We start from the raw sequence: 71,937 nt of genomic DNA, 5'->3' as shown, positions 1-71,937 counted from the left end.
TATTAATTACAATTTAATTGGGAATATATAAATTGGTATATATTAAATTATATCGTAATTATTCATTTTCGGGACAAAACAAATAACTGGTAACCCCAATCCTTTTACTTATATATAGGTATAGTCTATAGTACTCTCTATCTGTCCCTTACGGGTGAACGCGCATGTCATATCTATATAATTCTTCATCTGAGTATATAGATATGGCATACGCGTTCACCCGTAAGGGACAGATAGAGAGTACTATAGACTATACCTATATATAAGTGAGAGGATTGGGGTTACCAGTTATTTGTTTTGTCCCGAAAATTAATAATTACGATATAATTTAATATATACCAATTTATATATTCCCAATTAAATTTTAATTAATAAATGTAATAAATATAAAAAACAATGCGTAATTTTTGTTTATGTGGCTAAGATTAGGTAAACAGATTTTTTGGTAATACTTAGTCAATATGTATGTACTTAGTATGTTTAATATAAAATAATTGAAACAAGTTTATTCATTATGTGACCATTTATATACCAAAATGAACTTAACAAAACATAGATTCTTATGACACTAAAGTTTATTCAAAATGACCTCCGTGATTTTGAATACAGGCCTTCAATCTGCTCGGCCAGTCGTCTTGTTTTTTTTTTTTGTTGACGCGGGGAATGCATTTACGCACTTCGCCGTCCGTGCTGCGGGGGCAGCAGGGACGGTTTCGCGTGGGACTCGCCGGCCGCAGAAGGCGACCGGAATACCCACTAAACCCCGCGGTGTTCTCCTTCGCCTGACCGGGCCGTGGCATCTACGTTAGTTTATCCACGACCCGGCTAGGGGAGCCCCTTAATAGGGGCTCGACACGTGTAGGGAGGGGCTGTTTTTAACACCCCTCCCATCACCCTATGATGCCCTCCCTCGGAACACAGGAGAGAGGGCATCCGCCACATTCGGCGCAGCAGGCCCCCCGGCCTGCCGCGCGTGGCCACCTCAAATTGGTTGAAGGGCCGCGGCGTACCTCGTACGCCGGCGGCCCCTCGCTGGGGCCCTGCGGGGCGGCAGCGTTTCGCTGGCGCGTTCCCGTTCCCGCAGGGCTTCTCTCTTGGCCGCCATCACCTCGCGTGCAAACGAGGCGATGGCGGCCCAGCTCTGCTCGCTGTCGGCCATCGATCTAACAACGGCCGGCAGCGACAGATCGCGTCCTATTGCGCCAGTGAGTGTGGCGCGTTGAGCGTCCCAGGCCGTGCACACGGCGAGCGTATGCTCGGCCGTGTCCACGGCGCCGGTCGCGCAATGTCGGCAACCGGGATCCGACTCAATTCCCACAACTTCACACAGGTAACGGCCAAAACAGCCGTGCCCTATGAGAAGCTGCGTCAGGAAGTAAGTCGGCTCCCGGTGCTTCGCCTCCACCCACTGGCGCAGGACGGGGCGGACAGCCTCGACGAGTCGCCTGCTCACCGAGGTGTCCGCCAACCTCTCCTCCCATCGCCGGAAGAGATCGTCACGTCCTTCCTTTCTCCAGCGTACGATCTCTTCCGGGAGGGGTTCTTCACCTCTATGCCGCATCAGGGCCCTTCTCCGGTAAACCTCCGCCAGGACCCCGGCTTCGAGGTCCCAAGGGAGGCTCCCGGAGATGAGGCACGCCGCCTCGTACGAGACGGTGCGATACGCTCTGGAGGCCCGCTGAGCCATGGTCCGTTGCGCACGTCGCAACAGGACCATGTTATCCTTGCTCAGGGGCTTCGACGCCCAAATGGGCGCTCCGTAGAGCGCCTTAGAGCGCACCACACCGTCGTATAGGCGGCGGCATACACCGCCCGCTCCCCCACAGTTGGGGAGCAGCCTGGTGAGCATTCCCGCATACTTCACCAGCTTTGGTGCAAGTATCCGGAAATGCTCACCGAACCCCCATCGGCTGTCGAGGACGAGACCAAGATATTTCATAGTCCCCCCGACAGCAATGGGGGTGCCGCTCACAACGATGGAATAGCCGCGGGGGGGCTTAGTCCGAGGCCCATGGAAGAACATGGCCTCGGACTTCTCGAGGGCCACGTTGAGGCCCAGGGCCCTGATGCGGCGCACCACGTGGGCCGTGCCCGCAGTTGCGAGCACGCCCGCGTCCCGGAACGTTGGGCCCCGCGCGGTGACCAGGGTGTCGTCGGCATAACAAAGAACTTCGACACCCCGGAGATTGGCACCGCGCAGAACCCAATCGTATCCGATGTTCCACAGGAGCGGCCCGAGGACCGACCCCTGTGGAACACCGCACGTCATGTCCCTGCGGACTACCTGGTCTCGGGCCGGATAAAATATGGCCCGGTCGACGAAGTAGTCCGCAAGGACTCGCCTGAGGTACCGGACGCGGTGGTACCTCAGCGCCTCCGCGATTGTCGGCCAGGGGATCGTGTTGAAGGCGTTCGCGATGTCCAGCGACACCGCCAACAACACTCCCCCGTGGCCGACAACCTCCTCGACCCTGTCCCTGAATCGGGTGATGGCGTCAATGGTGGACCGCCCGCGACGGAAGCCGAACTGGCCGCCGCTCAAATTGGGCCCAACCGCCTCCATGTGCGCGACGAGACGCGCAGCGAGCACTCGCTCGAACAGCTTGCACGCCTCGTCGAGCAACACGATGGGGCGGTAGGCCGACGGCGAGTCGGCCGGGCGCCCGGGCTTCCGGAGAAGCACGAGCTTACCCGTCTTCCACCGCCGCGGGACTCTTCCGGACGCCAAGCACTCCGACAACAGAGACAGCGTCTCCTCCTTGTAAGGTATTTGTCGGGTATGCGCTTGCACTGAATAAATTAGTTCGTTACCTACCGCCCGGCGGCCCGGCGAGTCGCTCACCGACTATTTACTAGCGCTGAAACATCTCGCGGCCACCTGCAATTTCGGCAAGTGCAACACATGCTCGACCATCGAGGAGAACTTACGCGGCCAATTCGTATCAGGTCTGGCTAGTGATGCGATGCGTGCAAGAATATTTGCTGAAAAGAAGATTCAGTACAAGGAGGCGGTGGAGCTCGCACTGGCACTCGAGGCAGCAGAACGGCATGCTGAGGTCAGTGGCAGCACAGGAGCTTCGGTGACGGACTCATCTCCAGCAGCGGCCGATGGGAGCTCGGCCGAGGGGCTGCATTACACGCGCCCGGGCAGCGGGGGACGCGGCGTGCGGGGCACGCAATCTCTGCGGTCGGCCCGGGCGGGGAATACGGCGGGAGGCTCGGCGAACGGCGCGCCGAGCGGAATGGCAAAAGGACCGAGCGGAGCGGCAACGGGGCCGAGCGGAGCGGCAACGAGTGCCCGTGCGTGTTGGCGTTGCGGGAAAGCTCACGCGGCGGCTGGGTGCCGATTCAAAACATACACTTGTGATAAGTGCGGCCAGCGAGGCCATATTAAAGTGATGTGTAAAGTGCGGGGCAGTGTTGGCCTACAGAATTACGTGAGTGAGGAGTCGGACGACGGTCTATATGAGATCGACGAAGACGAGGGTTTGTGCGAGGTAGCAGCGAAAGGTACCAAACCATACTTTATTAATTTATTGATCGATAACAAGATTTTGAAATGTGAAATAAACACCGGTAGTCGTATCTCGGCGATCGCGGAGGAGTGCTATCGTAGCATGTTTTCGCATAAAAAAATTAATAAAGATAATATTTGTCTACGTTCGAACTCTGGTTCACGGATTGAGTCTCTCGGGTACATCGAGGTGAATGTTAAGTTAGGGAATAAGCATTGTGACTCATTGAATTTGTATATTATAAAAGGCGGCGCACGGCCGTTATTAGGTCGAGAGTGGATGCAGGCTTTAAATTTAAAACAAATAACACTCAATGTAATCCGAGACGACGATTTTGTGAATCAGTTATGTAAAGAATTTCCGGAAGTATTTAGTGATAAGCTAGGCACATGCAAGCGGACCATTCGATTACAGCTCGTTGACAAGGAACCGGTTTATTTGCGCGCGCGGCCACTACCGCTTGCGCTGCGGGCGCGGGTTGAGCGGGAGCTCGCTCGTCTTGAGGCGGACGGCGCCATCTATCGCGTCGAATATTCAGACTACGGCACGCCCATTGTGCCGGTCGTTAAGAGTAACGGGGACATAAGAATTTGTGGGGATTATAAAATGACAATTAACCCCAAATTAAAAAGAGATTTTTATCCGTTACCTCGTATTGAGGAATTGTTTGCGAGTCTGAGGGGAGGTGAAAAATTTACAAAAATTGATTTAAGGCACGCTTATGAGCAGTGTCTTCTTTCCGAGGACTCGCAGCCATGCACCGCCATCACCACGCACATGGGGACTTTTGCGTATCGACGCACTCCGTATGGTCTGTCCTGTATACCTGAGAAGTTTCAAAAATTAATGGAGGAGACATTACGCGGGGTGGCGGGGTGTGTTGTATTTTTAGATGACATATGTGTTACGGGGTCGAATCAAAGTGAACACATAAGAAATGTAAGAGCTGTACTCGAACGGTTACGCGACATGGGACTTACAGTGAAGTTTGACAAATGTAAATTCTTGCAGGACAGTGTAAAATATTTGGGCTTTATTATTAACAAGGATGGGCTGCCGCCGGGCCCGATCCGGAGAAATTGGAAGACATTTCCAGCGCACCCACACCGGAGAACGTCACTCAATTAAAAAGTTTCTTAGGGTTATTAAATTATTATGGACGATTTATTTTGAATTTAAGTACAATTTTACATCCTTTGCATAATCTGCTAAAAAAGGGGGTCGGCTGGAAGTGGGATTCCGAATGTAAAAAAGCCTTCAACGAGGCGAAGCGATCACTTCTTAGCGAACGGGTACTGGCGCATTACGAGGAGGGGCGGGAACTTGTAATATCGGTGGACAGCAGTGCGTATGGGTTGGGCGCTGTGCTCGCGCACCGCTACGACGACGGCAGCGAGCGCCCCGTTAGCTGCGCCTCGCGCACGCTTAACGCGGCCGAGCGCAACTACAGCCAGCTCGATAAAGAGGCGTTAGCTATTTTATTTGGCATCACCAAACACCATCAGTACCTTTTCGGGAGACGGTTCACGTTGCGCACCGATCACCAGCCCCTAACATACATTTTTGGGGGCAAGGGTAGTATCCCCCAGACGGCCGCGAGTCGGCTGCAGCGTTGGGCGGCACGCTTGGCCGCATACTATTTTAAAGTCGAATTCGTTCGATCGGCGGACAACGGTCCGGCCGATGCATTGTCTCGCCTACCCTTGGCTAAGGAGAGTCGCTCCGTGGACTCGGTCGATTATTTAGACTTAGTAGAGGATTCGGTACCCGTTGGTTATAAGGACGTCGCTAGGGAGACCGAACGCGACGCGTTATTATGTAAAATTAAGCGTTATGTTATGTTCGGCTGGCCGACGGCCCCGAGTTGCGATGAGGAAAGACCTTATTTTGCTAGGAAACAGGATCTCGCAATTGAACACGGCTGTTTGATTTATAAATATAGGATTGTAATTCCTACTGTCTTACAACAAAAAGTTTTGGAGGAAATTCATGATGGCCACCTTGGTATGAATAAAATGAAATGCTTGTCTAGAAGTTATGTGTACTGGGCCACCATGGATAGAGACATAGAGGAGACGTGCAGGGCGTGCGCGGCGTGCCGCACCGTGCGGGACGCGCCGCCGCGTGCGCCGCTGCACCCCTGGGAGTTCCCGCTGCACCCGTGGTTGCGCATCCACGCTGACTTCGCTGAGTGGGGAGGTAAGCGCTATCTAATTATTATAGACGCACATTCGAAATGGTTAGAGGCGATCCCGATGCGCAACACGAGTGCAGAGAGTACTATAAAAGTTTTTAGAAGTGTGTTTTCACGTTTCGGGCTCCCATCGCAGCTCGTGACCGATAACGGGCCACCATTCTTCTCGCAGGATTTTAAAGTCTTTTGTGAAAACAATTGCATAAAGCACATCACCTCGGCCCCTTACCGACCTCAGGCGAACGGTGCCGCGGAGAATGCCGTTAAAACAATTAAAAAAAGCAATTAAAAAAGCACTACACGAGGGCAAGGATGTGAACACGGCACTGACTAAATTTTTGTTTAAATACCGCAACTGTGAACACGCCACGACGGGCGTGTCACCGGCCGTGGCGCTGCTGGGTCGGTGGATGCGCAGCCGGCTAGACGCGCTGCGGCCGGACACCGCAGCGGCTGTGCGCGACAAGCAGGAGCGGCAGGCGGCCCGCGCCGCCGGCCATCTCAGAGAGTTTTGCGTGGGGGAGACTGTACTCGCGCGCGACTATGCATCGAAGGGGAACAAATGGGCCGAAGCCACGGTGGTCAAAAGGACCGGGCCGGTTTCCTATAAGGTAGCCTTGGGCAATGGTGTGGAATGGCGTAGACACGCGGACCAGGTTTTCCCAGCCAAGGGACGGTTTTCGTTGTCCCGTACCAGCCACACGTCTACGGGTAACGGGTTAGAGTTACAGACCGAGGAGTCCGAGGTCGGTACGGAGTCGGGAGGACAGCCTATGGATGAGGCATCCAGCGGTGGCGAGTCCCCGGCGGCGTCGCCCCGCGCAGCGACCGAGTTATCTCCGAGGCAGCCGGGGGCTACGCCACCCCAGATGTCTGCCCGCGCACTGCGTGCTTTAAAGCGGGCCAAATTTAATGTATTAGCTTAGTGGGGAGAGATGTAAGGTATTTGTCGGGTATGCGCTTGCACTGAATAAATTAGTTCGTTATCTACCGCGTGGTTTTATTGACGTCTCACTCCTGAAGGATCGGCAAGACTTGGGCGAGGGCGCGCCCGGGGACGCCGTCTGGGCCCGGAGCGCGGTTCTTCAGCCTTAGCTTCAGAATCGCGGCTCCGAGCTCGGCCTCAGATACGGGCGGGATTTCCTCGCCCGATACGGCCAGTCCCTCAGGATCCGGCGCCGCCATCCTCGGCGGCACCCACTCCTCCCTTGCCGGGAAGAGGGAGCTGACCACCTGCTCTGTGAGGAGCGGGTCGAGAGACCTGGTTAGCGGGGGGGCCCATGGTCGGAGCTTTTGGCTCACGATCTTATATGGGCGCCCCCACGGATCACGGTTCAGGCTCTCGAGCCACTCCTTCCAGGCTTCCTTCTTTGGCGGCCTTTATGGCCGAGGTCAGCGCCGCACGAGCGGCCCGGTACGCGGCGAGCAGCAGCGCCTCTTGGTCTAGGTCCCTCCTGCTTCTTCTGCGGCTGCGGGTGTACGTGCGGCGTGCCACCTGACAAGCCGTACGAAGACCGGCCAGGTGAGGTCTCCACCAGTACACCCGCGTTCGCGGGAGGGCCGGACCTGCGCGTCGCATCGCCGCGTCGCAGACGCGAGTCAGTGCTCCAGCTAGTCGCTCGCACCTCGCGTCTGCGTCCAGGCCGTTCAACGCGCCATTGGCGCCCCACCTCTCCACAATGGCCGCCTCCTTGGCCAGCTCCGGGTCCAGGGTGGACACCTTCCACCGTGGGCCCTCTCCCGGCAAGGGACGGTCCGGCGTTACGGCCGAAGCGTCCGCGGGGGTGGAGACCATGTCAAACCGGATATACCGATGATCCGACAGAGTCTCCACCCCCTCCTCCACTCTCCACCTCCTCGTGCGGCGAGCCAGGGCGGGGCTAGCGAATGAAAGATCCACGATAGACCCGCCCTGACTGCGCACGCGTGTCTGGGCTGCCCCCCTGTTCAGGAGGACGAGCCCCGTGGACACCGCCCAGTCCGCCAGTGTCTCCCCCCTGAGGTCTGTCACCGGAGAACCCCATGCACTCGATTTGGCGTTGAAGTCTCCAACGACAACCACAGGGGTGGGGTGCACATCGGCCACAAGAGCGCCGACTTCAGCGAGCATCCGCTCAAAGTCGGCAAAACTCCTGCTCGGCGCGAAGTACACCCCGATCACTGCAATGCCGCCCAGCGACGCAAGAACCCAACCGCTACCCTTTGTTACACTTTCGAAGGGTGTGGGGCCCGTGCGTCGCCAGGCGACGATAGCCACCGAGCCGTCGCGATCGCCCGCTCAATCATCGCGGGCGCGGACGTAGTACGGCTCGGCGACTATGGCTACATCGATCTTCCACTGCGCCGCGGTCTGGATCAATAAATCTTGGGCCGCGACGCAGTGGTTGACATTCGCCTTCAGGATCGAGACACTGGGGGCCATTATTAATGGGCGGTGTCCATCGCCTCCACATCAGCTGCAGCTGCAGCTGTAGACGACGAGGCGGGGGGTCCCTGATTGCCCCCGCCTGTCTTTTTCTTGCCACCTTTGGTAGGAGGCCGGTTCATCGCTGGACACTTCTTGTGTCCCAGACGATGACTGGCCTCCACGCCCTCCGAAGCACAAACTGCGCAGGAGGGCTCCTCCTCGCACGACGCGGCCTTGTGGCCCGGCTGGCCACACCGAAAGCATAGCGCGCTGCGGTCGACGCCGCAGTTGCACTGCACCCCTAGATTGCCGGGGACCAGGCAGCGGTAACACCGCTGCGGCCGCGCCTCCAGGAGGGTTGCCCTCACCGTCGACCAGCCGACCGTGAACCGGCCGGCGTCGACGATCTTCTTGGCCGCCAGGACGGGGCATTTCACCCACACGGTGCCCTGGCGGCCAGGTGGGCGATTTATAACGCCCACCTTTACACCTTCGGGAGGGCAACCCCCCAACTTCGCCACTTGCGCCGCCACCGCCTGGCTGGTGGCCGCATCGCCCAGACCGGAGATGCGTATCTCAGCGCAGAGCTCCGGCCGGGAGACGCGGGCCACGTCACCGATGGTCGCCCGCAGCTTGGCCGCCAGTTCATCGGCCTTTTGGCCCTTGTCGGCGCCAGCCACCTCCAAGACTCGGCCGCCGGTTCTCGCCGTGCGGAACCGGAGCCCCTCTATGCCCAGGGCCGAGAGGTCGACAGACTTCTCGGCCTTGTCCAGGACGGCCTCGTAGGTCGTCATGGACCCCTCGGGTAATGTTATGACGACTGCTGCCGTTTTAGGAGCACGCAGTCGCCGTCGGGGGGCCCTCTTCCTCTTCTTCTTGGATGCGGCGGGCGTCGCGGGGGCCGTTGCCGCCTGCTTCGGGGCCTTCGCCTTCCGCGTCACCACGTTCCAGGCCTCCTCAGGTTGGGGCTGGGGAGCGGGGGGCGCCGGCTCTGGCTTGCGGGCGGCCTCGGCCTCGCGGGCCGCCAGGCTCTTCTTGCCATTCCCCTTACCCTTTTTCGCCGCCGCGGCATACGTCGCAGCGGGGACTGGGGTCGGGGCGGGCACCGGCTCTACGGCCGGGGCGGGCACTGGCTCTACGGCCGGGGCAGGGGCAGCGCGCTTCGCCTCGCGGCGAGTGCTGGTCGCTCCTGCGGTGGCGGCGGCGGCGGCGGCATGTGCGTCCGCAACCAGCGGAGGGCGCAGCCTCGGCTCGGGCAGCAGGCGGTTGCCAATTCCCGCGATCCGGGAGTCTACCATAAATAGGATCTCCTCCCGGGTCATCTGGGGGGGGGCAGCCGCCTGCCGCTTTACCGCCTCCAGCTCCGCCCTCATAGCGGCCAGCTCGGCCTGCAGGTGGGCGACCTCCTGCGACTCAGTGCGGGATCGAAGCGCTCGCACCGCGTCGCCGATGGTCGACACCGCCTCGCGGACGCTGGCGATGTGCTGGCACTTCATCTTGGCCGATTTCTTGGCGACGCTGGCAATTACGTCCAGCGTCGCCTCGACCGTGCCGGCGAGGTCCTCAGCGGAGTGCTCGCCGGACGCCGCCTCTCCCGGACCTTCGGGCATCACCGCCCTGGCCCGGGCTCGCAGCACCCGGCTCCTCTCCGTGACCTCCGCCGCCAGCTCCGCCTCCGCCTGCAGCTTTATCTCCCGCTCCAGTTGGGCGTTGAGCTCCGCCTTCGCTCTGGCCAGGCCGGCGTACTCCCCCGTTGTTATAGGGCGTCCGCGGCCTCTCTTTCGTGGCGCCGTTGTTTTGGCGCCAGCCGCTCCCTCTTCCGGCGTCAGCGACCGCTTCCGCCAAAATCGGCTGGGTGGGGAGCGCGATCTTGAGCGCATGCCCTCACCCCCGATTGCCTCCAATGAGGCGCAGCTGCCGCTGTCCGAATCGGACAGTTGCCTCCTCACCAACACCATGGGCGAGTCGCACCGGGAGAGCCACACCCGCGGCCCTGCTCCCGCCTTCAACTGCTTCCACATCGTTGTGCGTCTCTTCTGCCCTTTGTGCCTTGCCAATGTCGTCGTTGTTGTTTTGAGTTTTCTGATCTTCCATATAGTTCCCACGAGTGTGGGGGAAAGGAAACTCCAGCCAGGCAGAGCCCCCTGTACCCAGACCGGGCGTATATACTGCGGAGGTCCGCCGGTATCCGCAGGTTTTAACGACTTCGCTGTCGGGTTTTTAGTGACTGATCCTTGTCTTGGGCCGGCCAATTAAGGCAAGCCCCCTGTCCCGGCGACGCCGCTAGACATGATCAACTGACACAGTCTGACCGGGACAGGTTGCCCGACGTTGTCCCCTGAGTGCGGGTTAGCACACCCAGGGGAACCGCCGCGCCGCGGAATACTCCCGCCGAAACCACGTCCGAAGACCGCTGTCCAACAGGACCATCCCTAGGGAGAGCACCGCTCCCAAGCCGACTAAGCCGGCGACGACGCCGGTCTGCACCAGTTCACCAGTCGACTCTGAAAACAGAGCCAAACCGTGCACTGAGCAGACCCGGCAACTCGCGGGGCGCTCTTAAAAGAGCGCCTCGCCGCGGACCTTAAAGGTCCGCCATCCCACGACCCCATGGGTCAGCTGGCTGGATATTGGTCAGCGGCAGATGACTTCCCTCCCCCCGTAGAGGAAAAGGAACCCATCTGCCGCCATCCAGGGTGCACCGGACCAACCGCTTCCATTCCCCCAGGACTTATCCCAGAGCAATCCAAGCGACGGCCCAACGTGGAGGTTTCCGACCCTAGCACCCCGCTCGGCCATTCGTCTATCGCAGCACGAACGAGGTCCATGTCAATATCGGCGGCTGCCTTAATCAAGGATGCCTTGAGTGACTCCAAAAAAAGAATTTCCCGATATTTTTTTCCCGCTTCAACAAAGCGCGGCATCTCTTCAGTCTTGGGTCCATTAGACGAGCATTCAAACGATGTCCTGGTTTTCTTCGATATGCACGAAGTCCTAAGTCTTCTTAAAAAGCTACAAAAAACATACCAATATTTTAGTCATATAATTTTAAATTACTCTGTATATCATTACAGTGAACACTACATGTAAAACTACTTAATATTAGGTCCTTACATATGAAATTGGCGTTTTTCGTACTGGCCACTTTAATCACGAATTTCTCCTCTTTGGTAAGGAATTCCAAATTCAAATTTGTACAGCTATAGACTCGTGTATTTGTGGTTCGATGACCGTCATTCATTTGTTTTTTTTCTTCTGTTTTTTTCTGTTTGCGTCACTCATTTTACAAAATGGAAAACTTAAAATATCGCATTATTTACGAGTACGAGTTCCGCCGTGGCCTAGTGCTGCGGAAACGACTCGAAGGGTGAATGATGTGTATGGCGGTCGTGTTGCAAAAGAAAACACAGTTCGTTTTTGGTTCCAACGTTTTCGTTCTGGAAATTTCGATCTGCAGAACAAGCCCCGTGGACGGCCTGAGACTCAAGTTGATAATGAAGAGTTGAAGGCTATTGTGGAAGCGGATCCATCGCAAACCACGTCCGAGTTAGCTGCAGGCTGCGATGTTAGTGATAAAACTGTTTTAATTCACTTGAAGCAAATTGGGAAGATTAAAAAGCTTGAAAGGTGGGTACCTCACGAATTGACTGAAGCAAACCGGCAAACGCGCGTCGACTGTTGCGTTACATTACTAAACCGGCACAATAATGAAGGTATTTTAAACCGAATCATTACCTGTGATGAAAAATGGGTTCTTTACGATAATCGGAAGCGCTCAGCGCAATGGTTGGATCCTGGCCAGCCAGCCAAATCCTGCCCCAAGCGAAAATTAACCCCAAAAAAGTTACTTGTAAGCGTTTGGTGGACTAGTGCCGGTATTGTTCATTACAGTTTTCTCAAATCTGGCCAGACTATTACGGCTGATGTCTATTGTCAGCAATTGCAAACTATGATGGAAAAGCTAGCGGCTAAACAACCTAGGCTGGTCAATCGCTCCACGCCACTGCTGCTTCACGACAACGCTAGACCACACACTGCGCAACAGACGGCTACTAAATTAGAAGAGCTTCAATTGGAAAGTCTAAGACATCCTCCGTACTCCCCGGACCTTGCTCCAACAGATTACCATTTTTTTCGAAATTTGGATAACTTCTTGCAAGGGAAAAAATTCAACTCCGATGGGGCAGTCCAAATCGCCTTCAAAGATTTCATTGATTCCCGTACGACTGGTTTTTTTAGTAAAGGGATCAATGAACTACCTATGAGATGGCAAAAGTGCATAGAAAATAATGGTTCATACTTTGATTAATTAAATATATTATATTAAAAAATATTCGACTTTTTGTTCCTCCCATACAAAACGCCAATTTCATATGTAAGGACCTATTATTTAACTATTTTGATTGTAATTTCTAAGAAATAAAAATTTACATGGGACAAATTAAAAAGCATACTCTTTAAAATCAACGGGATAAGAAAGTATCGAATATTTAAAAAACACAGCATATACTAGAATTAAAAACTCCTTTTGAAATCTGTTGAAAATAGTATAAAAAATGTGAATTGTTTCATTTATATACATTATACATACTGTAAGATATTTGATGCAAAAGTATTTTAAAATAATTAAACTAACAGCGAAATAATGAATTTAACTCTACTTCATAATAATCCTCGCTGTAGTATAAACTCAAACCGAACGTAAATAAACAAAAATGTCAGACGTTCCGCAATGACCGATGGAGAGAGACTGCCTCGAGCAGCAGCGCATACTTCCTTATAAAACAACCTTTTGTGTGACTACCCTCAACAGTCCTAACACGGCCTCTCCTGACTGGAGGACGTCCTCGTCCTTCTGTACTTCTTTGCATCTTTGCGAACCATGGGCACGACGTTTGCATAGTTCGTTTACAACAACATAGTGAACCATAGGCACGACGTTTGCATAGTTCGTTTACAACAACATAGTGAACCATAGGCACGACGTTTGCATAGTTCGTTTACAACAACATAGTGAACCATAGGCACGACGTTTGCATAGTTCGTTTACAACAACATAGTGAACCATAGGCACGACGTTTGCATAGTTCGTTTACAACAACATAGTGAACCATAGGCACGACGTTTGCATAGTTCGTTTACAACAACATAGTGAACCATAGGCACGACGTTTGCATAGTTCATCTACACAAATGACTTCAGCACATGACATAGGCACGACGTTCGCATATCATGTGTCATCTACATGTGCGTAACATAGGCACGACGTTCGCTTATTACACATATATCAGATACATAACTACTCGTATAACATAGGCACGACGTTCGCTTATTATACGCAAGTAGTATCACACAATCGTTCGTATAACATAGGCACGACGTTTGCGTGTCATACGAACATAAGATGTCTCACCGTTAAAAAAGAAAGCAGAGCATGTCTCGGGAGTCCACTCCCCTCACCGTGGCACCATGTAGGGCAAGCGTCCCGCAGTCCGTCCTCTACATGATATTAATGGCAACCCGCAGTTTGTCAGTCCTGAAAATACCCTAGAAGCATCTCCTGATACAGAACGTCTCACATTCCGTTCACAATCTCACTTCTGCAGTTGGGTATCCCGCAGTCTACGCAACGCAGAGCATCTCGACAATACATGGACAAAGCAAACTGAACTAATAAAGGGCATCAATGACTATTATGACATAATGACATACGTCTGACTCAGGTAATGGCTTAACACGCTCAACGCAACCGACTAGCCTTACAAGTTCACTTTAAAATGAAAAAAAAATCATGTTGGCATGTAACGTGTTAAATCTTGCCACGACTCGGCCTTACCTGACCCTCACTAATAAACTGATCGAGGTATTCAATTTCAGTCTTTAGTAAAGAACACATCTTTAAATTAAATGAAAAGTCTGATGTTGACTTATTTGGCATCAAAACTTGAAATATAAAAATATTGGTTCGATCTTACCGCAGTACAAATTGAATAGATCGCGTCCACAATCCTGTCGGAGTGAAATACACAGACAGCGCGTGAGCCTCACTACTCACATATTCCCATGCAGAATAAACGGCTTGGTCCACGCTACCCATGTTTTGCAAACACTGGTACGACTTTGATATCGACTCAACTTGCTACGACTACAACGATTATCACGGTAACGATCTGACATTTTTCTCTTTGCATTTATTTTCACGAAAATGCAAACACAAACACAGAGTGAGCAAAGTGGATAGAATCACGTGGATCCTATCCCACTTCTGATGTAAGATATTTGATGCAAAAGTATTTTAAAAGAATTAAACTAACAGCGAAATAATGAATTTAACTCTACTTCATAATAATCCTCGCTGTAGTATAAACTCAAACCGAACGTAAATAAACAAAAATGTCAGACGTTCCGCAATGACCGATGGAGAGAGACTGCCTCGAGCAGCAGCGCATACTTCCTTATAAAACAACCTTTTGTGTGACTACCCTCAACAGTCCTAACAATACTATAATTTATACTATAATTTATTTCCCCTAAATTCAGGGTAATTTTTACAACAAGATGGTGGTATTATTTTTACGGGTAATAACCAACCAATTTGAAAAGAAGTTTAATATGGCCGCTTGTTTCCCAGATCTACAGTATATTATTTGACACAAATGACGTCTGCGTTTGGGCGCATAATGTTCGAAAAATACTATTTTATTTTAGCTGATTTTACCCGTATTTTAACATATTAGTTATTACAAAGACTGTAAAGAACAACTAGTTTGTATTTTCTTCCTTATTTTTATTTTATTTTTTATTTTATTTTATTTAATATTCGGACAACTTACAGCTAACTTATAATTTAATTTTGATATAAATATAAACTTAAGGCTAATTAAAAGTTGTCACAGATGGGTGTAAATGCAGGTAATGAAATTCACTTCTTGTTGTCTTTTTTTAAGCTAATCCACAAAGTCCCTTGAACTCTCAGTCATGCACTGAAGAAACGGTCATTAAAAAATTGTTTGATTTTAAATGCTGACATGTTAAATATATCAATATGATCAGAGATTGCATTATAACATTTGCACGCTCGTACTAAATAACTGTTCTCCCTATACCTATTCTTAACTCGCGGTGTATATAATAAGTTGTGTTCACGGGGGCGAAGCCCACACTTGGGAACAATGATGCCTACTTTTTCGAGGAGTTCAGGGCAATCGACCACGCCGTTTACAATACCGCTGAGAAAAGCTAAGTCTGCCACGCGCCTTCTCTCTTCTAGCGGTAACAGATGAAATTTCTTACAACGAGAGTAATAATTGTAAACAAATGTTCCAGCACGGTATTGTATGAACCGAAGAAACCGTCTTTGTACGTTTTCTATGCGGTTTTTGTAGGTGTGATAGCAAGGGTTCCAGACTTGAGAGGCGTACTCCAGGTGGCTACGTACGTATGCACAATATAATATTTTGAAGGTCTTAATAGTTTGAAATTCAGATGACATTCTCAAGACGAAACCTAATGATTTTGAAGCTTTATTAATAATAGTGTTTATATGAGTATCAAATAGAAGTTTTGCGTCAAAAATGACACCAAGGTCTGTTGTATTAGTTAAGGTGCGGAGTGTAGTACTCTCCAGTTGATAATTGCCCACAATAGGACCTGGTTTTCGCGTGAAAGTACAGACGAAACATTTAGAAACATTTAAGTCTAGTTTGTTGAGGAAACAGTATTCTTGGAATCGATTTAAATCATCTTGAAGGTTCAGTGTATCTTGGTTGGTTTTTATGGGGCAGAGAATTTTCATGTCATCCGCGTACAATAGAATTTTTGAGTATTGGAAACAATCCGAAATATAATAAATAAATAATGTAAAAAGAAGAGGTGCGAGTAGTGAACCTTGAGGTACCCCAGACGGTATGCTCATATTGGCGGATGTGAACCCGTTGAGCACTACCGTTTGGCACCTATTCTGCACATATGACGAAAACCATCTGAAGAGATTGCCTCTAATACCTACCTGCTGGAGCTTTTGTAGCAGGATTATATGGTCTATCCTGTCGAAACATTTACTGTAGTCGGTGTAAATAACATCTACCTGCGAGGGTTCAGACATATGTTCGGATAGAAACTCACCACAGAGTATGAGGTTCGATGTTGTGGACCTACCCCTAAGAAAACCGTGCTGTTCTAAGCTAAAAGTGTGTTTCAAAGTGAAGTATAATTGTTTGTGTATTATTTTTTCCAGAACCTTGGCAAAAATACATAATTTCGAGATTGGCCTGTAATTTGTAATGTCATTTTTCGGTCCTTTCTTATGTATTGGTGTTATGTAAGAAGACTTCCATATAGAAGGCATTACTCCTTCATTAAGTGAACGCCTGTATAACATACTAAGTGGAATTGTTAAGCTTTTCGCACAGTTATAGATAAAGATAGGGGGTATGCCGTCTGGGCCTGCTGATTTATTTAGGTCTAAGGTTTTAAACAGTTTTTCGACTTCGGTATCTAGTACTTCTACGGTGCCTATGTCCGCGCTGAAATCCGGTAAATTAGGCTCATATGAGGAAGAGGCTGGGGTTTGCGTAGCGGAAGGCTGCAAGAAGGAAGAGTGAAAGTACTCGGCGAACAAATTACAAATCTCATCTACTTTACTTGCATGTCGGTGCCCGAATTTCAGTTGCGAGGGATAGGAGTTGGCTTGCTTTTTAGATTTAATGTAAGACCAAAAGGCCTTTGGATTTTTTTGTATGTTGTTTTCAATACAACTTATATATTTACGAAACATATCCTCTTCCATTTCAACAGCTCGCTTCTTTAAAATATTATAAGAATTTGAGTCACTGATGTTCTTATATAATTTGTATTTTTTTAGGTGTTTGGTTTTCTCTTTCAGTAGTTTGATTAATGATGGTCTATACCATGGAGGATACTTACGCATAGGAAAGACGTTTTTAGATGGAATATAAGTGTTACGCAATTCATTTAAGGTTCGGTAAAGGAAACTGACTGAGTCGTCTAGGCATTTGTTGTGGATCTCTTTTTGCCAGTTTATTTTATTTAATTCCGCTGATATGGATTGGTAGTCCCCTTTATGGTATAGATATTTAACATAAGGCAATGAAGGGAGTGACTGTGATCGTTCAAACTCTGTAACTATATGTAAGGCTTTGTGATGAGGGTCCTCCGTCACTAATGGACTAGAGCAGTGTGTTACTAATAAATTATCCGTTGAGAATACTAAATCTAAAATTCTATTATTGACATTTAAAATGGAGTTGTATTGAAATATATTACATAAAGTGAGATTGTCAAATAAATCAAATTGATAGGATCCTTGAATATTTCGAGGTTCATAAGATACACCATCATCTGAGAGTACCCACGTGAGATTTGGCAAGTTAAAGTCGCCTATCACAACAAATCTATCCGACGGCCGAGCTAATATAATATCGGTTAAGGTAGATGCAAATAACGTTGTTTGAAGTGCAAGCGAGTTCCCTAAGTTTTGATGACACATATAAACAACACAGATATGCAAGTTGTAGTGTGACTGTGAAGAAAATTTGCGTAATGAGAGTGATAGCCACAAGTCCTCGGCCTGAGAGCACCAGTCATCGCGGCCTTCGGCAACGAGATCCCGCCGCGCTGCGATTAGGACGCCCCCTCCGAGGGTCTGCTCCCTCGCCTGATAATTTCTATCACGCCTCCACACCAAATATCGGTCGTCGAATAGCTCGCTGTTGTTAATACCATCAATTAACCATGTCTCAGTGAGACATACTATATCATAGTCACATAGACAAATATTTCTATAGAAATCTCCCGTTTTTGTACGTAAGCCGCGTACATTTTGATAGTAGATTTTTATCGAATACATCTTGATCTAAGGAGTTTTAGCGGCTGAGTGGTAACTAGAATACGTTTTGTGGCAGAAAAAATATATGAACGTAAATTATTGTTGTAACGCGCGTGTGAGAGGCGATTTAAAGATGAGCAATCATGTTTAGCGGTGGAAGCAATGTGTAGATTATTGTAAATATGTGATAATAGCGTGTAATAAATAATTTGATACCGAGCGAAATACGAGCGCGCGGGTACTTCATGCGCCCATTGCGCGCGGTACGAGTGAAATAATGTGACAGGGGTTCTCAAACTTTGCGTGCAAGTGTTATAATACTTACAGGAATGAAGAAGGCAAAGTATACATATTTGATAGGATAAATGTACGCATTCGGAGGTGACAATACTAATCAATTGCACAGTTTTTTTAGGTCGGCTTCGGTTTTGATGGCTATAATTGGTGAGGTCGGGTTTCTCCGCATAAAGATTTTTGATCCCTTCACCCAAGTAAAAGCAAAATTTTTTTCCTTTGCTAGCGCCTTTGCCTTATTGAGCAGGATTTTGTTGTCAACAGTGAGGTGATCATTAATGAATATCCTCGTACCGCCTTGAAGGCCCAGGTCGGCTGCTGTGATTGTGAGTTTTCTGGCTGCCGCAACGAAATCGTCTTTTCGGTATCGGTTATGAACCGATACCACAATTGACTTGATCGTGTTATTGCCGCGAGATGGCACTCTTGTGATGTAGTTGATCTGGTCTTTTGTAATAGGGCATTGAATGAGGTTGCCTATTTTCGTAACTAATGAGTATAAATTCTCCGAGTTAGTCATTGGAACCCCTTTTATTTCCATATTGTTCATGCGGGCTCTTTGATCTTGTTCTCGAGCTATAGTTCTTGTCGACAAGGGAGACGTAATAAAGCTGCGACTTTCAGATGCGTACTGATTTATTTATACTTTATTTATAACTACCCTTATAAACAATACCGACAACCCCCTTTTAAACAAAAACAAAAAAAAAGTACAACAATATAGAAAAACAGGAAAAAAAAACATTATATATTATTTAAATTAGACTAACACATGCCTTATAAAACATTGTAGGTAATTTTTGTAACAATACTCTTGGGGTATGAATTAAAACAATGAAAACCTCTTTGTTTTTCAAAGAAATATTTTGTTTGTAACATGTAAATTATATAGGTAATCAATAGCAGTTTCGGTTAGACTTTAACTGTATTAAAGTGCACACTACTATTCTTTACATTTATATGTATATTATTTATTTGTTCATTACTTCCATTGAATATTTTGTTATAACATTATTTATTTTACTACTTTCGATATAATATGAAATAAACTATCTAATACTTACTAACTAACTAATAACACTAATAATACTTAACTAACATATACTTACTAATACTTATCACAAAAATTATATATATTAAAATAAAAATTTACGTTTTTAAGCTGTTAACAGTTAACTATAAAACTTTAATGATGTAAAATTATAATAAATGGAAAAAGAAAACGAGAACAATTATACATAATCTACAGAGAAGCTATATACTGTGAATATGCCTTCTTAGCCATATTAAACTATTATATCGGCTTCAATTACAATAATATAAAGTTAATACAAAATAATTTTTATGTACGAGTATATTCCAATTACATTGATGCTGTGCCGGGCGCGGAGTATCCCCACCGCTCAGGCTGCCTCACGGTCCTGCCAGAACGAGTTGTGATTTGGTTAGGCTGATGTGAATATGCCGGCTGACAACTATTGTTAACTGTTATGTCGTCGTAAGTGTCGCTATTTGAGTCGTTTAATGATTCATAATTTTTTAAACTTGTATTAAGATTTAAATGTCTACGGTTGCGAATTAATGTCGTACCATTGTTCAATTTTATGAGATAAGACCTCTTACTTAAGATTGCCTGTACGACCCCGCTTACCCATTGCTTATTGAAACGCACTTTAACCTTTTGACCTACAACTAGGTCACACATGTCCTTAGCTCTTTTATCGTAATAATATTTTTGTTTTAATTGTCTATCAACTAAATTATTTCTTACGTTCCTGTAGATGACAGGGCGGAGTAGACGAGGCTGGTAAGGAATTGTTGTTCTTAACTTCCTACTGAATAAAAGCTCAGACGGAGATGGTAATGTTGTACTTATAGGTGTATTTATATAATGTAGTAACGCAAGTCTAAAATCAGTCTTATCTAAACGGGTCTTTTTCATAATGTTTTTTATAGTTTGAATTGTTCTTTCAACTTGCCCATTCGATTGTGGATATCGAGGGGATGATGTTATATGCTTAAAGTTCCATTCGCGTGCGAAAAGTCGAAATTCTTTAGAATTGAATTCAGGGCCATTGTCTGACATTACTGTTTCAGGAATTCCAAACCTAGAAAATATTTTTTTTAAATGATTTACTATAACATCACTTCTGAGCGATTCCACTTGAACTACCTCAACAAATTTACTATAATAATCAACGACGATTAAATATTTTTCGCCCTGAAAATGAAACGAGTCCGCCCCTATCTTCAGCCAAGCCCTATTTGGTACCTCATGCGGTATTAAAGTTTCTTTTTGATTTTCGTTTTTAAAAGTAAGACACGCTTGACATTTACTTATGTAATCTTCTAATTGACTATTTATGTTCGGCCAAAACATGCTCTCTCTCATTATTAATTTGCATTTTTCTAAACCTAAATGCCCTGTGTGTATTTTTTTTAGCATCTCATCTCTCATGACTTTTGGTATGACGACTCTGTCGCCTTTCCAAACTAAACCGTGTGCAGTTGATAACTCATCCCTATAACACCAGTAAGGAGAAACAATATTATTTAATTTTTTTTTATGCTCGGGCCAACCATTTTTAATAAGTTCTATTAATGTCTGCAATTCATTATCGTTTTGTGTGCAATACTGTAAGTTTACAAAATGAGAATCTGTGAGTGGATTCGAAGCTATGACCGCAGAGACGTGCGCTTCGGTGTCCAAGTAATTACTCAATTGCGCATGACTCACCGGCTCCGCGTCGCGCGACAATGCATCGGCTATGAACAAATATTTACCGGGCTTATATTTTAATGTGAATGTGTATCGTTGAAGACGCAACAACATTCTTTGTAGCCTGGGGGGTGCCTCAGCTATGGGTTTCACTATAATGTGCACTAAGGGCTTGTGATCTGTCTCAATCGTAACGTCACATTTACCAAAAATGTAAGAATAAAACTTTTCACATGCAAACACACAGGCTAACAATTCTTTTTCAATTTGAGCATAATTTTGTTCGGCTTTAGTAAGCGTACGAGATGCATAACTAACCGGTAAATTATTTTGTAATAAACAAGCACCCAGACCGTTTTTACTCGTGTCCACCGATAACACTACTGGCTTATTGACATCGTAATATTGTAACACAGGTGGTTTGGTAAGACACTCTTTTAGAACATTAAATGACCTGGCATGATCTGGCGTCCAGTGCCATTCTATATCCTTTTTTAACAACTGTCGTAGTAAATGTGTTTTATCTGACAAGTTTGCAATAAAGCTACCGACGTAATTAACCAAACCAAGAAACCTTTCGACATCTTTTTTATTTTTTGGAACCATCATTTTTTTTATCGCGGAAGTATGTGACTCGTCGGGATGAATCCCATTTTGAGTGATTCTATGACCTAAATACTTAATTTCCATTAATGCAAATTTACATTTTTCTTTGTTCAACTTCAAATTAATTAATCTACATCTATCTAGCACTCGCTTTAACCGTTCATCGTGTTCATACTGGGTTTTACCATATATTAATAAATCATCGACAAACAAACACACACCTTCAATGTCATCAAAATTTTCGTACATCTTTTTATGAAATACTTCTGACGCTGACGAAATCCCGTACGGTAAACGTAAAAATTTATATCTACCAAAAGCTGTATTGAACGTGCATAAATCAGCGCTTTTTTCATTTAATTTTAATTGCCAGAACCCATTTTTGGCGTCTAATGTGCTGTAAAATTTTGAACCTGCCAAATTTGTTGTGATTTCGTCTAGCGTGGGTAAGTGAAAGTGTTCCCTTTTAATTGCTTTGTTAAGATCCTTAGGATCTAAGCAAATACGTAAATCACCGTTTGGTTTCCGTACGACAGTCATGCTACTCACCCAATTACTCGGCCCTTCTACTTTACTTATAATTTTTTGCATTTCCATCTCATTTAATTTATTTTTTACCTTTTCTTTAATGGCCACAGGCAACTTTCGCGGTGCGTGAACAACCGGACGGACGGATTTATCTATAGCTATTTTCAGAGCTGGGCATTAACTCGTTAATCCGTTAATCGTTAATTAACGAAGTTAACATTTTGCTTAACGGATTAACTTTTAAGTTAACTTCAAAAAGTGTTAACGCTTTTGTTAACTTCCGTTAAACTTAACTTCCGTTAATAAAAGTCCGTTAATCGTTAAATTAGAAACTTGGAGACGTGCTGTCATTTTGTTTAAATTACGTGCCACGCCACGATCGTAGTTCAGCTATGTTGGGCGACTGTCGGCGACTCGAATGGTGAACGAACGAGTTGATAATTGATATATGTGAAGTTCGCGTGCAAGTGTGATGCATCAGAGCGTCCGGGAAAGACGTGACCAACAGGACAAAATCAAAAGAAGGTTCGAAATAGTATATTTCATTACGAGTATATAAAAGCAAGAGTATGTAATAGCCCACATTCCGAACGCTCTTCGCCCCTGCAATACGCCACTTTTTGAGCAACTGTATTAAAACACTTTTTACTCGTGCTTTTTCTTTAGTTACTCCAAACTCGTGCCTTCTCTTTCCCAACTGTAAAAATCATGTCTATTCAAAAGAAAAAACCAACCACGAAGTTTTTACAAAAAAAAAAAATCATTGAAGTTTTTATGATTCATGCAAATATTTCTAAAAAGAAGCTCCTAATTTGTTACAATATCAGATTTAATGATTTGATTCAAGGAATTAGGTTAGGTTACATTATATTTTTTTGCTGTTTGGGCATAGTTCCCTTTGCCTACCCAGAATGGGTGAAGAAAACAAAAAAATCTTTGTTTGTATTCTTTTACGGTTGGCGCCATTTTTCAAACATTTTAGTTAGTTGAGTTTATTGTGTTTTTATTATTCTATTAAATTGCTTACTTTTTTCGCAACCGTATTAAAATAGTTGTTTAGTACACGTGCGGAACTGTTATTACAACTGGTTCTTACTGTCAACCCTCACCTTCGGCTGCGCCTCGGCTCGGGTAGACATTTGTCGGAACTCTTTGCAATGACAGGCTTTCCGCACTCGTAATGAAATATACTATAATGCATTCATACTTGTCTCTAATACTAATATGTTATAGAATGTACAGTCAAATTACTATTTTAAACAAGTGTCACCACAATAAGTGCGAAATTAGTATGTATAATTTTGGTATGGTTAACTGTTAACGATTAACTTTAACTTGCGTTAAATTTTCGAGAATTTAACGCTTTAACGATTAACGAAGTTAATTTTTTAATTAACGAATTAACGATTAATGAAGTTAACTTTTCGATTAACTGTGCCCACCTGTGGCTATTTTGTATTCACCTGGCATACATCCTAAACCTTCAAATACGTCTTTATATTCGTGCAGAATTTTCTCCTTAAAATTATCATTACTTTGTTTACTTATTGCTAATGTCAGTTTTATTAAATTTAATTCCTGACAGGATTGACAACCTAAAATTGGTGGCGAATCTACATCGGCTATAATAAAATCTAAGATGTAATTAACATCCTTGTACTTGACTTTTATGTTACACCGACCTACAACTTTAATGTCCCCGCCGGAATATCCGCGTAATTTAACTGCACTTTTCATTAGACTGTCACTTGTCATACCTATCTTTTGTAAATATCTTCTAGGCAGCACATTCACATCAGCCCCTGTGTCTAATTTAAATTGAATTTTATTCCCGTTTATTAATAAATCTACACACCATTTGCTATTGGGTTCATGAAAATAATAAATTACCTGGTCAGGGGACTGGTCAGCCTGTGGGAACTCCGACTGCACCTCGTACACATTGTTGCATACTCGCGAAAAATGATTTAAATTGTTACAATTAAGGCATCTCCTTCCGTACGCTGGACACTGATTATAACCATGAGTTATGCCGCACTTCATGCACTTTGAACTGTTATCACGTCTCACATACTTATTGTTCGAATTTACATTTTCGTTATTAAACGTCGAAGACGTAGTACGAAAATTGTTTGACGCAGAATGCATGCCGTAAACGCCGCCGGGGCGTGCGGGCTGGCAACGCCGCGATGTACCGCCGCGCCATGGCACGCCGCGAACACCGCGCCCGCGCGCACGCCCTGCTTCCGCTGCGCCTGCACGCTGAAATCTCCACATTGCGTCACACTCGTAGTTTTCATAACAGATGTCTTTATTTTCATTACGTTTGTTTACTTCGTATGCATTATTTTCTTCGGTTTTACATTTAATTGTTCCAGCTTGCACTTTTGATATTTGGGCAAGATTACATATATCTAATGTTTTTTGAAGAGTTAAATCCGGTCCTCTAACAAACGTTCTCTTAATGAATTATCTGTAATCCCACAAATTATACGGTCCCTTATGAGGTCGTCGCACAAGTTCGCAAACTCACAATTTGCCGCCATTTTCTTTAGTTGAAAAGCATATTGTTCGACAGACTCATTATCTTGTTGTTCTTGGGTAAAAAATTGATGTCTGAGCACTGTAATATTCTTTTTGGCCTTGAAAAAGTTATCAAATTTTTCTATTAGTCTCCCTAAATTTGAAAAAGACTCGTTAAATTGGTTGTACACTTCCCTACACTGTTCGCCAACCAAATGCAAAAATATATTAATTTGAACTTTTTCACTCTTCTTCGCTAATTCACAGGCTTCGTAATAAATAAGGAATGCACTTTTCCATTTTTTCCACTCTTCCGATAAGTTTCCTGATGTTAAATTGTCCAAATTATTAGTATAACAAAATGGCGACGGTGGAGGGAGTACGGCTTCCATTTTTTTGTTACACGATTGTTATTTAATGTTCCTATATTTTATTTGTCGCTAATTTCTCACTATAACTGCACAATATTTTGTCCACTTTTACTTTTAAACTTTAAATCGATAATCCTACCGGCTGCGCCATGTCGACAAGGGAGACGTAATAAAGCTGCGACTTTCAGATGCGTACTGATTTATTTATACTTTATTTATAACTACCCTTATAAACAATACCGACAGTTCTAAGATCACTCACTTGCTGCTTCAGGATAGATATGTCGTCTTTGGACTTCTTGAGCTCTTGCACTTCTTTGTCCAAAGCACTAACTTTGCCTGTCAGTGTATCCACCGAATACTGAACAAAATCCATTGACGCCTTTACATCGGCGATGTCAGACTTCAATAACTTCAGGTCAGCAATATCGGCCTTTAAGCTTTTAAGATCTGTTTGTATTAATTTCACTGTTTCAATCATCGACGGGAGTGGGGCCAACTGGATCCTCAGGCACTTCAAATCCTCCATCACCTTCTCAAGATCGACTGGGAAGGGGGCTTTGGACGACCCCGAACGCGGGCTGGAACTTCCGGCAACTTTACAGGTAGCACACCTCCATGTGTTGCGCCTGTCACCGAGTTTTCGGTACCCGTTCTCCGTTATACCCGCGCAAGGGAAATCGAAGTGCCCCTGACAGGAGCTGCATTGCGCACCCTCTCTAAATTCTAATTTGCATCTAGTGCACACGAACATCGTGAAAAAATAAAAATAAAATGAAAGTTTAGGAACCGGTGGTAATTGGCGTTGCGCGGGGTAGGGATAGGCGACTCCGCTAGCATGCGTATGCACTGTTTGACAACACGAGTGTGACTGATTGTATGACTGACTTATTTTGTATGAATACATGTGAATAAGTGCGTAGTTTCAGTACTTACGATTGAAAGGTTATGTTTTTCTCTTTTCGCTCACTACGGCTTTTACAACCAACAATACAGCAGTATACCATATTTTACACACTTGATCTCACTAAAATTGTAATATCAAAATATTTTTGCACAATTACAGCAACTAAATACTCATAATTTTCGAAAAATACACGAATGTCAAACTTTGGGATAACCTTGTTGGGGACAACCTTTGTTCCAAGCAAACCAAAGCCTGGTACGCAGAAAGGGACAGAAGATAGTTATCACTACACGTCTTTGTCACGTCACAGGAATTGGGTATAACTGTATCTCTCTCACTCACGGTATTATTATTACCGTGTCATAGACTTGCACGACACCAAGCAAGAGAACATTATGCGCCCAAACGCAGACGTCATTTGTGTCAAATAATATACTGTAGATCTGGGAAACAAGCGGCCATATTAAACTTCTTTTCAAATTGGTTGGTTATTACCCGTAAAAATAATACCACCATCTTGTTGTAAAAATTACCCTGAATTTAGGGGAAATAAATTATAGTATGTATAATGTATATAAATGAAACAATTCACATTTTTTATACTATTTTCAACAGATTTCAAAAGGAGTTTTTAATTCTAGTATATGCTGTGTTTTTTAAATATTTGATACTTTCTTATCCCGTTGATTTTAAAGAGTATGCTTTTTAATTTGTCTCATGTAAATTTTTATTTCTTAGAAATTACAATCAAAATAGTTAAATAATAAGTAGTTTTACATGTAGTGTTCACTGTAATGATATACAGAGTAATTTAAAATTATATGACTATAATATTGGAATGTTTTTGTAGCTTTTTAAGAAGATTCTTTTTTTGGAGTCACTCAAGACATCCTTGATTAAGGCAGCCGCCGATATTGACATGGACCTCGTTCGTGCTGCGATAGACGACTGGCCGAGTAGATTGAAGGCCTGTATTTAAAATCACGGAGGTCATTTTGAATTAACTTTAGTGTCATAAGAATCTATGTTTTGTTAAGTTCATTTTGGTATATAAATGGTCACATAATGAATAAACTTGTTTCAATTATTTTATATTAAACATACTAAGTACATACATATTGACTAAGTATTACCAAAAACTCTGTTTACCTAATCTCAGTCACATAAACAAAAATTACGCATTGTTTTTTATATTCATTACATTTATTAATTACAATTTAATTGGGAATATATAAATTGGTATATACTAAATTATATCGTAATTATTCATTTTCGGGACAAAACAAATAACTGGTAACCCCAATCCTTTCTAGTACTCTCTATCTACCTCCGTGAAGTTGGCCCCCTCACTTTAATTTTTTTAACTTTTTTTTACGCAAATCGTTTGAGAATCGTTTGAGAGGGTTTGAGAGAAAAGAAATATCGTTTGAGAGTTCCTACTTTCTCCGTAAAAACAATTTCAAATTCTAGTGTGAAGTTGGCCCCCACACTTTACTTTTTTTTTTTTTGTTTTTGTACATACACATGAAGTATTGTACTGGAAAGCTTAACTCTAAAAGAGTTCTCTTACAGCTTACCATTATATAGAGAGAGGTTGTTTAATGGGTAATTTATTTATTTATTTATTTAATAAGTAAATGTGTGTACAAGTCGTCATAAATAATGTCTTAAATAATAAACTTAATAAATATTACATATATACATAATACACATACATACAATATATATATATTTATATATATATATATATATATATATATATATATATATATATATATATATATAATGATTTGTTACTTACGATTCCGAAATTGAAATATTTGTTTCAGGAAAAGTATCTACTCTCAAACGAATTCTCTTTTCTCTCAATCACTCTCTTACCATTCTCTTCCTACAAAATAAATTTGAAACGTCCAAGTACATGAATGCCATATTTAATTCGGAAAAAAAGGAAAATCGATTTGTAACTTTCGATGCCCAGAATTAAAATATTTATTACAGAAAAAGTAAAAACTCTCAAACGATATTTCTTTTCTCTTAATGTCTCTCAAACGACTCTCTAACGATTCGCATTGAAAAAAAGAAAAAAAAGTAAAGTGTGGGGGCCAACTTCACACTAGAATTTGAAATTGTTTTTACGGAGAAAGTAGGAACTCTCAAACGATATTTCTTTTCTTTCAAACCCTCTCAAACGATTCTCAAACGATTTGCGTAAAAAAAAGTTAAAAAAATTAAAGTGAGGGGGCCAACTTCACGGAGGTGTGTCGTGGACACAAAAAATAGTTGTCTGTGGTTCTTGTTTTTCTATAATCTCTTCAGCCTGGCGCAACTTCAAGGTAAAAAACGATTCTATGAATCGGGAGCGAATTTTTAACCCGTCTAAGTTGAAAAAACATCGAAATCTATAAAGCAGTATGTAATTAACGGCATTCGATTTTAGGCGGATTGTACTTCGCCGCCATCTTTGCAGCCATGCGGTGTCATGTTGATTGTTGTTGTCTCAGGTTGTTGTTGACTTGACGTTTTTCTTTTGCTATGTGTGTAGCTGAGAAGTCGGATTTGTGCTCTTTTCTTATAACAATCTTATGATTTGCTATATTTTTGGATGTAGTGATCGTCTAGAAAGTACTCAAGACAATTTTAAAGTCAAAAATGAGTGGTATCAAAAAGAAAAAGTGCGAAATATGTGGAGTAAAAACTTGTCGAATGGACGGCCAAAAAAGGATATTCATGGCAAGATTTCCTCTAGACGAAGATCGGTAAGTATAGAATATAATATATAACCGCGTAAAATAACTGTAAATCATAATTTTCATTAAACAGTTGGTTTTTCGAGTAACATAATGCTTGACCTTAACTTTATTAAGGGGGGGAGGCCTAAACCCCCCCCCCCCCTTAATACAGCATGGCAGTGGGATTGAAAGATAAAATACCCCAGGGGGGTACCAAACCAACGCCAACCACTGCGCCCGCGCACAGGACCTGCTCATGCAGGTTCTGGCGGAGTGGAGAATTGCCGTTGCGGTCGTGGCCGAACCCTACGTGATCCCCCCCCACTCCATCTGGGTTGGGGACACGGAGGGTCTGGTCGGCATAGTGGCGCCGCCGGCGGGCCGACAACGCCTCTCCCTCAGGGAGAGGGGTGCCGGCTACGTGGCGGCAAACTGGGGGGAAGTAGTTCTCATCGGAGTCTACTTCTCCCCAAACAGGAACCTCTCGCAGTTCGAGAGGTTCCTGGATGGCCTGGAACCGGTGGTGCAGAGGGCATCGCCGGCCCAGGTCATCGTGATGGGGGACCTCAACGCTAAGTGCGCGGAGTGGGGGTCCTCCATCACCGACGCAAAAGGGGCGCTTCTCCGGGACTGGGCTACAGTAATCGGCCTAGCCCCGGAGAACCAGGGCACCGCCTACACGTGCGTGCGCGGGCGGGGTGGCTCAGTGGTGGACGTAACGTTCGCCACCCCTGCCATCGGTGCACGCATAACGTGTTGGCGTGTCCTGGAGGAGGTGGAGACCCTGTCCGACCATTTGTATATCCGGTTCAGGGTCTCCAACGCGCCCTGCGGGCGTCAAACCCGGGCGGTGGGCGGAAGAGGCGTGGGAGGCTTTCCGAGGTGGCAGCTCTCACGCCTCGACACGGACCTAGCGGAAGAGGAGGCCGTGGTCCGCGCATGGTCGGCGGACCCCCATCAAGGATTGGGGGTCGAAGAAAGGGCCGTCGGGTTCCGCCGGGACCTGACGGCCATCTGCGACGCTGGGATGCCCCGGGCGCGACGCTTCGCGCCCAGGGAAGGCGTATACTGGTGGACGCAGGACCTTGCGGTCCTGCGCGCTGCCAGTAACGCCGCACGGCGCGCCTTCACCCGGTGCCGAAGACGTCGGCATCGGGTTGATGGCGAACTGGAGCACCTTCAGGCTGAAGTGCGGGCAGCCAAGAAGGTGCTCACCGCCGCCATAGGGGCCGCCAAGGACGCTGCTTATGCGCGAGTTCTTGGCGACCCTTGACGCGGACCCGTGGGGGCGCCCGTACCATATGGTACGAGCTAAACTGAAGAGGGCGCCCCCCACGGAGGATATGGAGCCGGCCGTCCTCAGCGCGGTGGTTGAGGGGCTGTTCCCTGACAGCCCCCCATTCGAACCACCGCGCATGGCACCGCCAGATGCGGAGGAGGAGGACACCGCCCTTGACGCTCCTCTGGTAACAGAGGAGGAAATGGATAGGGCGGTTGGCCGGCTCAGGGGCCGGAAGGCTCCGGGACCGGATGGGGTGCCCGGCAAGGTGCTCCCCATCGCCCTCAAACACCTCGGGGCCCGCCTCCGCTGCCTGTTCAGTGATTGTCTGGCAGCGGGGCGCTTCCCTGGGGTGTGGAAGGAGGGACGGCTGGTGCTCATAAGGAAGGAGGGTCGACCCGCATACTCTCCTTCCGGGCACCGGCCACTCGTGATGCTGGATGAGGTCGGGAAGCTGCTTAAAAGAGTGGTGGCTTCCCGCATCATCCAGCATCTGGAGAGGATCGGGCCGCAAATCTCCGAGAACCAATTCGGGTTCCGGTCGGGGCGATCGACCTTAGACGCCCTGACCGCCCTGAAGAGGTTCACGGAGGACGCGGCCCAGAGGGGGCAGGGGGCTATGGCGATATCTCTGGATATTGCCAACGCCTTCGGCTCCCTCCCCTTCGCAGTGATAGAGGAGGCACTCCGATTCCATGGAGTGCCCCTCTATCTCCGGAGGGTTGTAGGTCACTACCTGCAGGGGCGGGTAGTGTCCTACATAACAAGGCGAGGAAGGGAGGAAAGGCGGATGGCCTCCAGTGTTCCCCAGGGGTCTGTTCTAGGACCCCTGCTATGGAACATCGGTTTTGACTGGGCCATCCGCGGAGAGGTGCTGCCCCGGATGGCGGTTATCTGCTATGCAGACGATACGATGATCGCCGTCCGGGACACCACCTGGAGGAGATTGAGGCGGAGGGCTGAGGCCGGAGCCTCCCTGGTGACCCGGAGAATCGAAGCGCTGGGCCTCCGGGTGGCGCTCTCCAAGACTGAGGCCCTATGTTTTAAAGGGCCGAGGTGGAGGGTGCCGTCGGGGGCAACACTCCGGGTCAACGGGGACGAGGTCGGGGTCAAGGCCAGTATAAAGTATCTGGGCCTTGTCCTCGACGGGGGGTGGCGTTTTGGGGAGCATTTCCGGTCGCTAACCCCCCGGCTCGTAGGCGCGGCAGCAGCCCTCTCGAGGCTCCTTCCGAACCTGAGGGGTCCGGGTGTACAAGCAAGGCAGCTGTACACCATGGTCGTCCGCAGCATGGCCCTGTACGGCGCGCCGATATGGGCATAGGCCCTAAACGCGTCGAACAGGGCCCTCCTCCGCAGGCCGCAGCGCGTCATTGCAGGACGTGCCTGCAGGGCCTACCGCACGGTAGGCCACGCGGCGGCCTGCGTCCTGGCCGGTACTCCCCCATGGGAGATAGAAGCGGGAGTGCTGGCTAAGGCATACCGGGTGCGGGTTGAGCGAAGAACCCGGGGAGAATCTCTCGCCCCGGAGGAGCTCGCCCACGCCCGGGAGAGGAGAAAGCGGAGGACCATGGAGCTCTGGGTGGAAGGCCTAGCGGACGTCGAATATGGCGTCCGCACAGTAGAGGCCATCCGCCCACAGCTCCCGGAGTGGTGCGGAAGGGGCCACGGGTCCCTCACCTTCCGACTCACGCAGGTGCTGTCCGGACACGGTTGTTTCGGACAGTATCTGCGTCGGATCGGAAGGGAGGAGACGGCGTCGTGCCATGGGTGCGGCGACGACGAGGATACGGCGCAGCACACACTGGAAGTGTGCTGCGCCTGGACAGAAGAGCGCCGCACCCTGGTGGCGACGATAGGTGGGGACCTCTCACTTCCTGGCGTTATACGCGCCATGTTAGGAAGTGAGAGGTCCTGGGACGCCGTTGCCTCCTTCTGCGAAGAAGTGATTTCGCAGAAGGAGGCACAGGAGCGGGAGCGCGAGAGAGACCCTCTGGCGCCCCCGCTCCGACGCCGTAGAGTGGGGCGAAGGAGGCGGCAATTCGCCGCCGCCCTTCACCCCACAAATATGTGAGAGGAGCCCCCCCCCGTGGGCGACAACGCAGGCGGGGTCACGGAAGTAAGCTCACGCGTTCCCGTGGCCCCGCCATAATGCGTCGGAGGGCAGTCAGGTTTTAGTGGGTATTCCGGTCGCCTTCTGCGGCCGGCGAGTCCCACACTCCCTACGCCATTGCACAGCCCGGCGTAGGGGTGCGTAAATGCATTTCCTGACGTTAAAAAAAAAAAAAAAAAAAAGGGGGGTACCAATACCCCTGGTATTGGAGAATCCCCCTCCGTGCGCTTACGCCTGAACTCCCGCTCGGAGTCTGGGGGTAAGCGCACGGGCCGCCCCGCGTATTCTGGGGGGGGCACCATTCCGCTCGCTTGCAAAGGTCGGGGCAAACGAAGCAAGGCACTGTCAGCACCCCCTGTCACCCATGCCGTGGACTTCTGCAATATCAGGGGGCTCCATTCCAACTTGGAGGCCGTCCACTACCATCTCCGGACGGCAAAGCCGGCCTTGCTTTTCCTTACCGAGACGCAGATATCCTCTCCGGCGGACACCTCGTATCTGTCCTGCCCCGGATACAAATTAGAACAGTCCTTTTTGCCCCGGGCTGGTGTATGCGTGTACGTCAGAGAGGATATCTGTTCTCGTCGCCTTAGCCTTCTTGAAGGTAGGGACCTATCTCTTTTATGGCTGCGCGTAGATGGCGACGACCATCCGCGGGTCTATGCGTGCCTTTATAGGTCCCATAGCGGTAATGCCGAAACAGACCGACTCATGGAGTAAGTCCAAACGGCTACAGATTCCGTTCTGGCACAGATCCCCTCCGCTGAAATCGTGGTACTAGGCGACTTCAACGCCCATCATGCCGATTGGCTTGGCTCTCGTACCACCGATCATGCGGGGAGATCTGTCCACGACTTTGCCTTGTCTTATGACCTGACACAGCTGGTCACCTCGCCCACGCGAATCCCAGATGTCGAAGACCATACACCTTCCCTGTTGGACCTTCTGCTGACTTCACATCCGGACAGCTATAAGGTTTCCGTCGAAGCCCCTTTGGGCTCGTCAGACCACTGCCTGATCCGGACCACAGTGCCCATCTCGCGTCGCCCACGGTTTAAACCGAATGGCCTTCGCCGAGTGTGGCACTATAGGTCAGCAGACTGGGATGAGATGCGGTCCTTTTTTGCATCCTACCCATGGGAGAGAGTTTGCTTCAGGCTGGATGATCCCGACGCTGTTGCCGATTCTGTCGCTGATGTGGTGCTTCAGGGGATGGATCTTTTTATTCCATCTTCAGTTGTGCCCATCGGAGGCAGTTCTCGACCCTGGTTTGGTAAATCCTGCAAATTAGCCTCGCGCTACAAGCAGGATTGTTATCGAGCCTGGGCTGAGGCGTCAGCAGCTAGGGATGTAAATACCAGCCAGTTAAAAAAGAAGTATAACTCTGCCTCCAGGTCCTTCAAAAGAGTGATTGCCAAGGCAAAGTCCGAACACGTGGCCAGCATTGGTGAGAGGCTAGTGCACCTTCCTTCGGGAACTCGTGCGTTCTGGTCTCTTGCCAAGGCTGTCCAGGGGAATTTCTGTAAGCCGTCCTTACCATCTTTGCGCAGGGAGGATGACTCGTTGGCCCATACCGCAAAAGAGAAAGCCGATCTTCTGGGCTCTCTTTTTGCGGCCAACTCGACTCTGGATGACAAAGGTAACTCGCCGCCGAAAATCCCACGCGGTGAGACCTCTATGTCCGAAATCCAGTTTATCCAGAGATCAGTGCGGAAATCGCTGCAATCTCTGGATATCCATAAGTCGAGTGGGCCTGACGGGATACCCCCCATCGTGCTTAGGACTTGCGCTCCTGAGTTGGCACCGGTTTTAACGCGCCTGTTCCGGTTCTCCTACTCCTTAGGCGTTGTCCCGAAATCATGGAAGACTGCCATAATCCACCCGATGCCGAAAAAAGGCGATAGCTCAGACCCGTCCAACTACAGGCCGATCGCCGTTACCACCTTGTTCTCGAAAGTCATGGAAACGACCATCAATTGCCAACTCATGAGGTACCTTGAGGAGCATCAGCTGATTAGCGACCGTCAGTACGGTTTCCGACAGCGTCGATCAGCTGGTGATCTTCTTGCGTACCTCACGCATCGATGGTCGGAGGCGATCGAGGGCAAGGGGGAGGCCCTGGCGGTTAGTTTGGACGTGGCCAAGGCCTTTGATCGGGTATGGCACAGAGCACTTCTCTCGAAGCTGCCTTCCTACGGGCTGCCCGAGAAACTACGCGCCTGGATTGCCAGCTTTTTGGAGGGTCGAAGCATCAAGGTCGTTGTCGACGGTGCATGCTCGGACCCCAAACCAATTAATGCTGGTGTCCCACAGGGCTGTGTACTGTCGCCCACCCTGTTTCTTCTGCATATCAATGACATGCTGCAAATTAGCAACATCCATTGTTATGCAGACGATAGCACGGGTGATGCATTGTACACGGCCCGCGCTAACGTTTCTCGGGCTACTGCTGATGAGAACCGGACCAAACTTGTGTCTGAACTGGAGACCCTACTGGGTGAAGTTTCGGATTGGGGTCGACGAAATCTCGTTGATTTCAATCCCAAAAAGACACAAGTATGCGCCATTACCGCTAAAAAAACAACCCTTTGTCGTGGATCTTCGTTTCGAGGGCACTCCCCTGGTTGCCTCAGCCAGTATCAGTATTCTCGGCGTTGACATATCGAACGACGTTCAGTTTCGCGGTCATTTGGAAGACAAGGCCAAGCTGGCCTCCAAAAAACTGGGTGTGCTCGGCAGAGCGAAGCAGTATTTCCTACCGGGCCATCGCCTTCAGCTGTATAAGGCGCAAGTTCGGCCCCACATGGAATACTGCTCGCATCTCTGGGCGGGAGCACCCCAGTACCAGCTTCTTCCATTTGACCGCATACAACGGAGAGCGGTTCGAATCGTCAACGACCGAGTTCTTACTGATCGGCTCGACACTCTGGCGTTGCGGAGGGACGTTAGTTCCCTCTGCATTTTCTACCGTATTTACCACGGGGAGTGCTCAGAAGAGTTGTTTGGAACAATTCCTGCCGCCGAGTTCCGTCATCGGACGACCCGACAGACCGCCAAGTTCCATCCACACCACCTCGATGGCTGGCAATCCACAACCGTGCGGTTTTCGCGTAGCTTTCTACCGCGTACCGCCGCGTTGTGGAATGGTCTGTCCTCGGCGGTATTTCCAAACCGCTACGACTTAGGGTCCTTCAAGAAGCGAGCGTATCATCTTCTCAAAGGCCGGCAACGCATCTGCGATTCCTCTGGTATTGCAGATGTCTATGGGCGTCGATGAACACCTTGGTGTTCCCGCTGCTCGTTTGCCCCCTTCTCTTATAAAAAAAAAAAAAAAAAAACCTTATTGATATGTAAAGAATAGTGTTGTGTAAGTTTTATCGATAATTGTGTTTTATACCTATATATATTAAATATATATTAATATATTATATTTTATTAATATATATTTAATATATAGGTATATAAATACCTATAAATATATATATATATATATATATATATATATATACATATATATATAAAACAAATTAACAAAGAATAAATAAATTATTAATTATCACCATATTACTATAGTATTATAATTATCACCAGGTAACTATTAAAAATTTTAACATAGTTTTCTTTTTAGCTGCAAACAATGGGTAGCGGCGACTGGTAATGAAAACTTGATTGACGTGCCTATAGAAAAATTGAATCAATTAAAATACATTTGCGGCAAGCATTTTCATGCAAAATATTTCAAGAAAAAGAAAACACAGTTAAAGAAAAATGCTATTCCACATATTGATATTGCTAAAAATCCATTAATAGATGAAATGTTCCATAGTTTTCCATTACACGTCCAATATGTGGCTAAAAGTGACACAAGAAAAGATGTTTTAAATGATCATAATTACTGCAGCCGTACTGATTGCGGTTGGTAATATATATTTTCTTAATTTGTAAAACATTATTATTTATTTATTTTATTGACTGAGCCAGCCATTAGGTATATTGGTTGTCATACAGTAAAAAACATAAATAAACATGTCTTAATTGTTTGAAACATTTTCAAAGTAATTTTCTTGTGTGTTGGAGAACCTTCAACTTCTACTTCGGAAATTCTGATTGAGAATGATTTAAAAAGAAAAATGTCACATAGTTCAAGTAACCTTCAACTTCTACTTCGGAAATTCTGATTGAGAATGATTTAAAAAGAAAAATGTCACATAGTTCAAGTAAGCATTGTCATACATTTAATTGAACTGTAAAAATGAAATTTATAAAAATTTTAGTTTTGTGTATTACCAGCCACTTACTCATCTTTTTCTTGTGTTGCAGAACCTTCAACTTCTACTTCGGAAATTCTGATTGAGAATGATTTAAAAAGAAAAATGTCACATAGTTCTAGTAAGCATTGTCATACATTTAATTGAACTGTAAAAATGAAATTTATAAAAATTTTAGTTTTGTGTATTACCAGCCACTTACTCATCTTTTTCTTGTGTTGCAGAACCTTCAACTTCTACTTCGGAAATTCTGATTGAGAATGATTTAAAAAGAAAAATTTCACATAGTTCTAGTAAGCATTGTCATACATTTAATTGAACTGTAAAAATGAAATTTATAAAAATTTTAGTTTTGTGTATTACCAGCCACTTACTCATCTTTTTCTTGTGTTGCAGATCCTTCAACTTCTACTTCGGAAATTCTGATTGAGAATGATTTAAAAGGAAAAATGTCACTAACTTGTTAACTTGTTAATTGTTAACATTTTTAGAATAAAAATCTTTAATTCTAACTAGCTTTTATCCGCGACTCTGTCCGCGCGTAATAAAAAATAGAAAACGGGGTAAAAATCCTATGTCCGTTTCCTGGTTCTAAGCTACCTGTCCACCAATTTTCAGTCAAATCGATTCAGCCGTTCTTGAGTTATAAATAGCAATAACTAGCACGACTTTCTTTTATATATATATATATATATATATATATATATATATATATATATATATAGATTAACCTGTCACTGTCAGATTGACCTTCTATTCTCATTTTCATTATTCAATTATTTTTTCATTCAATTCAAAATTTTCACACGATTTTCAGAAATGCCAGAGCCTTTAACACCACGGAAGCAGAAATTAATGAAAAAGCTGACAAAAAGTCAAATTGTAATTAAAAAACTGCAGAAAAAGATGGATCAGATAGAGAACATTTCATCTCCAGTGTTAAAGAGCCTAATTGAGTCTTCCATATCGAATCAAAAACGAAAACCTAAAGGAAAACGTTATACAAAATTGAGCAAAAGTGTAGCTTTAGCTATTTATAAAAAATCGCCTAAAGCTTTTAAATACCTTAGCACACTTTTACCTATGCCGAGTATTAGGACGTTACAAACTGTCCTACAAAATTTGAAAATGAATCCTGGAATTGATCCTACTACTTTAACCCATTTAAAAAAAAATCTGAATGCTTATCAGAAGCTGACAAACTCTGCATGCTTTTGTTTGATGAGATATCGTTGAAGAAAAGGCTAATATATAATTCGGCTACCGACAAAATAGATGGTTATGAAGATTTAGGCAATGAAGGTGGACGAACAGCAAATATAGCTGATCATGCCTTGGTACTAATGCTTCAAGGAATTCATAAAAAAATTAAACAGCCAATTGCGTATTACTTTGTAAAAGGTACAATATCTGCAGAGAAATTGACTGTTATTATAAAATCAGTCATTCGAGCAGTAACTAAGGTTGGTTTCACTATTCTCGGTACAGTCTGTGACCAGGGTCCAACAAATGTAGGAGCGCTAAATTTATTAAAAAAATTTGGTGGGCTCCCCGATGACTGTAACTACTTTTTACTGGACAATGACAAAATATTTATTGTTTTTGATGTTCCCCACCTTTTCTAATCTATTAGAAATAATTTCTATCAAGGTGGCGAAATAGTAATGGACGGCAAAAGAGGCAAATGGGAACATTTAGTAAAATTGGAGGAAAAAAACAGAACTACTCTACATTTTAAGAAAATTACTAAACTACATGTGGAACCCAAGTTTAGATCCAAAATGAGAGTCAAACTTGCTGCTCAAATCTTGAGTAATACAGTATCCGCAATTTTAAAATTACTGTCAGAAAGTTTAAAAAATGAAAAAGAAGCTAGAGAAATTTTACAAACTGCACATATTGTTGAAGAGCTCGACAAATTGTTTGATTGTACAAACGGGCCCGCCTCAAGAAAAGACATAAAGAAAGGTATACGACAAAATGTGAGCAAAAAAAGTTTTCATCATGAATGCTGGCCGGAATATAAAAGAAAACTAAAAACCCTTACTTTTTTAAAGTCTGACAGTCACCTTAGGCTGAGAAACGTTAGGTGTGTTAACGGATTTATAATAACAATTACATCGATGATCCAAGACATAGATGCTGGCTAATATGGATTTTTCGTGGATGTGTAAAGATCACAAATATAAGATGGTTGATCGACTATTGCAGCGAATGAGTCTGTTATTAATCCGCAATTATTGTAGAATCACTAATAGATCTTTCGCGTTGAACGAAGAATCTTCGTCAGACTCTTTAAAGAAGGCGCAGCTTCAGAGCGTTGCCAAATAAAATTCAACAATGCAAACTACTTCTGTGCGTTATTTGTGTATTCAAGTAAGCAAATTTTCGAACACGTGTATTTCTTATATATTTTCATACTTAATAAGAACATTCCACGTTTGTTGCAGATCGTATTGTTGCAAATGGCAGTATATTTTATGTGGAATCAAATAAAAATATTACAATAATGTGTGTCAATATGGTAAGTCGAGTTAGTCACAAAAATAGTAGTACTTGCTTTAACGTCTGGAAACTGCTAATGAAATGAAGTACAATAAATACAACATAGTATTTCACGTGCATAACTTTATAAACATTCATCATACATCTCTACGCCGTACCTCACGAACAAAAAAAGGTTTTCATCCCCGATTTTAGTAATGAAATATATACAACTTCATGCATTATTTGTGTTGCAGTACTTCCAACCCGGAGTATGAAGTGAAACCAGCCACTATTTGAACTACCAACGTGACTAACAAGAACCAGTAATAGTAAAGGAACTGACATTTTTATCATATTAAAATTAAAACAAAATAAAACTCTTTGAATATAGGTACCTTGTTTTTTTTTTTTCATTATACTACCTAAACTATTAACAAAAATTGTCATAAGGGTCATACACTCATATCGACAAATATCGATATCGATAATTTCTGTGAATTCCCTATTTATTTTGTTCTTGATGTTGGCATTATGTATGTCATGAATATGACGTTCGCGGCTTCATATTGGCAAGATTGTTTTCGACTTTTCGCTCCAAGTCTATGACACGGTAATAATAATACCGTGAGTGAGAGAGATACAGTTATACCCAATTCCTGTGACGTGACAAAGACAGGGATAACTATCTTCTGTCCCTTTCTGCGTACCAGGCTTTGGGGTTTGCTTGGAACAAAGGTTGTCCCCAACAAGCAACCTAGGTTGTCCCTAACAATGTTTGACATTCGTGTTATTTTTCGAAAATTGTGAGTACTTAGTCGCTGTAATTGTGTAAAAATATTTTGATATTTCAGTTTTAGTTAGGTAAAGTTTATAAAACATGGTATACTGCTGTATTGTTGGATGTAAAAGCCGTAGTGAGCGAAAAGAGGAAAACATAACCTTTCACTCGTAAGTACTGTAACTACGCACCTATTCAAATGTATTCATACAAAATAAGGAAGAAAATACAAAATAGTTGTTCTTTACAGTCTTTGTAATAACTAATATGTTAAAATACGTGTAAAATCAGCTAAAATAAAATCGTATTTTTCGAACATTATGCGCCCAAACGCAGATGTCATTTGTGTCAAATAATATACTGTGGATCTGGGAAACAAGCGGCCATATTAAACTTCTTTTCAAATTGGTTGGTTATTACTAGTGATGCAACGGATGTCTGTTTCCGTTTCCGCAAGTGCGGAAGTTCCGCACCCTTTTCAACATCCGTTTCTGTTTCTGTTTCCGCAACTTTTATAACGGAGATAAAACGGAACTTTACGACGGCTGAGAGATCCAAATGCGCGGCGCGAGACGCGCAGTCCGTGCGTGGCCTTTCGGCACTTGTCGCATTTGTTTGTTTACGTACTATTTTGTGAATTTAAGCGCGTAATATTTTCTGCTGCTGTTTGAAACAATCAGTTTCTCTTGCTGGAGTAAACTGTCTATTTGTTGTCCATATAAAATTTGACAACTGGCAAAATGTGACTACATATTTCATACTTACGAGTTATTAAATGTACTTTTGAATAAGTGATAACCATGTAATATATCATCATCATTATATAGTTGGAAATATATTTGTCGTTTGTCAACACGAGTGGTTTGGCGAACTTTAATTTGTAAATAGTGTAATTTTGTTTCCTGAAAATAAATTAAAAAAACGCGTATTGTAACTTATTGCAGCGCAGTAAAAATACATACATTGAAGGCTAAAGGACACCGATATCCAATGCCTTAATAAATTAAAAACGAATACAAACTGTTTTTACCGAAAAAAATATTTTTGTAAATATGTATTTTATTATTATTTACACTTCTGTTTCCGCATCCGTTTCCGTTTCCGTTTCTGCTAAAATTTATTTTTGACATCTGTTTCCGTTTCTGGTTCCGGTAAGACACTTCCGTTGCATCACTAGTTATTACCCGTAAAAATAATACCACCATCTTGTTGTAAAAATTACCCTGAATTTAGGGGAAATAAAGTATAGTATTTGTAATCCTTACTAATATTATAAATGCGAAAGTAACTCTGTCTGTCCGTCTGTCTGTCTGTCTGTCTCGCTTTCACGCCAAAACTACTGAACCGATTTAAATGAAATTTGGTATACAGATAGTCTAGAGCCTGAGGATGGACATAGGCTATATTTTAACGCGAAAAAGGGAATGTAAGGGGTTGAAAATGGGGGTGAAAATTTGTATGGAAGTGTCGCCTACTATTGTTTACTGAACCGATTTAAATGAAATTTGGTACACAGATATTCTAGAGCCTCAGAAAGAACATAGGCTACTTTTTAACGCGAAAACAGGGTTGTAAGGGGTTGAAAGTGGGGGTGGTAATTTGTATGGAAGTATTGTCATTTTAACAGTTAGAAGCTTGAAATTTCTTTCTAAGGCTGCTAATTTGATAGAAATAAATATGAAATTAAATTTTTGTATCAATGTTACCCTCAAGGGTGCTAAATAACTATAGGGGATGAAATTTTGTTTGGGAATATTTTAGACTTCGGTGAATGTTTTGTTTAGTATGTTTTGCTGTTACACTTACCAATATTTAGTCTAGGGCCTCAGAAAGAACATAGTCTGTTTTTAAACGCGAAAAAAGGGTTGTAAGGGGTTGAAAGTAGGGGTGGTGATTTGTATGGAAGTTTCGTCATTTTTACAGTTAGAAGCATGAAACTTCTGTCTAAGGCTGCTAATTTGATATAAATAAATATGAAATTAAATTTCTGTAAAAATTTTACTCTGAAGGGTGCTAAATAACAATAGGGGATGAAAATTTGTTTGGGAATATGTGAGGTTTAGGTGAATGTTTTATTTAATATGTTTTGCTGTTACCCTTACTGATATTTAGTCTAGAGCTCGAGAAAGAACAAAGACTACTTTTTAACGCGAAAAAAGGGTTGTAAGGGGTTGAATGTGGGGGTGGTAATTTGTATGGAAGTATCGTCATTTTTACAGTAAGAAGCTTGAAACTTCTTTCTAATGCTGCTAATTTGATATAAATAAGTAAGAATTTCGATTTTTGTAAAAATTTTACCCGTAAGGGTGCTAAATAACAATAGGGGATGAAAATTTGTTTCGCAATATTTGAGGTTTTAATGAATGTTTTGTTTAATATGTTTTACTATTATACTTACTGATATTTAGCTTAGAGCCTGAGAAAGGACAAAGATTAATTTTTATCGTGAAAGAGGGTGTATAAGGGGGTAAAAGTAGGGGTGGAAATTTGTATGGACGTATCGTCATTTTTACAGTTAGAAGCTTATAACTTTTTTTAGGCTACTAATTTGATATTAATAAATAGGTCATTTAAAGTTTGTAAAAGTTTTACCCTTAATGTTGCAATATAATAAGGGAATAGGGGATGAAAATTTGCATAAGAGTAAATGAATATTTTGTAAGTTCCATTTGTTTTGTTGTAATTTTTTATAAGTTTAAATAAAATACCTCAACAACAACAACTAAATTCACGCCCATAACCCAGAGGGATAGGTAGAGACCAAACACCTACATTTGGTGTGGTCGTGGCACACCTATCTCTATGTCTACATCCATACATCAACGCATAGCACGTCGGTCAAGTAAAATAATAATCCTTAAAAAAAATGCTTAACGAAAACAGTATTTCACGCGGACGAAGTCGCGGGCACAGCTAGTGTATATAAATGAAACAATTCACATTTTTTATACTATTTTCAACAGATTTCAAAATGAGTAGTTTTTAATTCTGGTATATGCTGTGTTTTTTATTGATACTTTCTTATCCCGTTGATTTTAAAGAGTATATTTTTTAATTTGTCCCATGTAAATTTTATCGTAATCGGTTACTTAATTTCTTAGAAAGTACAATCAAAATAGTTAAATATTAAGTAGTTTTACATATAGTGTTCACTGTAATGATATACAGAATAATTTAAAATTATATGACTTTAATATTGGTATGTTTTTTGTAGCTTTTTAAGAAGACTTAGGGCTTCGTGCATATCGAAGAAAAACAGGACATCGTTTGAATGCTGGTCTAATGGACCTAAGACTGAAGAGATGCCGCGCTTTGTTGAAGCGGTACGCGGGAAAAAAATATCGGGAATTTTTTCTTTTTTTGGAGTCACTCAAGACATCCTAGATTAAGGCAGCCGCCGATATTGACATGGACCTCGTTCGTGCTGCGATAGACAACTGGCCGCGCAGATTGAAGGCCTGTATTCAAAATCACGGAGGTCATTTTGAATAAACTTTAGTGTCATAAGAATCTATGTTTTGTTAAGTTCATTTTGGTATATAAATGGTCACATAATGAATAAACTTGTTTCAATTATTTTATATTAAACATGTGACAGAATTTATGACCTGACTAAGTATTACTACAAAATCTGTTTACCTAATCTTAGTCACATAAGCAAAAATTACGCATTGTTTTTTATATTTATTACATTTATTAATTACAATATAATTGGGAATATATAAATTGGTATATATTAAATTATATCGTAATTATTCATTTTCGGGACAAAACAAATAACTGGTAACCCCAATCCTTTTACTTATATATAGGTATAGTCTATAGTACTCTCTATCTGTCCCTTACGGGTGAACGCGCATGTCATATCTATATAATTCTTCATCTGAGTTTCGCTCCCGTTTCATACTTATTAGAATTTACGCTGTTTGTAAGGCAGTCCCGTCTCTTAAAACGTAGTGGTTATATCCTCTTTGAATCTCTTCATATCACATCCATTGACGTTGATGAAATCCAGGAAAACCCTGGACTTAAGTATAGTTTAGTGACTTTAGTGAAAGAGACTAACATTTCCTTCGTTTCATATTAATTTAGAAATGTAAACTTGCCATTTTTAACCAAACGAATTATTAATAATTTTATTTGTGTTTACTCTTATGACATTATTAATTATTATTACTTCTAAGAGTACTAGTCATATAAAAATATTGTGATAGTAATGGCATATTGTCCAGTCCTGTTAGTTTTTATTTTAGCATTCGTTTGTGTAAGTACTGAAGATGAACCTGTTCCCTCACAGATGACAAAAGCAGAGAGGATTCAACTAAGGTAATGTTTCAAATTATATAAAGGATTAAATTTTTCTTCAGGCCTATTTTCACTATAATAAATCAATAATGGACTTTAGCTAGTTATTACACTTTTCATGAATGAAATAAAAGTAGGACAGGACATGTATAACATAATACAATGTTACAATAGTGACATTGTTTACTCACAGTTGCATCTTATTTATGTCTGTGATCTTTTAAATCTTCTTTAGAGTACATCTTTGCCATATGATTTCTTAAAATACTTATCTAATTATATCTATTAAATAATAAATGTACATTGTTTCTTTCTTGTTTCACATTTTTTTTTTTTTTTGAAATGTTTATGGTCACGTTATAAGGTATATTATTTGTGCTTAACTTTTGGCTTTTTAGTTCAATTTATCAGAATTATTAATAACATTTCCATGCTAAGGGACATAACAAACTCTAAAGATTACGGCAAATAAAGTACTATTTTAACATAAAACAATGTGTAAAAGTATTTGTGGCCTAAAACTTAAGAAGTTAATGAATAAAAAACTTAATTACACACTCAAAGACAATTTTAAGTAATTTTTGATAAATCCATTAGCTAATTGTGTCTTAATCCTATGAATTATAAATTATTATTAAGTCTGAATTAAGAAATATAACATTAAATAACTATAAGACATTAAAACTGCAACTTATTCTGGTATAAATTACATCACAACAGTCAATGACAAAGAATAATCCAGATCAAAGATAAGTTAACATCGTTATATCTTGCTATGATATACAAAATAGTGATATTTACACTTTTACTTCAATAATTATTAGACATGTTATCTTTTATCAGCATACTTGTGTTAACAGTTGGTTTCTGAGACCAAAATATCTGTATGTAACATATAAACATCTTTCCCGTTCGGCATAAAAGTCAGAAAGATGACATAATGTTGTCTGAAACATGTTGACTTTTAGAGCTCAGCAAAATGTTGTCTTTTCGATAACTTTTTGCCGATGTCATTTTAAAGCAATCTCAATGATAACTAAATAAAATAAATGATGACTTTTCGAGAACATATTTTTTTGTTAATAAAACTTTAAAAAATTTTCAGATTTATTGAATTTCCTTAATAATCATTTTTAAAAAACAATTCTAGTTACTTTTTCAAAAAAAAATTTGGTGTTCAATTCAAAAATAATTCGAAATTGAAATATACGAAAAATTTAATTGTTAGTACTTTTCGCGGCAACAGCGGCCATTTTGTTCTATACGGACCTCTCACTCATCCATTAAAGAGTGATTGTTGACAAGCGTGAATTGCATCGTAATTCGTTCGGCATTGCTAAGTGGTTTTATTCAATTATTACAACATAAACGTATTATTTTTGACTTAACATACTGGTTGAAACTATAATTAATAGTATTTGTGATTCTTATTATTCAGTTAGTTATCAAGAATTTAATTGCCGAACAAATAAACTTGTAAGTATGAATATAGGTTATAAACACATTTTTTCATATTTTATAACTAATTAAATTATTTAAAATTGTTGTAAGACGATGCTCGTCGCTATTTTAATTAAATGCAGTTTAAATATTTTACTTTTTAAAATATTTCTAACTTTAAACATTTGTATACAATTTTGTTCATTTAATTCATACATTCATACATAATAAAAAAAAACTTATCAGCATCGTCTTTGTAAAAGTGTCTGATAAAATTTAGAATGCGCTAAAATTTAATGAATATTTTCAATTTCTAATTTGATATTTTTTTAGGATTCAACACAAGATGTAAAAGTAAGAAACTAAAAGTAGAAAGAGGATAATATCGTCAAGTTCTTCTGATAATAAGGGTATGTAACAAATAAAGTTGTTCAATTATATATAATTATTTTGTTCCTTATTAATAAAACACATTATTTTCAGATAGCGGAATAAATAATATACCAATGCCACCTGCCACGTACGTGAGCCAAAAGGATCAGCAACCACCACCAACATTTAAAACTCCTATATCATTACTTGAGCCGTAAAAGTATTTATAATTTTAATAATAAGATTATTTATATTGGTATGTCATATCGTTATTATTCATTGTGTTATCAAATAAACAATAATTAAACCTATTTACCATGTCGATTTTAATTTTACACTAGCCTCTTAATTTTAACATAAAAACGTTAACTTTATGATATCTAGAAAATGTTATCTTTCTGATATCTTTTTAATGATCTCTAAAAGATGGCACTAGATGGCTCATAAGAGAGCTTTATGTTAACTTTATGTTAACTTTATGTTGATTTTTTGGTTATCATTTCTGATATCAGATCTTGAATAATGTTAACATTAAGAGAACTTTATGCTATCTTCTTGCCGAACGGGTTATCTTTGACAAAACAGAGATAACAATGTTCTAAACTGGGGAAATTAGTCTCAGAAACCCACAGTAAGGCATTTTTTTTGTTTTATCAATTACTGAATTTTAAATGAATATATGCCATATGTGTATGCCTTTAAGATTTTATATGTGTATGTAGTGTAAAAGTCAGTTATTAATATGTATGGCATTGGATTTAAATATATTCAAATGTCTTATGTTAATTATTTGGTATGTTTTAATGTGAATACAAACAAATGAACAAATTTGCTGTAATAATTGCTAACAACAGATCACTATTTTTGCTACACAAGTCATACCAGTGATCCCGAGATGTAAAATATGCTTTTGACGAGAAGTCTCAACATTCATATATTTACTTATCCACACTCATCAATTTCGGATAGTCATCAACACATATATATTTAAAGCTCTCGAGTTGACCATAAGTTTAGTCAACCATAACTTTAGTAAATCATACTGACTCGATGCGGATTGGTTCATTTCACTAATTGTACAAATGAAATTAGTAAATTGAGGAAAAAACATCAGTAAATATATGTGTTACTAATTCTTTATGTAATTACAGGGAGGAGGCAAGAAGCATGTTCTACCATGCTTACGATGCCTACATGGATAATGCATATCCAGCGGATGAGTTGATGCCGCTCAGCTGTAAGGGTCGATGGCGAGGAGTTACGCCCAGTCGGGGGGATATGGATGATGTACTTGGAAAGTAAGTGTGTGATGACAATATTTAGATTGGTCGGTAAAAGGATTTTTATTAGAAGACATTCAGATATAACTTTCTGTAGGGAAAAGATAAGAAAGATAGTGATGTTCTTCTAAACGAAAACTGTTATTACTTTTAGTTGTTACTAGCTTGTACCTGCGACTTTGGCTGCGCGGAATTAAAAAAAAGTAATCTTAGTAAGTAACCAAATTTTATCGAAAACTGTTTATCCGTTTTGGAGATAAGCAAAACAAACATCCGTCTAATCTTTTTCATTTATAATATTAGTAAAATTTATTAATTTAACTTATGGAGTTCAAGGTGTGCAGATGACTGTATGAAATGTTTGTTTTTCTGTAGTTTCTCGCTGACATTGGTGGACAGTTTGGACACGTTGGTGGTGATGAGTGATTTCTCCGAGTTCAACCGTGCGGTGAGGCTCGTGTTGCGTGACGTCAGCTTCGACCACGACATCATCGTCTCTGTCTTCGAGACCAACATATGGATGCTCGGGTCAGATGCTTTTTCAGTACACTTTATAATTATAAGTTTGTCTGTGAAAGTAAGAGTTTGCGCACTAAGGCAGCCCCTTAGTGAAGATTTATAATGAGAAACGTTGTACAAGTGTAAAAAAAATTCGAGAATTTTCCTAATCTTCGCTAGTAGGAGAGGCACCGCAACAAGAAGTATGTATGTTGGATAAGAGATGTTAATTTTATTAATTGTATGCTATCAAAAGTATTTTAGATTCAATTTAGCTTTTACTTTACTTCTCCAGAGTTTTTTTGTTCAAATTTGTCAAGCTGATAAACATTTTGTATAAGAATGCAAAACCTACAATTATTTGATAAAAAAAAAACAATCTCAAACAAAATGCACTCAAAAGTAACGTAAAAAAACAATTTCAAACAAAATGCACTCAAAAGTAACATAAAAAAACAATTTCAAACAAAATGCACTAAAAAGAAACAAAATAATGTCATGAAAACTCTCTAAACTCTAGTAGTTAGTAGTAGGGGCTCAGTTTTCCGCAACTCCACGACAAGCGCGTATTTTGCGTGTCTCTAAACTCTAAAGAAAGTTCTCTTCTTTCTTGTAACATGTCTATATTGTATAATTATTGTTATTTCGCAGTCGGTGTCGGCCGAAGTAAATATAATATTATACATTTTATATTTGAGATGTATGAGACATACTTACGTTTATGTCCCTACTTAGGCCGAAACCGACTCCAAAATAACAATAATTATACAATATAGACATGTTACAAGAAAGAAGAGAACTTTCTTTAGAGTAACAATGAAATAATTATCAAAATCGGTATACAAATTGAAAATTAACGAACTAATACATCGTAGCCTTTAATTTTGTCCAGCCGCGCGCCGCACTAGCATTTTTCGAATGCGCGTAGTTTTTAATAATTTAATATCTTCCAAACTATTGATCAAAATTACATAGTTTAAAGGCTAATGTAATCTGCATTTAATACTCTAGCCATCAAACATATTTATTTGGATAAGGATTCATATCGAATATAATATAATAGCGCCGTAAGCTTACGACGCTGTTTTTCGTGTGCATTTTAATCGAAGTTTGTTCACAATAACATGGTTTTTGTGAGACATCCATAGATGATATATATATGCCACCAAAGACTTTTATTGAGCAAATTTAAGGATTTATAATTACTCCATACATCATTTTTATGTAGGTCATATAGTTTGACCTACGTAAGCCCAGAAAGCAAAATTGTGCTTTTCATGTAGCATTTTTCGTTTCCGCGTAATTTTATTCTTACGATATCTCCTAAACTATTAGACAGAATGATATAGTTTTTAATGCAAATATAATCTACATTAAATTCTCTTGATAATGAACATATTTATTTACATAAGGGTTAATACTGAACTCGAATAATAGTCGGAAATAGGGCATGAATTTTATTGATGTTTCTGAAGAAAAAAAATGGTTATTGTGAGAAAACTATAAAAGATAGATATATGCTAAAGCGGGCTTTTATTTAGGACATTTAAAGAGCTACAATTCTTCCATACATCATTTTTATGTAGGTACTATAGTTTAGCCTACGTAAGCGCTGAAAGCAAAATTGTCCCTAATTTTCGCAACAAATTTTGAAGCTAAACTCAAAATCTACTAGTCTTCTAGTTATTTAAAAAAAAAAAAAACAAAAAAAATGGGACCCACCTGCAAGCACTTCCTTTCGATTAAAATATTTTTTATCAAAATCGGACCACCAGGGGCGGAGATTCGCGGTAACACACATAAAAAAAACACAGTCGAATTGATAACCTCCTTATTTTTGAAGTCGGCTACAAATACATGTTCTCTACATGCAAAAACACTTACACAAATACTTTTTTCTACTGTTGGTATGCATGACATTGAATTAGAAATAGAAGGGTATCTGCTCGATGAGAGAGGCGCTTCTATCACGGTTAGTTTTTTCAGTTTTTCAAATGTGTTAAACCTACTAAGGCATAGAAACATAGAAAAAAAAACTTGTGAGCCGTCATGGGACGCCTGGCAGATGTGAAACATCGTGTGTGTATAAGTAATATGCATAAAATATTAAATATTATAATTAAATAAATAATAGTAATAATAGAAAGAAAGAAAGAAAGAAATACATTTATTCAGAAGAAAAGGTGTTCATTCGACATGTGCTGCGGCGGGTACCGCAGCGCCGATTTTCAATGAACCCTAAAAAATGAGTACAGTAAACAATATAAAAGAAAAACTATAAATAAATATTTAGAATAAATGCTCAGTCAACCGTGAGACTTAAACTTATGACAAAAATTACAACTAACAAATTTAACATACAGACCTAAAAGAGAACAAAAAAAAAATCAACAATTATGATCGTTATATAAAATAATAAAAAAGTAGTAATAAAAGAAAAAAAACAACACAAATCAAACAAAGGTATAAAAACTACTAATATACAGGCAACTCCGAGATGCCGAAACAATTTGACACAGCAATATCTAGGTTTTTTGATTATCAATTAGAAGGTTTTTATATCTTTTTTGTGGTATGTTGTTGCAACATTTTGCAGCGTTGTAACAAAAACTGCCTCGGAATGCTGCCGAATGGTGCTTAGGACAGAGTAGACGTTCACAAATGGTTCTCTCATGCCGTTTGGAGAACTGAAGTTTGTCGAACAAATATAGGGGTTTACGTGATCTAATAATACCGAAGAGAAGTGTGGCAAAGTGAAGTTGTCGAGCTGCTTTCATTTTAAGCCAGTTAGCGTTATTCAGGTAAGGTGTTACGTGTGATCTTCGAGGAATCTGAAAACAGAATCGTGCACAGGCATTCTGAACTCGTTGAATGAGTTTTTGAGTGCGAATTAGTAGGCACTCCCCGTAGACTGCATCACCGTAGTGTAATTTTGATAGCACTAATGCATCACACACCCGAATACGCAGTTTTACGCTTAGATAGTTGCGAATGTGATACAAAGTCTTTAATCTAAAAAAACAATTCCGTACGGTGTTAGAGATGTGATCTTGGAAACGAAGGTCCCCATCTAACAATAAACCAAGATTGCGTGCTTGTGTTACCCGCTCAATGTTTTTACCACGAACAAATATGGAGGGACCACTAGATACAATTTTAGTTATTTGAGATTTCGTTCCTAGTACTAAAAATTTAGACTTCTCCGGGTTTAAAACTAAACAATTTGCTTCCGACCATTGAACTACGCTGTTGAGATCATCATTAAGTTGAGATATAGCTGAGTGACTTTCGGTCGGTTTGAATGAGATGTATAGTTGAAGATCATCCGCGTACAAATGATACTTACAAAATTTTATGTTAGTAATTAAATCGGCGGTGTATATTATAAACAGGATAGGACCAAGTATAGAGCCTTGCGGGACACCCCGGTTAACAGATTTTAGAGTCGATTCTAGGTTATTACCGTCAGCCAGAGTTATCTTGACAAACTGAGACCGCTTAGATAGGTAGCTGGCAAACCATCTGACGACTGAACTATCAAACCCGTAGTAAGCAAGCTTAGATAAAAGTAAAGTAATATTAATACTATCAAATGCACGGGAATAATGAAGCAAGGTAAGGATGGTCCCCTTACCCATGTCCTGCGCAGCCAGAACGTCATCCACAACATTCAGTAAAGCTGTTGCTGTACTCCGAGCTTGTCTAAATCCCGATTGTAATCCTGGCAAAATATCGTTAGATTCTAGGTATTTTATTATTTGTATGCACACTATCTTCTCCAGGATTTTTGATAAAAAAGGCAAGATACTTATCGGCCGCAGATCTTTTATAACCGTGGGATGAGGTTTTTTAGGGATCGGCTTAATTATTGCAATTTTCCAGATGTCGGGAAATGTGCTTGTCTGTAGGGATTTGTTTATTATATATGTAATAACACTTAATGTCTGCGGTAACGTCAGCAGTATCATGTCTAGGGATATGCCATCAACACCTATAGAATTTGATTTTATTGTTCTAATAACACTAATGACATCTTCTTCGGATATTGATTTAAACTTAAAAACGTTGGAACTGAAGCGATTACAAGTAAAATGTAAAATATGTGATAAATCTGCAATACATTTGCCGGGAACGTCAAGGAACTGTTCATTTATTAAATCGGGATCGCAAAGATGGTGTGGGAGATCATAATCCGTACTTGTTTTGTACGTCCTATACAAATTTTTCCATAGTTTGCGTGGGTCGTTTAAATTATTGTTCACATGATGTTGAAAATATCCACATTTTTCTCTATGAATTGCGGATTTAACAACCTGTTTCATCTCTTTATAATGTTGTTTGTGTATATCTAGGTTGGTGCGACGATATTTAATATAAGCTTTGTCTCGGAGTTTCATCATTTCCTTTACGGTATAGGTTAGCCAAGGATGAAAGTTTGGCTTTAAACGACAGGTTCTGACAGGTGCATGCCGATCGAATAAGTAATTTACAAGTGTATTGAATGCAGTGATCATGTCGTTTACATTATCACTAAGAACAATGTCCCACCTGATGGAATTTAGGTCCAGACTAAAGTTACCTCCATCAATATCCTTAAGTGGCCTGAACGTTTTAATTTGCGGTGATGGTTTGACTTTTTTAACGTCTACGAACCCTTTAATAAATGCATGACTACTAAGGTCTTTTATTAGGTCTATAGTAATATCGTGGACATGCATATTTGAACAGACAATATCGATTAAAGTTTCACTATGATCAGTAAAATGTGTCGGTTTATCTATGTACTGTTTCAAGCTCAAAAAGTTAAAGAAGTCAAGTAGCTTTTTTGTGTTACTATCGTGAAGATTTTGCAAATTAACATTAAAGTCACCCAAGAGAATAGTATAGTCAAAGTTTGAAAAAGTAACAACTGATTCCGTTAGAGCGTCCAGAAAATTGTCAATATTGAGCCATGGAGGTCGGTAGGCTGTACCAATAGCTAAACTTACGCCTGCGGAGTTAAAACCGAGCCACATTTGTTCAACGAGAGCTGCAGCAGGATGTGCGAGAGTACGGACGTTGATGCCGCGACGCACATAAAAGCCCACCCCCCCGCCGCGCGATCTAACTTCAGAAGATCGGGGAACATGTCGCAAACGGTAACCGGGGACAACTGGAGCTCGCTCCTCTTCACCCAATCGCAACCAAGTCTCATTTATTGCCATTATATCGACCTGATGTCGTTCCATCGCTACCAGAAACTCGTCGTGGCGGGACCCTAGCGATCCAGGATTCAAAAATCCTATAGACAATTTACCTTTATGCTTGAATTGTATAACGAAGGAATACGTTAGTTGACAAAATTTGTTATGTATTAAGAAAAGTGTCAGTAGTGTCAAGTGTCGCCAATCAGAGAAATTTAATAATTTATTTAAGAAGGTTTTTCGGATCCTAGTGAAGCTAAACCGAGGCAGTTCCGTTTGGCGCCATAAAGTATAGGGTATAGCAATCACCACAATTTTAAGAAATAAATTAGTTATAAACATAGCAAGTAAATTACAAAAATTGTGAACAAACGAATGTGCAAAAATACTAAATACAAACATTAGGCGCATATAAATGTGAGCCTTATAAAATTGAGATGTAGAACAATATTTTCTTAGGTTAATTAAGAACAAGAAACATAATAAAAATAAAAAATGTAGCGAGTTAAGCTCGGAATAAAATAGGCAAGATTCTCCATTAAGGGCTAACTGTGGCATCGCCAAAAACCCTCGTAATGTCTGCTTGGTCACGAATTCTTACAGCAGTCTGAGTAAAATCACGCCTAACAAAGATTTTGCCATTCTTAGTCCAAGCAAATTTCCACTTAAGGCGACGAGACTCCTCACGTGCCTTATAGAACAATTGCTTGTTGAGGCGCGATAACCGCTCGTTGACATAGACACGACGGGGGGCCACGGACGACACTACGCCGGCGGAGTCGAGAATGCGCCGCACGCGCGCCGCGCGCAAAAGCTCGTCGCGGGCGCTGCGCCGCACCAGCCGAACAACGAGGGCGCGCGGACGCGCCAGTGTTGCGGCTGCTTCTGTGCCCCGCTCATTCTCGACTAAAACAGTTTTTCGACCCACTCGCTCGGCACTCACGATATCTCGTTCGTCTAGTGTTATACCGAGTTTATTTGCTAAAAGAGACGTAAGGTGATGGGGGTTTTCATTTTTTTCCTCCGGTAAGCCCGTGATTTCCAAGTCATTGAGTAAACATTCTTGTTCATGTTGATTAATTTCTGCTTGAAGATATTCGACAACTGCCAAGTCATTGCGATTAATATTAGTATCTAGACGTTTCTCGACAATTGCCACCCGCTCCTCGACATTGGTCATTCGCGAGTTAAAACTCTCCAAGGCAGAAGTAATCTTCTCCATTTCTTTACACATATTATTGGTGGCGATCACGAATTGTTCTGTGACATGTTGTTGGATAAAAATTTTTAGCATCTCCGCCATTTCATTCTTCATGATATTCCGCAGAGAACGTTCAGTGACATACTCCAGCTTTTCAGAATCTTTGGCACATGCTGTGGTATTTTTACTTAAGGTGATATTGTCGTCGGAGCCCCCTGGCGACAGGATGATGTTATCAAGAGGACTCAGGTCAGAAGAACGCAACAGGATATTACTGTTGTCAGACTTAGTCGTGTTAGTGCGAAGGCAATCGCACTTACCTTTCGCGTTCTTACACCCGACGCACTTACGTTGAGACTTAGCTGACATTGTGATCGTTTGAACACTTCGTATGAATAGATTTAACTGTTCGTAAACAAGCACATCACTAGACAATCAACGCTAACAAGTTATTGCAACATACATGTGTGGGTAGTTGTTAAAAATTTACTCCAGTTCAATGATAACAAGTAAAACAATATACTTTTATTTTGAGACTAGTTTACGCGTTTAAATGTTTCGAAGTACACAAACACATATACTATCACTTAATTACTGAAACAAGAAATGTTTAGATAGTCGCTATTCACCACATAACTTAAATAAAAATTTAAGAGAGGACGAGAGCGATGTTTACTTGACCGAGCGTCAAACTGTACTCACTCACTCATAATGATAATGACAATGGCAATGGCAATGGAAATGGCAATGACAATGATAGTAATGATAGTAATTATAATAATAATAATATTAAGAAAAATGTTTAAATCAGAAAATTAATAAATATGTGGAATAATAATAATAGTAATATTAAATATTCAATATTATTAAACTAAACAGATAAAATATATATATGTATAGCTCAGTATAGCTTGGCGACCCGTCGCCACGGCAAGCGTCGCCAACCCAACGATTCGGTTTACAAGTGATTCTATAGATGTTTCACATCAAAAACATGACATGACAGTTACAGTATGATAAGGACTTTGTGACACTTTTTTGACATTAACAGAAGGACGCTAGTGAGCTCTGATAAATAGTTTGACATATACCCACCAAGTTGGATGTCCATTTTGGTCTATAGACCAACTATGGTAGTTTCAGTGTTTTTAGAAGTTTTAACTTACTGATGTAATGTAACATATTTTTTTAATTTCATACTTGTCTTCTGTAGCCATTTGGTTTTTATTCTTCCTTTGAATAACATACCGTTTATTGTTTTATTATTAACTTTATTTGTTTGTTTGTTCTTGTCTATTTAGGGGTTTGTTGTCCGCTCACGTGTGAGCGACTGCGTTGCGAAGCGAAGTGCCCATATTGCGCTGGTACGATGGACAGCTGCTAGCTTTGGCCGCGGACCTGGGCCGGAGGCTGCTACCTGCATTTAACACCTCCACTGGCATACCGCATGAACGGGTCAGTATGAACAAAACTCGAACTGCTAATAACCTAATTGTTAGTTGGAGGACTACCGATTTAGATGTTGGTATGAAATCCTGAAATTTGACTTTTGTGGACTATAAACTAGCATAAGTTTATTATAGCTTATTTCAAATGACTTCAAGAAATTCTGATTGGAACAAGAATTAGTATATTATCAAAATTTCACGATATTTAATTGAAAAAAGACCCGTGAGTGTGCACTGCCGGAACTATTGTAACTTAGAATGTTACTTATTATTATTTTTAAATTGCGCCCGGACGGTGTCGCGGGCGTCAGCTAGCACTAAATAAACTTCAAACGTAGATACAAATCGTAAATTCTTACGTTCGAATGTGCGCAGTATTTACTTCAATGTTATATTTGTAGGTGAACCTTCGACATGGTCTCCGGGGCCTCTCGGAATCCAGGGAGACATGCACGGCGTGTGCAGGTACCATGATCTTGGAGATGGCGGCACTTTCTCGTCTCACCGGAGATCCAGTCTTCGAGCAGAAGGCACATCGAGCCATGGATAGACTCTGGATGATCAGGCACAGGTACATTTATGACATTACGATATGGCGTATCCTTGAAAAAGTTATGTCATTTGAATCTTACGACTTTTATTTGCTACATTGTGTTATAAATGATGGTGAATAAGGAAAACTAAATTTTCACAAACATATCTGAATCTTAGCTTATTTGTGTATAATATAGGACATCCGACCTGATGGGTACAGTGATCAACATCCACTCTGGTGATTGGGTGCGCAAGGACTCTGGTGTTGGTGCAGGCATCGACTCCTACTACGAGTACTGCCTCAAAGCTTACATATTATTGGGTGATGAGAAGTACCTCGCACGATTCACTCGTCATTACAACGCCGTCATGAAGTACATCAGCAGACCTCCGGTCATGCTCGCAGTGCATATGCACAGGTATTTCATAAATAACAGATCGTTATGAGATGTGGAGAGATGATGTCGAGTGCTGATGTCGTCTTTGTCGTGTCAGGCCTCACCTGCAGTCGCGCAACTTTATGGACGCGCTGCTGGCGTTCTGGCCGGGGCTCCAGGTGCTGCTGGGGGACGTGCGCCCCGCCGTCGAGACACACGAGATGCTCTACCAGGTCATGCAGCGCCACACCTTCATACCTGAAGCGTTCACATCGGATCTCCAGGTACTACTAGTGCACTTGCAACTTGTTACCGATGTCTTATTTTCATAATATTTCGACATTTTGTAAAAGTTATACTTTTACAACATTTTGTAAGTAAACGTGTAAATGTAGGTGCATTGGGGCCAGCACCCTTTGCGTCCGGAGTTCCTGGAGTCGACGTACTTCCTCCACCGAGCGACCGGCGACGACCACTACCTGCACGTGGGCAAGAGCGTGCTGCGCGCGCTGCAGCGGCACACGCGCGTGCCCTGCGGGTACGCGGCCGTCAACGACGTGCGCACGCGCGTCCACGAGGACCGCATGGACTCCTTCGTGCTCGCGGAGACCTTCAAGTACCTGTACATGCTGTTCGGCGAGGACCGCGACCTACCGGTGCACCTCGAGGACTACGTGCTCACCACAGAGGCGCACTTCCTGCCCCTCGCCCTCGCCACCGACGGACTCGACTCCACCCTCGCGCTCAACATCGACGATCAAGACGAGGACAAATACGTAAAGTATGTAAACTGTCAACTAACTTTTTATCGTTTTATTATCCAATCGATGTGGAGAGTGCACCAACATTGTCTGCGCGCGTGCAGGACTTGCCCGAGCACGTGGTCGCTGGAGGCGTCGAGTGTGCGCCGGCCGCTGCGCACTCTGCTGGGCGGCGCCGGGCGGCCCCCGGCGCGCCCTCGCCCCCTCACCGACCCGCGCCAGCTACTCGCCCTCGCCGACATGGGCATCTCCGTCCTCACATTGCCCGACGGCCGCGTGCAGCTGCTCTACACAGTCGCCACGGTACTTTTACGATTAACACAAATACCTTATAGTACAAATAAAATCGTCTCAATTTTTGTTATTTAAAACATTGAATGTTTTAATAATTCCAGGCGAAATCGTCAAAGGAGGCATCGGAGGGTATGACGTTCATGCGTGAGATGTCCAAGTGGAACACGCTGAGCGACACCGAGAACGGTGTGGTGGCGGCGGGCGTGGCGACGTCGGAGCGCGTGCTGGCCGCCGGGCCCGCGCACTTCGGCCGGCAGGTGACGGGCGGCGAGCGGCTGCGCGGCGTACCCCTGCTCGCCGAGCCCCCGGAGGCGTGCTCGGCGCTCGCCAACGCGCCCGCGCTCGCCGGCATGTTCGGTGTGGCGCGTCGCGGCCAGTGTACGTTCGCCCAGAAGGCGCGCAACCTGCAGGCCGCCGGCGCCCGCCTCGCCGTCGTGCTCGACAACGTCGACGGCACCTCCTACGGCTCCACCGCACTCTTCGCCATGTCCGGGGACGGCATCGACGACATACAAATCCCGACGGTCTTCCTCTTCTCGCAGGAGGCCGATCATCTGCTGGACCAAATGAAGTCTGATCCCGAGATGGTGGTGTCCGTGGGGGAGTTGGAGTCGCTGAAGCGAGTGGAGAGTTGCTCGGAGGGCGCGTGCGAGGCGCTGCTGCAGCCGGCCGGCGCGCCTCCCCACGCGCCTCCCCACGCGCACACCTTCGACCACCTCAAGAGCGTGCTGAGCCAGCTGGTGGCGCAGTTCGAGTTGTCGCTGGGGGGCGAGGAGGCGGCCGAGCCGTGCGCCGACGGCGACTCCTCGGACCTGTACGTCACCAAAACCAAGTTCGTGAACGACGAAAGCCGCGCCGAAGCACTGCACAATAATTGCTCGGGCGAGGGGAGCTGTGCCGGCACGACGGAGGATAGCCAAGGTGATGAAGGCGCGCAGGGACAAGGCGAAGGCGATGACGAGGGGTTCTGACGTCGGCAGGCGTCCGGGTGGGCGCGGCTGAGCGCCTGCGAGCCCGACCTCTGCGCCCTGTTGTGGATGAAAACGAACACTAAGTCCAGTTTACGTGCCTTTTGCGAATGTTGTCCGCACTACCTTGAAGTATGGAGTGTATCTGTATTTTTTGATATGTCAACATTGGTATGAGCTGTCACTCCCATTATTGTAACTTCATTGATTGTGATTGCATCGTGCAAATTATTAAACTAATATGAAACCTATAAAGTGAATTTATTTCATATTTCAACCTGCTCTAGACATGCAATCAATACTTACTTTTATATCCATTGGAAATGTAAATTTTTATCATTTAAAATAAAATAGTAATATATACATTGACATCGGTTCATAGTAGTGGTCATGATGTGTTGTGAAATTGTAAAAGTGTCAACATGTGGTGTGCAGAGTATGCGGTGTGGCTTTTGTGATATATATGACAGGGGGAAGCAGAGAAAGGCAGGCGCTCTTGTACATAGTTGATCTCTGCTTTCGATCCTAACATGTAATATTTGATGTGGAAATTGAAGACAATAATTAACATAACTTCAGACTCAATACATTAAACTTCATCTAAACACAATCATGAATTTCATACGAGACAGTCATTTCATACACACATTCGTAGCTATTGACATCAATACAAATAGCATGTTTCATGTATCTAACTGTTGCGGTCAATACATTCACAGTAGTTACAGATAGGTTTACTCTTTTATAAAAAAACAATAAAGAAATATATAGGTAATATAAATAAAATACAGGGATAGCGCTCTTAATGACTTGTGTAATTAAAATTTGTTATTTTTCAACAATATTTTGATTCAATCATCAGTAATAAATGCATATATCTTGATTTTTACCAATTATTTCATACATTGATTATTAATTATTTAAATCAACATTGGACATCACTATATGTATAGCTTATTTTTATGTCTTTAAATTATATAAATTGTGTAATGGTTTATTTTATATTTTATGTTTCATATATTATTTATAGGTAAATATTTTTTAATTGTTAACATAGATTTTTATTTAACATTTAAAATAAGCAATAATTTATATATATCTAAATAAATAATGAAGCTGTGATCGGAAGTTAATACTAACACCTGTCAAATGAATGTGACCATACATTTGTTGGAGTGTAATCTGTATGACAAATCGTCATCTTTGACAAAACAGAGATAATATGTTTTAAACGGATGATTTTGTTCTCAGAAACCCACGCTTAGTCGATAAATTATATAACATAGTGTAATAGGTATACACTATACAATTTAATTGGTAGTCATCTTAGGTGCAAGCTGTTGGTTCATTACCCTGTTCTCAAAGTGACTTGTAACCAAAGCGGAGCACCATAAGCCAATGTTAAAATCCACTTTAATACTCGTACATTGGTTTTCATTTACATGGCTACCTTTTTTTTTTTTTTTTGTAACGAGGGAAAATACACTTCCGTACCCCTGCGCCGGGCAGTGCAATGGCGCAGGGAGTGTGGGACTCGCCTACAGTCGTTCAGCCATACCCACTAAAAACCCTCATGCCCACCTTAACGCGGTGACCCGAGCTTTGTATCAGCTGGGCCTTAACCAAAGCTCGGGCCGTGCGTCTGGCGCCGAAGCGCCTCTCCCTAAGTGGTGAGAGCCAGAGAGGTAGGATCTTTTTTGTCCTACTACCCCAGCCCCCACCGGCGGAACCAGCCGGCCCGCCCTCTACCCTAAAACGCCGCAGAGGGGGCTGGTAAACCAGCACCCCCCCTTGCCTCTCCATACCTCTCCCATCCATCCATCTCCTCATCTGGCCGCGAGGGCTGCAGGGGTTACCCACCCACAGCCACCACGACCTCACCCCACATCCGGCCACGAGGGCTGTAAGATGGGCAGGATAAACCAGTACCCACCCACACCCCCCGCGGCCCCACCACGTCGCATCTAACGGTGCGACCCCGTTGGGCATGGTCAGGGCGGAGTCACTGCTGTGACCCACCACTGACGGCCCTCTCCAGGTGGGTCGGTCATGTGCAACACCCAACACGATGACCGACCCTAGAGTTTGGTTCGCGGGGCCGAAGCCCTACCCCAGCCGAAGCCGGGGCGTTCCCCTATCCACCACCCGGGGACGCGCCACGTCGGAGTACTCCTCTCCGCCCACTCGGACAACCGAGCAGGTCCGTGGATTTACATGGCTACCTAAAGCAGCGTATTTTTCCCTGCTTTAAGAAGTCTACAAAAACCATCTATATGAAGTATGGATGGTACTTGTTGAAAAATCATATATCTCGGTGTTACGAAAAAGATATAAGGAGCCTAAAATGTGAGCAAATTGATTTAAGTTTTTAGAAATTCCTTCATACAATAAGATTGGGATATATAAGTGTCTACAACTTGTAAATTTTAATTTGTGACTATGTCGATATGAGTAAATTTAGAAAAAATGTTTTATTATTTAATACTATAGGTTAGTACCATGAGTTTCTGAGACCTAAATCTCCGTTTAAAACATATTGTTCTCTGTTTTGTAAAAGATAATGACAAGGATAACGATATGTTTTATACAGAAAATTCAGTCTCAAAAAACCCAAGGGTAATGTTACATATAAATAATACGGCCAAGAAACGTTGATTTAAGTGAAATCTGTATGTAATATTTATAGGTAATTAGAGTAAGCATTCTATTTTAAATAAATAAATTAAGATGCAAGTATTTTTAGTTTTTTTTTACCATCATGTTCAAACTCAAATCAAATTAAAGAGTTTTATGCCATTATTTTTAATGGAGGAAAATAATAATAAAAGTGATAAAGTGCATGCGATGTTTTCGTTTATTTCATTTTAATGTAAATTATGAATAATAATAGCCCCAAAGTTGAAGCTTGTGAAATTCCACGAGATTTTATACGTTTTGATTAAATTTAAATGATAAAAACAACGTTTGAAATTATATTTAGTTCTCGGTTCGACTAAGATAAACGAAATATATAAATATTGAAGTCAAGGTCAAGCCGATGATCCAGGCTAAGTATAGGAAGGCTAGTAATATAACTTTTTTTCTCAATCTAAATGCTTATCAACATGTAGTTTTTGAGTTATCTTTGAGGATTGATAGAGATTGTAGACTATATTAGTATTTAGAAGTATCTATTTATATTTTTGCGAAAATCTAGAGGGGAGAACTAGCTCTAGCTTTTCCTAGGGAAGTCTATGACTGAAGTGCATGTGATGTTTACTCATCTCAAGCCACGTTATCTCGTATTGTAAATGATTTAACCAGGAGGCTCAAAAAACTTTGACATCAGTGTGACGTCACAGTCGACAAAGTATATTTTTTACAAAAGTAAATCTATCCCTATTTTATTTACCTCCGTGAAGTTGGCCCCCTCACTTTAATTTTTTAACTTTTTTTTACGCAAATCGTTTGAGAATCGTTTGAGAGGGTTTGAGAGAAAAGAAATATCGTTTGAGAGTTCCTACTTTCTCCGTAAAAACAATTTCAAATTCTAGTGTGAAGTTGGCCCCCTCACTTTACTTTTTTTATTTTTTTCAATGCGAATCGTTAGAGAGTCGTTTGAGAGACATTAAGAGAAAAGAAATATCGTTTGAGAGTTTTTACTTTTTCTGTAATAAATATTTTAATTCTGGGCGTCGAAAGTTACAAATCGATTTTCCTTTTTTCCGAATTAAATATGGCAATCATGCACTTGGACGTTTCAAATTTATTGTGTAGGTAGAGAATGGTAAGAGAGTGATTGAGAGAAAAGAGAAATCGTTTGAGAGTTAATACTTTTTCTGAAATATATATTTCAATGTCGGAATCGAAAGTAACAAATCGATTTTCCTTTTTTCCGAATTAAATATAGCAATCATGCACTAAGACGTTTCAAATTTATTGCGTCGGTAGAGAATGGTAAGAGAGTGATTGAGAGAAAAGAGAAATCGTTTAAGAGTTAATACTTTTTCTGAAATATATATTTCAATGTCGGAATCGAAAGTAACAAATCGATTTTCCTTTTTTCCGAATTAAATATGGCAATCTTGCACTTAGACGATTCAAATTTATGGTGTAGGTAGAGAATGGTAAGAGAGTGATTGAGAGAAAAGAGAAATCTTTTGAGAGTTAATACTTTTTCTGAAAAATATATATTTTTTTTATTTTTTTTTTTATAAGAGAAGGGGGCAAACGAGCAGCGAGAACACCAAGGTGTTCATCGACGCCCATGGACATCTGCAATACCAGAGGAATCGCAGATGCGTTGCCGGCCTTTGAGAAGGTGATACGCTCGCTTCTTGAAGGACCCTAAGTCGTAGCGGTTTGGAAATACCGCCGAGGACAGACCATTCCACAACGCGGCGGTACGCGGTAGAAAGCTACGCGAAAACCGCACCGTTGTGGATTGCCAGCCATCGAGGTGGTGTGGATGGAACTTGGCGGTCTGTCGGGTCGTCCGATGACGGAACTCGGCGGCAGGAATTGTTCCAAACAACTCTTCTGAGCACTCCCCGTGGTAAATACGGTAGAAAATGCAGAGGGAACTAACGTCCCTCCGCAACGCCAGAGTGTCGAGCCGATCAGTAAGAACTCGGTCGTTGACGATTCGAACCGCTCTCCGTTGTATGCGGTCAAATGGAAGAAGCTGGTACTGGGGTGCTCCCGCCCAGAGATGCGAGCAGTATTCCATGTGGGGCCGAACTTGCGCCTTATACAGCTGAAGGCGATGGCCCGGTAGGAAATACTGCTTCGCTCTGCCGAGCACACCCAGTTTTTTGGAGGCCAGCTTGGCCTTGTCTTCCAAATGACCGCGAAACTGAACGTCGTTCGATATGTCAACGCCGAGAATACTGATACTGGCTGAGGCAACCAGGGGAGTGCCCTCGAAACGAAGATCCACGACAAAGGGTTGTTTTTTAGCGGTAATGGCGCATACTTGTGTCTTTTTGGGATTGAAATCAACGAGATTTCGTCGACCCCAATCCGAAACTTCACCCAGTAGGGTCTCCAGTTCAGACACAAGTTTGGTCCGGTTCTCATCGGCAGTAGCCCGAGAAACGTTAGCGCGGGCCGTGTACAATGCATCACCCGTGCTATCGTCTGCATAACAATGGATGTTGCTAATTTGCAGCATGTCATTGATATGCAGAAGAAACAGGGTGGGCGACAGTACACAGCCCTGTGGGACACCAGCATTAATTGGTTTGGGTTTGATGCTTCGACCCTCCAAAAAGCTGGTAATCCAGGCGCGTAGTTTCTCGGGCAGCCCGTAGGAAGGCAGCTTCGAGAGGAGTGCTCTGTGCCATACCCGATCAAAGGCCTTGGCCACGTCCAAACTAACCGCCAGGGCCTCCCCCTTGCCTTCGATCGCCTCCGACCATCGATGCGTGAGGTACGCAAGAAGATCACCAGCTGAGCGACGCTGTCGGAAACCGTACTAACGATCGCTAATCAGCTGATGCTCCTCAAGGTACCTCATGAGTTGGCAATTGATGGTCGTTTCCATGACTTTCGAGAACAAGGTGGTAATGGCGATCGGCCTGTAGTTGGACGGGTCTGAGCTATCGCCTTTTTTCGGGATCGGGTGGATTATGGCAGTCTTCCATGATTTCGGGACAACGCCTAAGGAGTAGGAGAACCGGAACAGGCGCGTTAAAACCGGTGCCAACTCAGGAGCGCAAGTCCTAAGCACGATGGGGGGTATCCCGTCAGGCCCACTCGACTTATGGATATCCAGAGATTGCAGCGATTTCCGCACTGATCTCTGGATAAACTGGATTTCGGACATAGAGGTCTCACCGCGTGGGATTTTCGGCGGCGAGTTACCTTTGTCATCCAGAGTCGAGTTGGCCGCAAAAAGAGAGCCCAGAAGATCGGCTTTCTCTTTTGCGGTATGGGCCAACGAGTCATCCTCCCTGCGCAAAGATGGTAAGGACGGCTTACAGAAATTCCCCTGGACAGCCTTGGCAAGAGACCAGAACGCACGAGTTCCCGAAGGAAGGTGCACTAGCCTCTCACCAATGCTGGCCACGTGTTCGGACTTTGCCTTGGCAATCACTCTTTTGAAGGACCTGGAGGCAGAGTTATACTTCTTTTTTAACTGGCTGGTATTTACATCCCTAGCTGCTGACGCCTCAGCCCAGGCTCGATAACAATCCTGCTTGTAGCGCGAGGCTAATTTGCAGGATTTACCAAACCAGGGTCGAGAACTGCCTCCGATGGGCACAACTGAAGATGGAATAAAAAGATCCATCCCCTGAAGCACCACATCAGCAACAGAATCGGCAACAGCGTCGGGATCATCCAGCCTGAAGCAAACTCTCTCCCATGGGTAGGATGCAAAAAAGGACCGCATCTCATCCCAGTCTGCTGACCTATAGTGCCACACTCGGCGAAGGCCATTCGGTTTAAACCGTGGGCGACGCGAGATGGGCACTGTGGTCCGGATCAGGCAGTGGTCTGACGAGCCCAAAGGGGCTTCGACGGAAACCTTATAGCTGTCCGGATGTGAAGTCAGCAGAAGGTCCAACAGGGAAGGTGTATGGTCTTCGACATCTGGGATTCGCGTGGGCGAGGTGACCAGCTGTGTCAGGTCATAAGACAAGGCAAAGTCGTGGACAGATCTCCCCGCATGATCGGTGGTACGAGAGCCAAGCCAATCGGCATGGTGGGCGTTGAAGTCGCCTAGTACCACGATTTCAGCGGAAGGGATCTGTGCCAGAACGGAATCTGTAGCCGTTTGGACTTGCTCCATGAGTCGGTCTGTTTCGGCATTACCGCTATGGGACCTATAAAGGCACGCATAGACCCGCGGATGGTCGTCGCCATCTACGCGCAGCCATAAAAGAGATAGGTCCCTACCTTCAAGAAGGCTGAGGCGACGAGAACAGATATCCTCTCTGACGTACACGCATACCCCAGCCCGGGGCAAAAAGGACTGTTCTAATTTGTATCCGGGGCAGGACAGATACGAGGTGTCCGCCGGAGAGGATATCTGCGTCTCGGTAAGGAAAAGCAAGGCCGGCTTTGCCGTCCGGAGATGGTAGTGGACGGCCTCCAAGTTGGAATGGAGCCCCCTGATATTGCAGAAGTCCACGGCATGGGTGACAGGGGGTGCTGACAGTGCCTTGCTTCGTTTGCCTTGCCTTGCCGACCTTTGCAAGCGAGCGGAATGGTGCCCCCCCCCAGAATACGCGGGGCGGCCCGTGCGCTTACCCCCAGACTCCGAGCGGGAGTTCAGGCGTAAGCGCACGGAGGGGGATTCTCCAATACCAGGGGTATTGGTACCCCCCTGGGGTATTTTATCTTTCAATCCCACTGCCATGCTGTATTAAGGGGGGGGGGGGGGGGTTTAGGCCTCCGGCACCACACTCATCAGACGAAACGCGGAATTGCTTCCACTTCACGCCTGTCTTCTGTGTGGTCGTGGTATTTCACCGGGCGAGCCGGCCAGTTCGTGCAACAGATTTTGTTGTTGCTGGCGTCTACCACTGTTAATTAAATATGGCAATCATGCACTTTTTATTATTATTGATTCCAAACTAGAAATATTTATTTCAGAAAAAGTATTAACTCTCAAACGATTTCTCTTTCCTTCCAATCACTCTCTTACCATTCTCTACCTACACAATAAATTTGAAACGTCCAAGTGCATGATTGCCATATTTAATTCGGAAAAAAGGAAAATCGATTTGTTACTTTCGATTCAGAAATTGAAATATTTATTTCAGGAAAAGTATTAACTCTCAAACGATTTCTCTTTTCTCTCAATCACTCTCTTACCATTCTCTACCTACACAATAAATTTGAAACGTCCAAGTGCATGATTGCCATATTTAATTCGGAAAAAAAGGAAAATCGATTTGTAACTTTCGATGCCCAGAATTAAAATATTTATTACAGAAAAAGTAAAAACTCTCAAACGATATTTCTTTTCTCTTAATGTCTCTCAAACGACTCTCCAACGATTCGCATTGAAAAAAAGAAAAAAAAGTAAAGTGTGGGGGCCAACTTCACACTAGAATTTGAAATTTTTTTTACGGAGAAAGTAGGAACTCTCAAACGATATTTCTTTTCTCTCAAACCTTCTCAAACGATTCTCAAACGATTTGCGTAAAAAAAAGTTAAAAAAATTAAAGTGAGGGGGCCAACTTCACGGAGGTATTTTATTTTACGACGTTTAACAACTTTGTATTCTATAGTTTAGATTTGTAAATACGTGTTACTTTTAAGGTTATTTCAATAGATTCGGTATACCTACCCTCCATTGAAATGGCTCATGTTAAAGTTGAGGTTAGCGCTCTAGCGAGTTGGCAATCAAGTAACTGTACTTGGATAAATGCGTCGGTCTAGAATATAGCCTCGATCACAGTTTGTTACTTTCAGATTTTTAAAAAAAAAGTCAACTGATGTAGTCCGATGTGGTCGTCAAAAGAGCATAGGTGGGCACAGTTAATCAAAAAGTTAACTTCGTTAATCGTTAATTCGTTAAATAAAAATTTAACTTCGTTAATCGTTAAAGCGTTTAATTTACGAAAATTTAACGCAAGTTAAAGTTAACAGTTAAAGTTAATTTTTGTTTATATTACGAGTATAAGGCGCAAGCGGGAAATGGCCATATGCATAATCTCCGAATCGTATGGACCTATTTTGTCGAGACTTTCAATAGAACTTAGGCTATTTTTTTACTGCGCTTACGAAATCTCGGGCGATTGCTAATCCTATCTATAGTTTAGTTATATAATATACTAAAATATAATTAAGACAATAGGAGCGATGTACTAAGTGTACATGAAGCGATGTACATGTGTTGCAAGAGCTCTTTAACAAAATAAGTGCTGGTTATCTGATACCAAACTCGTGGCGTAATAGTTTTCTTGTCCCATTCTATAAAGGTAAAGGTGACGTAAGAGACTGTGGAAACTACAGGGCAATTAAATTGATGGCCCATACTTTTAAAATATGGGAAAGAATCTTAAATAACCGTCTGACTAATATCATTACTTTAACCCCTAACCAGTGTGGCTTTGTAGCTGGAAAGAGTACCTCAGATGCAATACAGACCATTCGTATTCTGCTAGAAAAAGCTAAACATAAGCGATCTAACCTCCATATGGTCTTCATAGATCTCGAGAAAGCTTTTGATCATATTCCACGCGACCTGATATGGGAAGCATTAAGAGCTCAGCTTGCGCCCGAAAAATACATCGCTTTAATTCAGGATATGTACACTAATATAACAACTCAAATAGTTACCCCCGCAGGAACGAGTGAGAAATTTGCAATAACGGTTGGGGTACACCAGGGTTCAGCCCTTAGTCCACTGCTGTTCAACACCACTATTGACTATATTAGCAAACGATGTCAAAAGGAACTGCCGTGGAATATATTATATGCAGACGATGTTGTCCTTATATCCGAAGATGAAAACGACCTTCAAAGAGATTTGGAGTCGTGGATTGAAGCTCTAGAAGGGAATGGTTTGAAGATTAGTAGGAAGAAGACCGAACATATGTCTTGCGTATTTGACGGAGTAACAAATGGAGATGATATTCGCATTTTCGTAGGTCAAGTAGCTCTGCCAAAAGTTAATAGTTTCAAATATCTAGGATCCATAATAAGCCACGATGGAAAAATAGACGATGATGTGCAGCATAGAACCGCTACGGCATGGCTTAAATGGCGACAACTCACAGGCGTACTTTGCGACACTAGAATACCGTTAAAACTAAAAGGAAAAGTCTACAAAACTGCGGTAAGGCCGGCTTTGTTGTATGGCTCAGAATGCTGGGAGTCCACCCAGGACTTGCACATTAATCATCACTTGATAATAATGTAATAGCATAATTAAAATCTATAGTGTATTAAAAAAGACTTTATTTAATAAAACTTTGGAAACAAAAACACGTTCAAACGAAATGAAAACAAAGGGACTTTCTTGCTCGTGTTAGTGATGTGTGTACTCAAAAGACGAGAGTTGTGCAATAGGCCCATGACCTTAGAGCGCCATTCGACGAGTTCACTTCCTACACCAGACCGGAGGTTATGTAAGAGTGTTTAACACCGTAGCAGAGTGATAAGGCACGCTCCGAGCTTTATAGAGCGGTAAACAATGGCCTATGCGTACCTAAACAATAAAACAAGTATACTATATTAAATTCTGCCAATAAAAAGAAACATGTTTAATATGAGTGGAAATTCAAATAACCAAAGATCCAAGAAGTAGTACTTAATCGTTAATAAATAAACAAACTCATTGTACAGGTAAGTTTGATGTGGTGGTATAATATTTTAATGAAAAGGCACTTTAGTTTAGTCAAAATTTTAAAGTCCAAAGAGAAAAGGAAGTTTGAATTTTTATATCAAATTCCAATGTATCTTTAACAACGGTAGACGCCAGCAAAAACTTAAGTATAAAGTTTGATAGTATTTTTTTAATATTTGTATATTTTCAAGATGGATAAAAGTCTCCTATTTCTAGTGGGTTTACTGATATGCAAGTTGTATATAACTCCATCAGAAGCTTCAGAATAATTTTGTAAGAAATGTCTTCACGAATTTACAGTAATTGCTCCGCTTGTCAGTCAAACGTGTATGTGTACGAAATCGTTGATGCATATGCCAGCAATCGCTTGCATATTTCCAATACCGAACATACCTTTACTAAATTGACTCTATTTGAGTAAATTCGTGGAATGTATAATAACAAGGTGAAGTTTGAAGTTTCTATGACCTTGAATTTCCACTGCCAAAACTGGTGTTTCCCATTTGAACTATTGAGTTCATAGAATCAATCGGCTAAAACACCTGTATAATTATTTTAGTTTATTACATTATATTATTTGTAAAGAGCGTAAACTATAATACTCTCTTATTTAACCTTTTAATTCCCTGGGGATTTATAAATCAAATGAGACATCTTAGTTCAAAATTAGTCCAACCGTTTAGGCTACAGTTATTCAAAATGGATCGATCAACAAATATTAAATAGGTACTAACCAAATATTACATTCCTTTAAACGTATAACATTCCTTTGTCATCAGTTCTGCAAGAAGTAACAATTGTCATATCTATTTACGCCAATAGTTACAAAAGACATGTGAATTTATTTCGTTCATTACTCTTTTGATTTTAAATTTCGAACTCTAAATATTAGGTCCTTACATATGAAATTGGCGTTTTGTATGGGAGGAACAAAAAGTCGAATATTTTTTAATATAATATATTTAATTAATCAAAGTATGAACCATTATTTTCTATGCACTTTTGCCATCTCATAGGTAGTTCATTGATCCCTTTACTAAAAAAACCAGTCGGACGGGAATCAATAAAATCTTTGAAGGCGATTTGGACTGCCCCATCGGAGTTGAATTTTTTCCCTTGCAAGAAGTTATCCAAATTTCGAAAAAAATGGTAATCTGTTGGAGCAAGGTCCGGGGAGTACGGAGGATGTCTTAGACTTTCCAATTGAAGCTCTTCTAATTTAGTAGCCGTCTGTTGCGCAGTGTGTGGTCTAGCGTTGTCGTGAAGCAGCAGTGGCGTGGAGCGATTGACCAGCCTAGGTTGTTTAGCCGCTAGCTTTTCCATCATGATTTGCAATTGCTGACAATAGACATCAGCCGTAATAGTCTGGCCAGATTTGAGAAAACTGTAATGAACAATACCGGCACTAGTCCACCAAACGCTTACAAGTAACTTTTTTGGGGTTAATTTTCGCTTGAGGCAGGATTTGGCTGGCTGGCCAGGATCCAACCATTGCGCTGAGCGCTTCCGATTATCGTAAAGAACCCATTTTTCATCACAGGTAATGATTCGGTTTAAAATACCTTCATTATTGTGCCGGTTTAGTAATGTAACCCAACAGTCGACGCGCGTTTGCCGGTTTGCTTCAGTCAATTCGTGAGGTACCCACCTTTCAAGCTTTTTAATCTTCCCAATTTGCTTCAAGTGAATTAAAACAGTTTTATCACTAACATCGCAGCCTGCAGCTAACTCGGACGTGGTTTGCGATGTATCCGCTTCCACAATAGCCTTCAACTCTTCTTTATCAACTTGAGTCTCAGGCCGTCCACGGGGCTTGTTCTGCAGATCGAAATTTCCAGAACGAAAACGTTGGAACCAAAAACGAACTGTGTTTTCTTTTGCAACACGACCGCCTTACACATCATTCACCCTTCGAGTCGTTTCCGCAGCACTAGTGCCACGGCGGAACTCGTACTCGTAAATAATGCGATATTTTAAGTTTTCCATTTTGTAAAATGAGTGACGCAAACAGAAAAAAACAGAAGAAAAAAAACAAATGAATGACGGTCATCGAACCACAAATACATGAGTCTATAGCTGTACAAATTTGAATTTGGAATTCCTTACCAAAGAGGAGAAATTCGTGATTAAAGTGGCCAGTACGAAAAACGCCAATTTCATATGTAAGGACCTAATATATTCTATGCAACAGAACTAACTTTTCTCCAGAGCAGAATTGATATCAAATTGTATCAAATCTTAAAACAGTACCTCAACTGAAAATAAAGTTGCTCTTACCGAATGAACTTGAAAAGGGAGATACATTTTGTTGGAATATAAAATATCCATTGGCATCGTTCCCTCCATCTTTCAATATTTCCTTTCAATGGTATTACTGCAAAGTATACTTGTTTGTATTCTCTGTTTGTTTATGTAAAGAATAAAAATTACTTTAAAGGAATGTCGTTTGCAAAATTTGCAAACGACCGAGTTCCGCCGTGGCACTAGTGCTGCGGAAACGACTCGAAGGGTGAATGATGTGTATGGCGGTCGTGTTGCAAAAGAAAACACAGTTCGTTTTTGGTTCCAACGTTTTCGTTCTGGAAATTTCGATCTGCAGAACAAGCCCCGTGGACGGCCTGAGACTCAAGTTGATAATGAAGAGTTGAAGGCTATTGTGGAAGCGGATCCATCGCAAACCACGTCCGAGTTAGCTGCAGGCTGCGATGTTAGTGATAAAACTGTTTTAATTCACTTGAAGCAAATTGGGAAGATTAAAAAGCTTGAAAGGTGGGTACCTCACGAATTGACTGAAGCAAACCGGCAAACGCGCGTCGACTGTTGCGTTACATTACTAAACCGGCACAATAATGAAGGTATTTTAAACCGAATCATTACCTGTGATGAAAAATGGGTTCTTTACGATAATCGGAAGCGCTCAGCGCAATGGTTGGATCCTGGCCAGCCAGCCAAATCCTGCCCCAAGCGAAAATTAACCCCAAAAAAGTTACTTGTAAGCGTTTGGTGGACTAGTGCCGGTATTGTTCATTACAGTTTTCTCAAATCTGGCCAGACTATTACGGCTGATGTCTATTGTCAGCAATTGCAAACCATGATGGAAAAGCTAGCGGCTAAACAACCTAGGCTGGTCAATCGCTCCACGCCACTGCTGCTTCACGACAACGCTAGACCACACACTGCGCAACAGACGGCTACTACATTAGAAGAGCTTCAATTGGAAAGTCTAAGACATCCTCCGTACTCTCCGGGCCTTGCTCCAACAGATTACCATTTTTTTCGAAATTTGGATAACTTCTTGCAAGGGAAAAAATTCAACTCCGATGGGGCAGTCCAAATCGCCTTCAAAGATTTTATTGATTCCCGTCCGACTGGTTTTTTTTAGTAAAGGGATCAAGGAACTACCTATGAGATGGCAAAAGTGCATAGAAA

At 42.6% G+C, this 71,937-nt stretch overlaps 5 protein-coding genes and 1 long non-coding RNA gene across 6 annotated transcripts in view; 3 read left to right on the top strand and 3 right to left on the bottom strand.

The window, feature by feature from the left end:
* Positions 1 to 2,914, bottom strand: part of LOC123722916 — a 19,855-nt gene extending 16,941 nt beyond the window's left edge. The window contains exons 1-3 of the mRNA XM_045685476.1: positions 2,879 to 2,914; positions 2,260 to 2,758; positions 1,011 to 2,169 (exon numbers count right to left, since the gene is read on the bottom strand). Coding sequence (XP_045541432.1) covers positions 1,011 to 2,169; positions 2,260 to 2,758; positions 2,879 to 2,914 — 1,694 coding nt within the window. The remainder of the gene's footprint in view (positions 1 to 1,010; positions 2,170 to 2,259; positions 2,759 to 2,878) is intronic.
* Positions 2,915 to 10,465: 7,551 nt separating this feature from the next.
* On the bottom strand, positions 10,466 to 25,758 carry LOC123722914. The gene is made up of 4 exons (XM_045685475.1): positions 25,267 to 25,758; positions 23,563 to 24,372; positions 21,648 to 22,272; positions 10,466 to 10,620 (listed from the first exon to the last, which is right to left on the bottom strand). Exons 1-4 carry the CDS (start codon positions 25,756 to 25,758, stop codon positions 10,466 to 10,468), a joined length of 2,082 nt encoding a protein of 693 aa, XP_045541431.1.
* Positions 25,759 to 43,575: 17,817 nt separating this feature from the next.
* Positions 43,576 to 50,111, top strand: LOC123722913 (ER degradation-enhancing alpha-mannosidase-like protein 3). The gene is made up of 4 exons (XM_045685474.1): positions 43,576 to 43,891; positions 46,834 to 46,980; positions 47,338 to 47,490; positions 50,057 to 50,111. The coding sequence occupies exons 1-4, from the start codon at positions 43,782 to 43,784 to the stop codon at positions 50,109 to 50,111; spliced, it is 465 nt and encodes a 154-aa protein (XP_045541430.1). The 5' UTR covers positions 43,576 to 43,781.
* Positions 45,311 to 45,921, top strand: LOC123723160. The gene is made up of 3 exons (XR_006756659.1): positions 45,311 to 45,346; positions 45,644 to 45,720; positions 45,794 to 45,921. It is a non-coding gene; the product is annotated as an uncharacterized LOC123723160 (long non-coding RNA).
* A 5,587-nt stretch (positions 50,112 to 55,698) lies between the features above and the next one.
* LOC123722912 (ER degradation-enhancing alpha-mannosidase-like protein 3) lies at positions 55,699 to 56,535 on the top strand. Its single transcript, XM_045685473.1, has 3 exons — positions 55,699 to 55,863; positions 56,024 to 56,245; positions 56,322 to 56,535. The coding sequence occupies exons 1-3, from the start codon at positions 55,763 to 55,765 to the stop codon at positions 56,533 to 56,535; spliced, it is 537 nt and encodes a 178-aa protein (XP_045541429.1). The 5' UTR covers positions 55,699 to 55,762.
* A 7,146-nt stretch (positions 56,536 to 63,681) lies between these two features.
* LOC123722911 lies at positions 63,682 to 65,568 on the bottom strand. Its single transcript, XM_045685472.1, has one exon. It carries the CDS (start codon positions 65,566 to 65,568, stop codon positions 63,682 to 63,684), a length of 1,887 nt encoding a protein of 628 aa, XP_045541428.1.
* Positions 65,569 to 71,937: the final 6,369 nt, after the last annotated feature.

This window comes from Papilio machaon, chromosome W (assembly GCF_912999745.1).
Source record: "Papilio machaon chromosome W, ilPapMach1.1, whole genome shotgun sequence".
Lineage (NCBI taxonomy): Eukaryota > Metazoa > Arthropoda > Insecta > Lepidoptera > Papilionidae > Papilio > Papilio machaon.
Note: the sequence above shows the minus strand (reverse complement) of the source record. Positions and strands in the feature narration are given on the sequence as shown.

Excerpts from the sequence above, each read along its gene's own strand:
- LOC123722914 (XM_045685475.1), bottom strand. The coding sequence starts at position 25,758 with ATGTTCGTGTGCACTAGATGCAAATTAGAATTTAGAGAGGGTGCGCAA. Across the intron at positions 22,273-23,562 it reads GTATGCCAGGTGAATACAAA|ATAGCTATAGATAAATCCGT; the intron begins ATAGCCACAGGT and ends CCAGCTCTGAAA. Across the intron at positions 10,621-21,647 it reads AATGGAAATTAAGTATTTAG|AGTCGACTGGTGAACTGGTG; the intron begins GTCATAGAATCA and ends CTCTGTTTTCAG.
- LOC123722913 (XM_045685474.1), top strand. The coding sequence starts at position 43,782 with ATGGCATATTGTCCAGTCCTGTTAGTTTTTATTTTAGCATTCGTTTGT. Across the intron at positions 46,981-47,337 it reads ATGGATGATGTACTTGGAAA|TTTCTCGCTGACATTGGTGG; the intron begins GTAAGTGTGTGA and ends GTTTTTCTGTAG. Across the intron at positions 47,491-50,056 it reads ACCAACATATGGATGCTCGG|CGTTGTAACAAAAACTGCCT; the intron begins GTCAGATGCTTT and ends AACATTTTGCAG.
- LOC123722912 (XM_045685473.1), top strand. The coding sequence starts at position 55,763 with ATGATCTTGGAGATGGCGGCACTTTCTCGTCTCACCGGAGATCCAGTC. Across the intron at positions 55,864-56,023 it reads CTCTGGATGATCAGGCACAG|GACATCCGACCTGATGGGTA; the intron begins GTACATTTATGA and ends TGTATAATATAG. Across the intron at positions 56,246-56,321 it reads CTCGCAGTGCATATGCACAG|GCCTCACCTGCAGTCGCGCA; the intron begins GTATTTCATAAA and ends TTGTCGTGTCAG.
- LOC123722911 (XM_045685472.1), bottom strand. The coding sequence starts at position 65,568 with ATGGCAGTGGGATTGAAAGATAAAATACCCCAGGGGGGTACCAATACC.